We start from the raw sequence: 67,017 nt of genomic DNA, 5'->3' as shown, positions 1-67,017 counted from the left end.
TTGTTTTTTTATTTATTTTATAAACTAAATATAAGCATAATATAATGTATTTTATTAAATATGTTATCTTAGATATAACATTCATTAAATTTAATATATAAGGATATTATATCTTATTTAAAATTATATCCTAAGATACCTATTTCTCATCTAATAAAATCGAATATCCTAATTGTTTAGAAGTGAAGTAATTTAACTGTTATATGCAAAATAGGTTTGAATATATAGAAAAGTTCGTTATAAAAGTAAAAAAGAAATTGCCATATTAAGGAGGTTATATATTTAATTCAATTTAAAAATTAATTTTTGAACGATTTTACCATATTAATATATAATTGTATCCCATAGGGTTATACATATTTCTCTTATTAGCTCAAAAAAAATATTATCATATTGAATTATCCTCATCTCAAATGTTATTTTTAATGTCTTTATTATAATTAATTTTAAAAGTTGTACAATATACCATATTATATATATATATATATATATATATATATATATAATTAATTAATTAGATTAATGTTTTACTGTCTCTTTAGAAGAGGAAAGGGAGAACAATGAATAAGCCACTAATCTTAGCTTTCTAAGGTCTTACAAGAGGGGCATGTGAGTGGAGGATTTGTACCCACATCGAATGAATAAATTAATGGAGGGGTTTTTTTTTTTTTTTTTTCTTAAGTTATTTTAATAATAACTTTGCCTTTTACAACATTAACAAATGAAGAAGGTGAATTTTATATTTTGATATCTTTCTAAAAAAAGTCTTAGTCTAAAAAAAAAAAATTATTGGCTTGAAATCTTTTCTTTTCTTTATATTTTTCCTTTTTATTTTCTTTCCTCTTATTTTTTAAAATTAAAATTGTGTTTAGCAATTATCATAAAAAGTGTTCCTCATATTTTTAATACTTAAAAAATAAAAAGTTCCTAGAAACTCAATTTAAATATAAGATTATTTTATTAAAATGGTCATTGGAAACTCAATTTTAAAAATCTAACACTTCATCCTTTTTTTGCCCTCCTATTGATAAAAATGTCCTTATTATTATTATTTTTTTTTTGTAAAAATAATATTTTATAATATATTATTAAAACTTGAAATAGTTAAGAACACTTCTATCAAAAATTGGTTACTCTCCGAACCAAAACATAAGGGATAAATTCATAAATATGAGGACTATTTCATTTTTTTTATCGATTATTTCTTAAATATAACCTAAATATTTTCTTTCCTTATATTTTTTATATTATTTAAACAAAAAAAATATTTACCAATTTTCTTCTTAAAATCTCTCAAACCAATTACCAATTCATTGTTAATTAAAAATTACTAATTCTCTCATGCCAAGCCATTAGAGTAAAAACAAATGATAAATCATAAGAATGAAATTTGATTTTCAATAATTCTATTGCATTTGCACTCCTCCATATGATAAACAAACCAACTAAAGAGTTGTAAGTTTCCAAGAATCCAAAACACTATTAGGGAGCAGCTTTTGCGCTAGGTCTCTCTCCTCTCACTCTCCTTCAAACAACTTCCTTCCATAAAGAGAATGCAAATTCCCAAAAAGTTCCCTCTTAAGAGACTGAAAGGCCAACTCCAACTTCTCCAGCTACTCCATGGCATTATTATTGTACATGGACAACCCATAGTACAAATCAAAGTTGTCCTTGGCTGTGTTCTCCACCAATTTTAGCAATGTTTCATACCCTTTGGTGTTAATGGAGCTTGATTATAACCCGAACCTCTCTAAAACCCTCCCCATTGTGTGGGTTATGAACTAAGACTCCACTGAGTACTTGTCGTGATATCTACAGTGTTAAAATAAATGTGGACCCACATCATATTAACCATTATTCAAGATTTAGCTATCCATATATATATATATATATGATTGCTGATTGATCTAGAGTATAGGCCACCTTATGTGTAGAGTCTAATGCCATCACGGTTCTTAGATGATGGGCTTAAGACTCGTGAGGCCCAATAACCCAAAAGGTATGGTCCCTAAGGCAGAAGGGTACATAAAGGTTAAGTGTCTATTCTTCAGATGATCACATCTTTTGAATAAAGAACAAAACTCGTTCTCTCTCGCTCCTATCGTCAAAGAGATTACTAGAAGGTGGATAGCCCTCTATAGCCTTAGAGATCCATACCTTATTCATCTACACCCACAATGGACTCAGGTTAGTCTGGATTCAGTATGTTCGTATTCCATAAAATGTTCAGGCACATTTCTTTATATGATTTAACATGAGATTCCTAATTCCTATGTAAAGTTCTTGGATTTATAATGGTTGATTAAACAATTGGTATCAGAGCAGCATGTTAAAATCATTAAGAAATTGCGATTTTTTAAATCATCAAGGGATCGCCATGCTCTCAATTTCCTTCACTAAAACCCTTAGCCGACCTCTTTTCTATGCCCTTGAACACCATACGTTCCAGAAAATGAGCCATGTCGTTGGTGGCGTCGCTATCGAAGTGGCTTCTAGAGTAGATCCAGACACTAACAACCGCGGCACGACTTAGGAGGTGAAATTCTGTGGCGATTCGGAGGCCATTAGGGAGGGTGAGATTCGGGTTTCGGGAGAGCAGGGAATGGCGTTGTGGTCAACAAGGATAAAGATGAACCTCAGCGCGGAAATGGCATCATTTGGGCACCTCTACCAGTGATGGGGGTGACGCTTGCAACACCGGTGAGGGGCGCCATTTTGTCGCCTGTTTGGTGCTCGAAAAGGGCATCGTTTGGTGCTGATTCAGGCATTCAAGAGACGTCGTTTTTAGGCATTCCAATGACGCCATTCAGGCGTCATTCTAGAAGCCATTACAAGCGTCGTTTCCAGATGCCATTTGGCGTCACTTCAGTCAAAGATGTCGTTTGGCATCACTTCCAGTCAAAACGCAGTCGAAGACGCCATTTTGGCGTCGTCCCCTATCGACGACATCGTTTGGCGCCGTCCCCTATCGACGACATTGTTTGGCGCTGAGCGCATGATTTGGTTACAGGGGACCTTGGGTCTTTTGGGCTGTAGTATATATATATATATATATATATATATATATATATATATATATATATATATATATATATATATAATGTATTGAAGGCGTTGTTGCAGGCCTCCTTACAAGCGTTTAAGACGTCGTTCAAGGGTCATCCGATGCCGGTGAAGAGCGCCGTTTCAGATGCACTTCAGGCACCATACCAGGCGTTGTTCAAGGCGCGCTTCACTGCACCAGTTGGTTGCGCATTCAAGGCCACTTCAGGCACCATTCAAAGCACGTTTCAAGCGTCATTTGCAACGTCGTTTCCAGGCCCCGTTAAGACACCGTTAAGGCGTCTTTCAGGCTCTCCAAACGCCATCTACTCGTCACGGCGTCACGCCACAGGTGGGGCCACTTGCCAGCAATGTCGTTACAATGTCATTCCAGTGGTGGCGCCGTCGTTTGGAGATGGGAAATCACCATTCCGGTGATGGCGACAGAGTTTCGCCATCGGCGGCTCGAGGACAACTTCGGCACCGCTACTGGTGCCACTCCAAGGGTGACGCGGCTGCAAACGACCTTGGGTTGTTTGGGGTTGCATAAGATAAGAAAAGATAAAAAATAAAAATAAAAAATAAAAAATAAAAAATTAAACATAAAAATAAAAATTATTTATTAATATGCCCAGGTTCACTTCATATTTCCCATATTGAGTTGTGTCTATTTATGCACATGTTTATTGTCATATATACCTTGATAGCTATAAAAATGGTTATTGTGCATCCATGTTTATGATGCATGGGTACCAAATTATTATATGGTATCTGAACTCAAGCAGGGTGACAATTTGGATTCTGCCACCAATGAACTTTCAGTAATAGAGGTTTGTTAATCCTTGATAAAATTTTGTTGATCCTTAGTCTATGTGAAGGCTACTTGGTGGAGAGTGAATGTTTTTTTTTTTTTTTTTTAAGTCCTAGTTGGATCATTTCTGGACACCATAGAAGAAGGGATTGGGGATTGCCCTTTTGAGGGATGCGAAAGTTTTAGGCTTGAAAGTCCCTATTAAAGTATATTTTTTGTTTAAATTGCATATTTGGTAAACATTTTGACTATTTGATAATCTATTAAAAGAAGTCATGTTGCTACCATGCTGGTGCTACATGCACAAGAATTTTAGGGAGATGGTGGACCACCTTCTTTTGCAGTCCAACCTTGGACCCTCAGTTTTTAATTTATATAAGATGGATTGGAAAATTTTCCCATCCTTTTATGCTATATTTGTGTTTAATATTTTTTTAAATAAATGAATTATGTATATTAGTTGTCAAAGTAACTTATATTACATAATTTATTTATTTTATAATATCTAAACATGTTATTATTATTATTATTTAAAATAATTGGCCCAAAGGAATATTATTTTAATATAATAATAAATAAAGTAGTCATAAATATGTGACATATAAAGTTTATCTTACTTGTTATATGTCAGTCCAAAGATAGGCATACTGCTTTGGTTTTATTGTCAATATTTATGAATTAATTTTGTAAAAGGATACCAATTACAAATTGATATTTTTTTCCAAATACTGAATATTAATGTTTGTACTAGGTATCTTGTAATAGGCTCACATGCATATATATATATATATATATATATATATATATATATATATGTGTGTGTGTGTGTGTGTGTGTGTGTGTGTGTGTGTGTGTGTGTGTGTGTTTAAATTTTTATTTATTCATATATGCATGATATTATTTATGACCCCTCAACTAGATCCTTCTTTGAAATGGGCAATGCTAAGTTTATTGAGAATGTTGAGTTAAGTGGGAGAAAATCATTAAGAAAGGTGGTATTTGAAGAGGAATTTAGTAGTATTCCTATTATTACAACTGGACATGGTCATATTATGATTGATGACACTATCCAGAATGTACAACCAGAGATTGTAGACACGCCTGGGATTCCTCCTACTCAAGTTATGGAACCAATTCAAGTTCATGAAGAGGTAACTCAACAACCTCAAGTACAAGTGCCACTGAGGAGATCCACTAGAGAAAGGAGAAGTACAATTTCATATGATTATGTTGTATATCTCCAGGAACATGGGTTTCACATGGGTCTGGAAGATGATCCAATTTCAGTTAGTCAAGTCAAACAAAGGTCTGACTCTAAAAAGTGGATAGAAGCCATGAAGGATGAGATGAAATCAATGAAAGACGATCATCGATAAGGTGTTAAGAAGGTTTGGCATGAGCAATTGTGCACCAGGAGACACGCCTGTGGTAAAAGGCGATAAATTTAGTTTGCACCAATGTCCAAAAAATGAACTTGAGAAAAAGAATATGGAGAGGTTTCCCTATGCCTCAACAGTAGGAAGTCTCATGTATGCACAAGTTTATATGCATCCGGATATTGCGTACATTGTTGGAATGTTAGGTAGAATTCATAGTCTGCTACGAGGCATCAAACCATGAGATATGGCTGCAGAATTTTATCACTTAGTTGTGAATTGTTAATGGGATTGAGAAACCATTGAGAATCAACTGTGATAATAAGGCCGCAAAATTATATTCTAAGAACAACCGAAGTTCATCAAAGTCCAAACACATTGACATCAAGTTCTTGGTTGTGAAAAAAAGAGTTCAGAGTCTTCAAGTATCAATTGAACACATAAGCACAAACTCCATGATTGTGGATCCACTCACTAAGGGTTTGCCACCCAAAGTATATCATGAGCATGTCACACATATGGGTGTTGTACACATTGATGATGTGCTAGTATAGTAGGAGTTTATATTTAGATTTTGTGTTTGTTTTCTTGATGTGATATTATGTTTGTGTTATCTATACAGACCTTGTTTTTAAAGACTATTGTCTTTGAATACTCTAAATTGAAATGATGACTTTCAGAAGCAGTTTAGCATCAAGTGTTGAAAGTGGAATTTGACTATTTTTAGTCATAAAGTAGGACCAATTGGAAATAGACATATTAAATATCACATTCTATGTAATTTCCATGCTACACATCCATACTTGATCCATGTTGCTAATTTTGTTAATGTTGTGATCATTGATGGGTCTAGTTATAATTGTGATTAACGAAGGCCACTTTGATGCTATGTTAGCATAATTAGTAGACCATATTGTTTAAGGATATTTAAATAGGATAGCAAAGATGAGCTCAATGAAGTATTATCATGAACATTGTTGGTTAATATATGTGGTCCAAGTGGGAGATTGTTAGAATAAATGTGGACTCACATCATATTAACCATTGTTCAGGATTTAGCTATCTATATATATATATATATATATATATATATATATATATATATATATATATGATTGTTGATTGATCTAGAGTATGGGTAACCTTATGTGTAAAGCTCAATGCCATCACAGGCCTTAGATGATGGGCTAAGACTCGTGAGGCCCAATAACCCAAAGGGTATGGTCCCTAAGATAGGAGGGTATATAAAGGTTAAGTGTCTGTTCTTCAAATGATCACATCTTTTGAATAAAGAACAGAACCCGTTCTCTCTTGCTCGCATCGTTAAAGAGATTACTAAAAGGTGGATAGCCCTTTACAGCCTTAGAAGATCCATACCTTATTCATCTACACCCATAATGGACTCAGGTTAGTCTGGATTCAGTATGTTCGCATTCCATAAAACGTTCAGGCACATTTCTTTATATGATTTAACATGAGGTTCTTATGTAGAGTTCTTGGATTTATAATGGTTGATTAAACACACAGCTCATCTCTACCATTTTGCACCCCTTCTCTTGCAAAAACATCCAAGAATCTCCCACACCTTGAGATTCTAAGATCATCGTTTCCAATTCTGACCTTATCGCACATAAAAGTAAGGCCTACCCACCCATTTTTGCCGCTCTCCGGACCGAACATTGGGTGTGTATAGAGTATATCGAACTCTTCAGGCAAGATTTCGAGAAATAGGCTTCTGGGAAATTCCTTCACCGACAAAGCGTCCACAAACAGCGTGCTACGCCGTAGTCTATGAAATGGGATCGATTTGAGCACGGATTTTGTCGAAAGGATCAAGGTGCATAGCATCACCACTTTTGGGTGTTCCTCGCAAAGGTTGTGCGGGTCACTAAAGAAGGAAATGCCGAGCTTAGCAGCCGTGTTGGAGTAGTTAGAGCGAGAGTGGGCGAGGACGGTGTGGCCCTGGCTGACGAAGGTTTTTGCTAGAAACTGGTCGAAGTTGTCGAACCCAATGATTGCGATTTTAAGGCTTGTTGGTGTTTTGATATGGGTTTGCAGTTGGGTTCCAAAGTGGTAGTCCAGGGAGGCCTCCATGGCTCTGATTTGGAGAGATTTCGGGCGGAGGTTGAATCCAGTTTGTGGGTTGAAAGAGAAAGATTGGGATCCAGAAAAGGAATCTGAGAGAGATGAGTGAAGATTCGGAAACACTGGTTTTGCAGTTGGGCAAGATTTTGAGAAAGGGAAGAAGAGCATCTTGAAGAGGTGCAGAGAGAGAGAGTCGAACGAGACAACGGAGTGAAGGTGCTAACACATTTGGGGAATTTATAGTCACAAAGTGTTGGCTAGTGGACCACTGTAAATACAAATATTTGATTGAAAGTCGAGAGATGAAAAAATAATTTCATTATTCAAAATTTTAACCATAAGTGACCACTTTGTTATTATATTAAAGTTCCAAATTAAAAGTAAGGTAAAATAATTATTTTAAAATTTTTTAATAACAACTAGGCCATAAAAAAATATAAATAAAATAATATAATATAAGTAAAATAAATTATAAATATAAAATATAAAAAATAATAATAATTATAGTGGTGTGGTTACAAATGTGACTTTTTTTTGCTACTACTGTCTACACTACAAGAAAATATGATTTTTCCAATGAAAATTTATAGGCAAATTAAAATTTCATCACAAAATATAATTTTTTATCCATATTCTTTGATTAAAAAACTTTCATCATTGATTGTATTATTTCCTAATGAATTGAGTGATTTTATTGTTGAACAATGTTGTTAAGTTGTAATATTAGTAACAATGATAAATAGCTATATGATCTATTTAATTATTAATTAGTATGTTATTAATGTTTTGATGATAGTAAAGTTACTATGAAATAATATAATATATATTATTTGAGGAATTTATATTAGTATATTTTTTATTTATATTACTTCATATATATAATAACAAAATAATAATTAAAATTAAATAAGATTAAGAACTATAATAAATATGTATTATTTAGGTAATTAAAGAATATATATATTCTTTGATAATTTTAATTTTGATTTTTAATTTTAATTTTAACTTTAATCTTAGTTTTGATCTTAATTCTAATTTTAGTTTAATTAGAATTTGTAATCTTAATTTCAATTTCAATTTCAATTTTAATGTTAATTGTAGTAATTTTAATTCTAGTTTTAATCTTTAGCTTGAACTTTAGTCTTAACTTTGTGTGGACCCCGTATTTCGGCTCATGCGTTTCCCACTCGAATGGCGAACTCGATTTTTATTTGAAAATTTGATTTTTATTGATTAAGAAAATGACTTGGAGTCGCCACTTATTTTTGTTTTATTTTTAAAGGATAAACAAAATAAGAAAGAAAAACCCTAAGTGTGACTCCTTATTTTGGAAAATGTGGTCTGTGAAAAACCGGATCGGGTTCGGGGGTCAGGTTACTTATCGGAAAGGTACGGTAAAGACCGTAGTACCCCTCTAAGTCCCTAAAGTCGGGTCTCTACTAATAAAATGAAGCTGACATGGCAACCAATGAGAAAGTCAATGAATACTCAAATCGATCATGCACGTATGAGAATTAAAACAAGCATAAGAAGTGACCGTGATGTGAGAAAATACGTACCTGGGTGGCGAACCAATATGCGCTATCAAGAGGGGGGTTAGTAAATCAATATAGGATGAATATATACGTATCACAAAGCAGAACAAAATTAATCACGCATGACAATTAAATCAATCAAATCAATCAATCTATCTGTCGATCATAAAATCATGTATGTGGGGCCCTACCAAAGCCCGTTTATTTTAGCATGAATTAATTTCGTAAATTCCATTAATTGGAATTACAAAAATAAATTCCCGCTCATTTAAAACATTTTTGAAAACCATGGGAGTTATGAAAATTACATGCCAAACAAAAAGAAAAAAATGGCATCAACATTTTATTAACAAAAATGGGTTTTTGGAACCTAAAAAAATGCTAAGGATGAAAAATTTGATGATTTGAAATCGTTTTAAAAAAAAGTTATAAAATCATTTGAAAACGGGGTTAAGAAAATATTTTTGAAATCAAAGGGAAAGAATTTTGGATGGTGGCACGTGACCTAGAAAGTGGTCATGCTAATGGTATAAGAGACACTTCATATTTAAGGGATGAAGAATGAGGTGTTGACCATCAACTGCTTGGTAGAAATTGTGCGAGTCATCATCCTTTGGATCTCTAGATACACTTGAGTGCCTTTGCAAACTCTTGCTCTCATCATAGGAAGAAGATAAAACTCCACATTAGCCTCCTAGTATTTTACTCATATCAGCAGACTGAACCAAATATTCCCCTCCATCTGATTTATCTGATGTTAAGTTATCCAACCACTCATATGTACGAATCGTCTCCACACTCCCAACAGTAGAGAAGATCTTCATGAGGTTTTGGTGGCAATGGTCCTCGGGTAGATTTTCAGCAACCACTATGCGAGACTGCAACTCTTCCATGTCTGACTCGGTCAGGGGATAAGGCGTGTAACTTTCTTTCCATCTTCGCTAACCACCAGCTTTGTGGAGTTCTGAGGAACTGTAGCAAGCTGGGAATGATTACTTACGGGGGCTTTAATCTTCTTAAAAGATGCAACACCGAATATTGGCACATATTCTTCAGGATCTTTGTTGATGAACCATTATAAGATGCTCTGTTGTCGCCAAGTTCACATCACTGAAATAATTCTCCACCTGATTGAGAATCTTCTGAGTAACTTCCTCGGAGGGTCCGTTCTTAGAGTATGATGATAGAAACATGTTCGAGAAGGTTAAAGCTCACTGCATATGAGCCCATTCATTCCAACGGCAGCTTCTATGGAGTTCTTGATCTCGTTTGCCGACAAAACCAATGCACTCGTGCCGATCACTTTCGGGTAAAAGCTTCCCTTGGCGTTAACAGTGGCCAAGGCCACAACCATGGAAGATTCGGTGATGATGCCCATCGACGACGCCACGCCAGGCATTAAGAGATAGACATTGCGGCTGAATTTGGTACCCATCTGGACTGCATTGGCAGTAAGGTGGATGTCGCAGCTGTGTTTGGTATATATCACTAGGCGATGATGGGAACTGACCCTCAGAATCTGACCTACGTTGCCGAGACTGTGCACATGCTACAGCAGCAAGGGTACATCTATGTTTACAACAAATTGAATAGTGGCATAATGGCTTCCCATTGCATTCAATCCCTTCTCTAATCCATTAACTGGTCCATCCCTAATAACACGCCTATCACCTTAGCTGCCATTTCATGTTCCGGCTGATCCACAAGTGGGTACAAATTCTCACCCAACAATCATTCCCTGCTGATCAGGTGGCGCGTTTACAAGGGCAGTAATCAATGCCCTCAATCGGTGCGGGTTGTGAGACTGCAGCGTCACGGAATGGCATTCCAGCCATGTCATAAGGAACAGAAAGCATGCCTCCAGGAACACCATGAATAAGAACATCAGCCATGTTACCTCGAATGGAATATGGGTAGAATGGGAATGCGGACAGATCGGGTGGTGGTATGAGAATATGGATATGCTGAGTAGGGAGGTGGATATAAATACATGGTGACGGGTATGGTGAGGACCATTGAGAGTAATGGAGAGTGGTAAAGGAAAATGGATGATGGATGCACATAGGTGGAAATGGGAATGGATTTGATAAAGCATGAAGGTAGGAATGGGATTCGGGTGATATTAGATTACCATGCATGGAGAAAGTATACGTGGAGGTCTATGATGCAAAGGAACTAAAAACGGGTCAAGTGAAGGGCTGTTTAGGGAATATGGCATCAGTTTCAGGTTGAGGGGATGGGGCCCTTGCGCCATTTGGCTACCCACAAGTATGATCTACAAAATAGGGTCCTTATGTCAGGGTCAACTTTCGGACTTTTGCAAAGCTGATGCTGCCAATTTAAACTCTGATTAATCAGTGTCCGCGATCTTGAGTCCTTCAAGCTGATGCAACGCGTCTTTAGGAAGGTAGAGCCTCCAATGAATACTTTAGATTTCGATTTTTGAACAATTATGGCAGAACCATTCATCGATTGGCATTATCATTACCCTGGGATTGCAGCAAGATGCATGGAAGGCTTCTTCACCATTATCACAAATGAGCATATACAATATATTTTCTGAATGACCACATAATTTACATGGTTGGGATGAGTTGCTATTCCCACTAACTCCCAGAACTTCAAGAAGCTCCTGACTCCTCAGTATAGAAATGCGTGTAATCATCACCCTCTTGTTTGGCATGACCTGTGCATACCCAAGAATGACACCTACTAACCAACCAATTGATCCTTATTGCATTTAGAACTCATATCTGCATCCTCTAGGCAATTTTAGTTTCTGACAGTTAAACCAAAAATCCCCAGTCTCAGCAATGACAGCAGTCTCACTCGACAACATTTTCTGTATATGCTGAAACAGAACATAAACCCTCAAAGGCTCCTCGGGATCAGACTTAGGAGACTGTCCCTCAGGAACGTAGACTCTATGGTAGAACTCATAGGCAGTGATATTGCATTCGAGCCTCTTGGAGAATGACTTGAAGAAATCTTTCATCAAAATGCACCCAAGCTCAAGCCCATAAGCACACCAAACACCATTATTGGGTTCGTTACATCACCATGCTACGGAGTTTATACAACAGGAAGCTCTAACTGATGATGGTTCTGGTAGTGATTTCCCAATGGGAACTTGGCCATCAAGTGAACCTGATATCAGAAGCTGAAGTTATTGCCTTGTACTCTTCTATTCCCCCATTATTAGCAATTCGAATGGAAACAGTAGGAGAGCCTCAAGACTGTTTATCCATTCAATAACTCTGTTTCTCAGTCAGGATGCAAAAAACTCCCCAATGATTCTACAGCTGCAACCACAGGAGCCCCACTACTACCAGTTCCTTCACCCATTCCGACAGCAACCAAAACCAGACCAATGACTTGAACTTTAGACTTCCCCAATCCATCAAATCCAGAAACCACTTGGAGTTAGAAACATTTTCTACCTCATCCTAGAACTTTCAGGTATTTTACAAAGTAATGGTCGGTATTTTTCAAAAGCAAAAAGAAAAAAAGGTAGACTCAAGAAACAGAGCAAGCTCAGAATTCGTTAATCAAGACTCCATCTCATGCTGCACTCAATGGATCTAAACAGGTGAGACAAGCAGGGAGCAGTGGCATGATTAATCAATCTCAAAAATAATCCATACATCGGTTATTGACAGGAGAAAACAAAGAAAGCAGAAAAGAACCAAAACAGAGCAGATACAAAAACAAACTCAAATTCAGCAAATCTCAATCCACAATCAAGAAAAACTAACAATGCTCAAGTAGCCTGAGAAAAATGATGAAGAACAGTGATAATGAAAAATACCCTAAAAAAAAAAAGAAACACGATACTCCATACCTGTGAAACTCCTCTCCGATGAAGCTCACCTACCAAACCAATCTGCTCCCGTCCTTGGCACCAGAACCCCTCTCCGTAGCAGCCTAAGTTCAAGGAAATCCCTCTCCAGACCGATCTCCTCTTTTCTCTCAAGCTCTTTTCTCCTCCTCGAAAAATATCTCTCCCCCCCTTCAAAACTCCTCTCGGCAACACCCTCCTCTCATGAAAAAAAAAACTCTCTCTAAATATCTCTAACGGCCGAGCCTCTGTCCCCACTATCCTACAGCTGCCAGCCTCCACTCCCCCCTCATGCAGCTGGCAACCTTCCCATAACAGAAGATACGCTCCCCTGATTCCAGAATGTTCTTCACTGTCTTCCTCTGATTGGTCCATCAATTCCACTATTTTGATCCCATATTGACTAATCCGGGAGTGACACGTGGCCATGCAAGATGGTGACACTTGGCCATAGCTAGCTGCAAGAAAGGAAACGTGAGAAGAATGACAGCTCCCCAAAACGGGGTCTACACTTTGACTTTAATTTTAATATTAGTTTTGACCTGAATTTCAATCCTCATCTTAAATTTAATTTTAATTTTTATATTAATTTCCATTATAATTTTAATTTTAATATCAATTTTGACATTAATCTTAGTTTTGACTTTAATTTTGATTCTAATTTCAATTTTAATTCTAATTTTAATCTTAATTCTAATTTTTATGTGATGGTTTTGATCTTGATTTTTATTTTAATCTCATAAATGAAAAGAAAATTTTATTTGTATGATTGAATTTTTATGTTCATTTCAGTAATTTTAATCTTGTTTTCATCTTAAGTTTAACTTTAGTCTTAATTTTGACTTTACTAATCTTAGTCTTAATTTTAATTTTAAAATTAATTTTCATTATAATTATAACTTTAATTTTCAATTTTAACATTAATCCTAGTTTTGACTTCAATTTCAATTATAATCTTAATCTTAATTTCTATTGAAACTTTAATATTAGAAGAGGAAAAAAAAAAAGGAAAATTATCTTTTAGGGTGGGCGAGGTAAAAAAAATTGACCTGGGTGAGTGTTCTAAAGGGTAGGTTGAAAATGCCATAATTTCTTAAAGGCCTTCTTTTTAAATGCCAAGACTACCATTAATAAGCCAAAAGCAACAAAAAAAAAAAAAAAGGAATTATCGGATAAGGTGGACTAGATGTAATAATTACTGAGAAGGATAGTCTCTTTTCATAATTTTTGAAGGATAATAATAGGCTTAAATATCAAAATTGTCGTTAAACTAAAACTTTTAAAATTCAAAGCATTTAGAGCATTTAAAGCACTTCACTTGTTAGTGAGGTCATTTATGGTGCATGGGCCCCACATTTTTTGTAATGTTATTTTCAAAATATCATTTATTGTGTTTTTTTTCATATATTTTTTATTTTTATTTAAAATTTTAATTTTATTAAGAAAAAAAATTATAATTATATAATAAAAGTGATGATTTTTCATATATATATATATATATATATTAAATTGATAAATTATGTTTTTACATTAAATTTGAGAAAGATAAAATATTTAATTTTTCATTGGGATTATCTAAATGGAATAAGAAAATGATGGAGAATGTTTAATCATTTTTTATTTTTTATAATAAAATAATTTTTAAACATTTATATGATTTTTCTAGTTTTTTTTCCTTTCCATAATGTTTTTCTTTTCTTAATTTTCATATGTAATTTTTTTTCTCATGCATCAAGCGGATGTTGTTAATACATTTGATATGTTGAATATTAATAAAGAATAAAAAGTAATCCTCAAGATTATTGCGTTTATTGTAAAAATGCAAGTACAACAAAAATATATTATAATTAGAATATAAATACACTTACGTTATAATAAAACCTAATTGGGAAAATTTTGAACTTTTTTATAAAAATAATCATTTTGTATGATCATACCATATTTCATAAGATACTTATATTATAAATCATTTCTGAAACCAAATGAAATACTAATTTGAATTCACGAGATTCGTAGTCTTTTTTATATATATACAAAAATTATTAAATAATTTCAATACATTGGATGAATGTTGTTAATATAGGTACAACATAAATGCATTATACTTATAATACAAATACATTATCGTTAAAATATGTTAGAACATAATTTAATTTATTTTTGTTTAATGTTTTCACGTGCTATATTACTCAATGAATAGTTGCTTATTCCATTTATTTAATAGTTATGTATTATTCAATTGAATATTTATATATTATTCAATTGATGAGTGCTTGTAAAAAATAATTAAGGAGAATTATCGAATAGGATGGGTTGGATGTGATAATTATTGGGAAGGGTCACTTGTATCAATGATTTTTAGAGGATAATTTTACACTTAAATATGTTTTCTATACTATCTATAAACAAATTTGAGACTGTCAATGATGTGAGGCTCATACATAATGATAAATACAAGAAATCAATCACACATTTCTCAAGCCCTAAAAAAATTGTGTTCACTTTTGAACAAGCAACTGTTTAAAAATTGCTATTTTTCTCTTATTTTTTTCAAAAAAATTGAGATTTTTTAAAGAACCTTGTAAAAAAATATATGTAATTTTCAATATATCATAAATAAAAACCATATCCTAAGGTTATTATATTGTTTTATATATGGAACATACAATTAAAAACTTTATTATCATAATAGAATAAATAATTATTTGGGAGAATTACGGTATAGGGTGGGCTAAATGTGATAATTATTGTAAAGGGTCGTCTCTTCTGATAATTCTTGAGGAGGACAATAATAGGCTTAAATACCAAAACTATCATTCAACTAAAACTTTTAAAATTCAAAGCATTTAAAGCACTTCACTTGATTTGTCAAGACATTTATGATGTATGGGTCTCATATTTTTTGTAATTATTGACATTCAAAATTTAAATCAAAATTTTGGGTTTAACCCTTACAATTATATATATAATGATAGTATAATTTGTTATTTAAATTTACTATTTAAAACAAAAATATTTTCAAAATATCATTTATTGTGTTTTTTTTTACATTTTTTATTTTTATTCTAATTTTTAATTTTATTAAGAAAAAAAAAACAAGTTTTATAATTATATAATAAAAATGATGATTTTTTCATGGATATATATATTAATTTTAAATTGATAAATTATGTTTTTATATTAAATTCAAGGAAGATAAAATGTTTAATTTTTCATTCAAATTATCTAAAAAGAATAAGAAAATGATGGAGAATGTTTAATCATTTTTATTTTTTATAATAAAATAATTTTAAAACATTTATATGATTTTTCTATTTTTTTTCCTTCGCATAATATTTTTTTCTTAATTTTCATATGTAATTTTTTTTTTCTCAATGTATTAAGTGGATGATATTAATACATTTGATATGTTGAATATTAATGAGGCATAAAAAGTAATCCTCAATATTATTACTTTTATTATAAAATACAGGTAATGGAACAGGTTTCTTCTCTTTTTTTTTTTAAAAAAAATTATTTTATTTAAAATTTGTAATTTTAGAATTTAATTAAAGGGCAAATTGATTTGACAAAAATATGAGGCCTAGAATTACCACATTCACTCACCCTTCCGGGTCATTTTTTACCCCCGCCTAAAGGGTATTTTTCTCAAAAGAAAAAGCAATTTATAAGATTAAATATACGAATAGGAGACAATTAGTTTTAACAAAATCAATAAAGTACAAATAAGGTGAAGGTTGATCTTCATTCATGAGCACCAACGTGTAAAGACACGTGGATAAAAAAAATATGATGTTGCAAAGGAGAGGATGTGTTGGGCAAGTGGATGGAAACGCATGACCCTTGGACTATTAATTTTTCTATAAAATAGTGTTACAAATTAATACATTAACTAATATAGGCCCTTTTAAAACAAATCATTATTTAAAACCTTTAAATTATAAATATAAATATTTATCTCCACACTTATTTTTATAATAATAAATATGAAAATAATATAGATTAAATAATTTAATAATTTTTATAATCATCAAATAATGGGAAATATAGCATAGATAAAATTCAATAATAGAGTTTTTCTTTCATCTCAAAGATATTTTCACACTTAAATATTATAAATGTTTTATTTTAATTATATATATTCTTAATTTTTTATAATTATTTATTAAGTTTTTAATAATTATATATTAAGTTATGTTGGTATCACAATTTGATCACGCGATGACATTTATAAAATAACCCAAATAAGCTTCACTCACTCACATGTATCTGAATAATTTTTCCTATTACTAACTATGATGCATGCTCTAATTATGGATATGATGCCAGAAATAGGTCAAACGAGTCACAAAAGCTAAATTCCAAGACAAAATAGAATCATTAACTATTACTATTAACTATGAATTCATAAATACTCTATAGTTTGATACATAATAAGTTGTCATTATTTACCACCTACTTGATGATAGTTGAACCATTGATTTAATCAATAAACCGTGACTTGATAATTTTTCTAATTCAATTATCAGTCCAATTTTGAAAATATTAGAAATTACCATTACCATTTAATCTAAATCATCTATCCATACAATTGTTTATTCATTAGATTCTTCTATCATTCAAATTTTCACTTATTTATTTTTTCTATCATGTCAAATGTCATTAGTAGATGTCATTAGTAGAGAATATTAATTTTCTTACGTTTAATTGACTTATATTCACTGGTTACTTGTCAAAGTAGCCCTACTTTACACCTCTAATCTTGTTTCAACTAATATGAAGTGGGTCTACTCTCCCTCATGCTATGCCTATTTTGGCATCATGTTATATTTTGACTTTTCCTATAGTTTCATTTTTATTTAATTTATATTTTTTTAATCCATTTTTATTTTTTTTCATTATGTTATAATGGAATAAAAGTGATGTTTGGGACCTCGGAATCACATATGTTTATTGTATGATAATTTTGATATCAATTTAAATTTAATTTTAATTCTAATTTTAATTTTAGTTAATCTTAATTTTGATTTTAATTTTTGGTTTAATTTCAATTTCAATTTTAATTTTTTTCTTTTTTCTTTTTGGAAGAATACGCCATTTCACCTCAAACCTCACTAAACAACAACGGCCCTCACACTTTACCTCTACCCATGAAAATTCACACTACATTCACCCATCTCTTAACCTAACATAGCTAAACAGCTCACTCCGCCACTACCATTTACAACCTCAGCCCACGACCTCACCTCTCGATACTGTCTTTGCAATCTTACAAAGCCTCCACATCTTTGCAATCCTACGAAGCCTCCATGGGATCCATCGCACCATAACGAAGACCTTTTCCTACAATGAACTCACCAATATGAGCAAAAGACTGCCTCAAACCCAACTCCCTCTCCTAAGACCTTCATCAACCCATCGGTAGAAAACAACCTCTTTGAAACCTACTGAAACTCATTGCGTACGGGGGGCTTGACTTTTTAATAATATGTACTTAATTTGTCTTCATGTATGAATTTTGATTTTTTTTTTTAATGTCATGTATTATGGTTTTATAATGTTATGCATCATGGTTTCACGTGGGTTTTGATCTTTTATCTCCATGTATCATGGGTTATCATGGGTTTGATTTTTGTTATGGCTTAATGTGGGATTTAGTTTTATAACATCATGCAATACAAGTCCATTGGTTTCATGTGATTTTTAACTTTTTAATATCATGCATTACAAGGTCATGTGGGTTTTGACTTTTATTCATTTTATTTATCTTATTTATCCTTATTGGAAAGATTTGATCATTTGAGTATTTATTTTTATTAGGGATCAATATATTTTAATTGAAAAAAAAAATTGATGGAAAAATATGCATGTTTCAAATACTAAATCATTGATCAAAACATTTTAAATAATTTTTTCTTTGTAACACAATAATGAGAATAAGTAATAAGAAAAACAAAATAAGAACATACAAATTTTCGTGAAAAACTGTAGATGGAAAAAACCATTAGTAGAGGAGAAGAAGATCCACTATGTCAAAAATTGGTACAAAATGGGAGAGATGTCAGCTGCGACTACAGTACCAGTATAATCGTCATAACCCTAAAACTATACATCATCATATACATACACATTCCTCTGCTACCATCACATACCCCAAAAAAAATCTCATAATTTTAACTTCATCACATTTGTAGTACCACAATCTTTTTGGATCATCAAACTCTAACATTTTTTACATATAGGAGATAATTTTTAGAAAAATAATTATGAATCAAAATACAATTTTTAATTCTTCCTAGCAAACAAAAATAATATGCTAATCTCATTTTTGATGGAAATGTATTATATAATTGTTAAAAGACATGTCCTCGATAGATATTTAATAAGAAAAATAATAATATAAATCCACGTTTTTTGAAAAATCACAACCTCCCTAAAAAAGAAATAAAAAAAAAATAGAAAAGGAAGCATAAGAAAATGGTAATTATGACAGTGATAAAATTAATGACAATAAAAAAAAGTTGATTAATTAAATTTTTATTTATTCATTTAGTGTTCAATTGGATATACTTTCTATTTTTTTCTTCTTAAAAATAGAAAATAACAGTAACTTCTAAATAAAACACAGTAACTCTTACATATATATACTTATATTCTTATTTCCTTGAAAATTACTTTTAAAATTTTTTAAATTTGAGGTAGTAAAATTTTTTTAATACTTTAATTTTTTTAAAACATTATTTCTAAGTTATTATTTTTTTAAGGTAAGTTTTAATAAGTATTTATATTTTATATAGGATTTAATATCATTTTTTCTTTTTATAAACATAAAACGAGAAGTGTATCCAACAAGTTATTAGTTATTCACGTTAAATTTGCTTATGGAAAGACGAGAAAATGTTTTTTAAAAGGAAATTGTATTATGTTTTTTTTTTTTTTCGTTTACATTGAATCCTCGTGATGAATGTGGAGTGGCATGTAACAATTCAACACGTGTTTACATATGTTTTGACAAACCTAACACCTTTACATGTGTTTTGATATTGTCATACACTTGCTTCATACTCAATTGACTAACATCACAAACTTCCATGGTATAAAATTCATAATATTATACACATGTTGAATTAGATGTTGGTACTTTTGAATTGGTTTAAGCTTTTGCTTTCAAAATATCATAATAATGATTAAATAATTAAATATTTTGGTTGAGGTTGGATTGAAATGATAACTTCATTAGGTTAGATTGAAATGATTTCCATTTTAGGTTTTGCTTCTTTGTTTAACCTTCATACGTTTTTGCTATATCAATATTTTAATGTTTGAAGTTGGGTTCTTTACCCATGTTACTAAGAAATAATTTAATCTTGTCTAATAAAGAAGGTGTAGTGGTTAGCTTGTTATTGAAATTCTTCATAAATTTGGATATTTGAGTGCTCCTCATTATGCAGTTTTCCTGTTTGTTAATATACTCTATATTTTTTTGAAGTTTGGATGTTGGCAATTTAAGGTCTACCTATAAAGCAATGCTTAAAGATGGATGATTACTACTCAAAAAGTGCTATTTTGTAGCTTGTAATTAACTCTTTTAAACACTCTTGAGTAGTAATTATTACCTTTTAACTCAATTGACATGTTAAGGACCCTTGCAATCGTTTCTAATCAAATTGTGTTAAGTTTTGGTGTTTTTGATAGCTTTTAGCTACACCAAAGCAATCCAAGAATGAGGGAGAGCTGTATATAGTTCATGGCAAAGCTTTTGGCAGCTCAAATTCATGAATAACCAAGATTTGGAGCTCCATAGCCCTTTTCCAAAGTCGTTCAAAGTATGCAAGGAAAGAACAACGGAGAGAGGAAAAATAGAGTGAAGAAAACAGAGGACAGCAGTTGCAGTCTTATTTCGCACTTTTGGAGAATTTTCCAAAGTCCATTTTCTACATGCTATATACCATTTCAAAGCTCAGGAAGTCAAGAATCCAATGCTTCAAACGGTGCATGATTCGGAGTTGAAATGAAGGAGTTACAGCCATTGCAAGCTGATCACACCAAGCTGAATGAAGAATTTTGCATGGCTGCGAAATCACCCTTTTGCTGCGAAATGATTTCGCAGCCATTTTGCACAGTGCTGTGGAATTTCTCCTGAAGTTTCCCGATATTTGTGACACATTGGAAGCCAAACACCGCAAGCTGAAAACCAACTTCGCAGTGCTGCGAAATCAGCCTTTTGCTGCGAAGTGATTTCGCAGCCCTTTTTGTGCGTCTGTGAAATCTTGCAGACCTCATTTTCACCTGCGAAATGGTCCTTAGTGCTTCCCGATATTTGTGCACTGACTCTTTTAGATCTTTTCTTCAGATATTCTTTTTATAAATTTCCATTTTCTCCTTGTATTCAGCCACTCATGTAATTCCTTAGCTAGGAAGTATCCAAGGAAAGGTAAATTACCTTCCTATATAAACTCTCTTGTAAACACTAAAAAGAGGACTCTCAGGGAGTTTTAACCACAGGAGATCCATGTATAGATATAGAAATATAGATAGATATATAAATATGTAGAATATACAGAGCCTTGCTCTGTTTTTTCCTTCTCTTTCATTTTCATTTTCTTTCTAGCTAACCAAACACTGAGGATTTTTCCTCAGAGGATGAGAGGCTAGGCTCTTTGTCTCTTGGAGTCAGGAAAGCCGGGTAAGTTTCCACATGCATAATTTGGAAGTTTTGTTGTTTTAGTTTTTAATGAAGAGAAAGTGTGACCCGTTAATGGTTTTTATCTTTTTAGTTAACTTAAAATGCCTTTAATTCACCTGGGCCAACACTTGATAAGGCAAGTGATCTCCGTCCATGGAGATTCACTAGTTTATCTCTTGCGAACCTTTGGGAGGTGGTTTGAAGGTAGGATTTTCTAGAATAGCCAACACTTGGTAAGCTTTTGGACTCCAAGGAGACATCCATTAGTTATCTCTTGCGAGCTTTTGACGGGTAATCCAAGGTTAAAGATCACCTTGAATGGCAAATGCTAGGTGAGAGGCACGAGCCATTGCAAGGTGCATCAGTGAGAGGGATTTAGTGTTTGAACCCATTAATGGGAAGCATCTGTACAACACCGGTTGGAGAAGGAACTATATGTTAATTCTCTAATGCGAGGAAAAGAAACAAGTGACCGGAACTCTCCTTTTTGTATGAGGAACCTGAGCCTAGTGATCTGAAACTCCAAGAAACACTTTTCTTTGTAAGTAAAATCAGTTACTATTTTTGGTTAGTTTAAATCTAAACCCTTTTCATTCAAACATGTTTATGTTTTCTTTTAAAGCTAACCTTGAAATGAAAAGGCATCAATTCAGCTTTAAATTAATATCATTTGCAAAGTGAAAACCCATCCCAGTGAACGATCCTAGAGCCACCATGCTATAGTAGCTTTGTCTTTGCTACCCTAGTATATGGTGTAATAGGTTATAAATTTTGTTGATTTCTTCCTCAATCAAGGAGCACCAGCTGGACATGAATCAGTTGAGACACCAAATGGGCACGAATCAAATGGCGTCGTTGCCGGGGATGGTGCCACTTTACAGTGATATCACCTTTCTAAAGTACTTGTGATCTTCATCACAAGTTTGGTGACTTTTCTTTTCATTTTTCTAACTCTTTTTATTTCTTTATTGTTCATATTTTAGTATACCTTTTATTTAGTTTTTAGTTTACCTTAATTTTCTTTCTTTGAATTGTTTTTCTTTTGTTTTCTTTTGTGTTCTCTGTTTTTAATTCACAAATTGCTAGTTGTGCATGCCATATTGAATAAGAGATAGCAGAGTAAGCCATGAACTTCATGAGTTATGTGGCTGAAGTCTCATGAGGATGGGATGAACCAAATGCTAGAAATATGGGAAGAATGACGTCTCAACCTAATGCTAAGGGTGAGATGTATATGTTGAATGATGGCATAGACATGAAACCAAAGTTTGCAGCTATGGAAAGGAGATTGGAAAAGCTAGAAATGACGAATATGCAACCAGTGCAAGCCATCTCTCAAACACCATTGCAAGCTATGTCTTGTGCCATTTGTCTATCTTATGAGCACTTGGTGGATAAGTGTCCTACCATTCCAGCCGAGAGGGAAATGTTTGGTGATTGCAACACCTACAATTCCAATTGGAGGGACCATCCAAATTTCTCTTGGAAACCACAGCCACCTCAGTACAAGCAACATGTTCAAGCACTTCCGCAAGCCTCAAGCCTTGAACAAGCTATGGTGAATCTTAGCAAGTTCGTGGGAGACTTTGTTGGAGCTCAGAAATCCATCAATGCTCAGCTCAATCAAAGAATTGACAGTGTAGAGAGTTCATTGATTAAAAGGATGGATGAAGTGCAAAATGATCTATCTCAGAAGTTAGATATTCTCCAAGATTCAATCTCAAGGTTTGCCAACCTCAACACAATGCAAGAGAAAGAAAACTCTCATTCTCAACCTTATCAAAATTCCATGAGTATCCATGAAATGGAGGTTGAGGAAGGAGAACCTTCAAAAAAGAGGGAAGTCAAAGAAGTGATCACTCTGAGGAGTGGTAAAGAGGTTGATCTGCCCACATGCAAGCTAGAGCATAAGGTAGAGAGTGAAATAGAGAAAGAAAAGAGAGAGGAAATCAAAGGAAAGAAAAAGGGGAAAAGCATAGAGAAAGATGGCTATGATGTTAATGTATAGAGAGAACCACAGAGGATAGTCATCAAGGAAGAATTGATGAAGAAACACATGCCTCCACCTTTTCTCCAAGCTTTGTATGAGAAAATCATACAAACCAAGTCTCAAGTGAGGGATGCAAACTTCATATGGGATCCGGGCAAGCTAAATCAGGATCAAAATTTTTTTTGATGGACTTAGTCTTTCTAAAGACTAGCTAGTCCATATCTTTTTGGTTTACTTATTACTTGTTTTAATTTTGATTTCAATGCTTTAATTTTGATTTTAATGCTTTAATTTTGATTTCAATGCTTTAATTCTAATTTGTTTTGATGTAATATAGGTTTTTGGATGATCAAAATCAAGAGGAAATGCAAAGAAATTGAAAGGAAGTCTTTCGGAGCGAAATCGGAGCGAAAACAAAGCAAAAACAGAGCAAAAACAGGGCAAAAACAGGGGTATGCAAGATTTCGCAGCCTCTGCGAAATTGACACTTTGCTGCGAAACCATTTTGCAGCCTCAGGCCCCTCTTTGCGAAAATTTTCGCAGCTGCAAAACCACTTTTGGCACACGAGTGCCATTTCGCAGCACAGTGACTCCCATTTCGCAGCTGCGAAACGATTGCAAACCACCAAAGCATGAAAGATCCTATTTTCGCAGGGAAAACTCCATTTCGCAGAGGATTTCTTAGCTGCGAAGCCACTTTTTGGCACACGAGTGCCATTTTGCAGCATAGTGAACCTCATTTCGCAGCTGCGAAATGGCTGCGAAATCACAAAGCGTAAAAACTCCCAATTTTGCAGCCAAAGCTCCATTTCGCAGGGTATTTTGCGGCTATGAAACCACTTTTTGGCACACGAGTGCCATTTGGAAGCCCCGTACACTCATTTCACAGCTGTGAAATGGCTGTGAAACCTCAACACCTTAAAATCCTTCAGCGCGCACACCATGAGCTGACATGTCATAGCCGCACCCCCATTTCGGCAATTGTTGGACACATCTCGATCACTTTCTGAAGTTCAAATTATGCATACCATATCTCGTTTCAAATATTGGGAAGTCAGGAGTCCATATCTTCAAACGGTGCTCGATTTGGATTTGAAACGGAAAAGTTATGGCCATTTGAAGATGACTGTGCAAACCATGAGCGGAAATGTCGCACCTCCATTTTGCTACTGTTGGACACATTTTTGAAGCACTTACTAGAGCTCAAATTATGCATACCATATCTTGTTTCAAATCTTGGGAAGTCAGGAGTCCAAAGCTTTAAACGGTGCACAATTTGGAGTTGAAACGAAGAAGTTATGGTCGTTTGAAGACAAGCGCGCAAAGTTGAGCGAGAATTTCGCAGCCGATACACCATTTGGAAGGGTGTTTCGCAGTTGCGAAACCACTCTTTGGCACACGAGTGCCATTTTGCAGCACAGTTCCCCTCATTTCGAAGCTGCGATACAATTGCGAAATCACCTTTGAATTGTGAAACCACTTTTTGGCACACGAGTGCCATTTCGAAGCCCCATACACTCATTTTGCAGGGCGAAATGAGCTGCAAAATCACTTTTGAGCAGCGAAATGGCTACAAAATGATCTCCAAGCTTCAAAATGGCTGCGAAATCACCTCCAAGCTTCAAAATGGCCTTCAAATTGCGAAATTGACTTGCGAAATGGATGGAGGTTTGCAAAAACACCTTGCAAAGCCAAGGGAAGTTGCTAAAATGCCAACAGAGCTCCGCAACCATGCATCTGAAGAGGAGAGCCCCGCGTACCCTAGGATCGCACACACCAAGCCTGTTACTCCATTTTTAACCTCCTAAAACCATCAGAGCCCATAGCTCCCGCTGAGAGCTCCAGCTGAGGAGACTATGCCACCTAAGGAGACCATCAGAACAGAGGTCAAAGTCCTAATCCAACCCACTCAAGAGGCCACCATAGTTGCATCAGCTCCACAGGACCTTACCATTACTTGATCATCTCTTTACTTTTTGTCTTTACATATTATATTAGTATAGATAATTCCATGTTTTGATGTCTTACATTCTGGGATTGGATGTATTACTGATGATACATCATACATAGACATCATTTTTGTTTAAACTTGGCATTTTTCTATTTCCTCTACTCACTAACTCTTATGTTTTCTTTGAAACATGTGGTTTCTCCTATACGACTCAGACTCCATGTCACTCAGGAGGTACCACTTCCTCCCTATTTTTCAATCGCTATTGTCACATTGAGGGCAATGTTTAGCTTGGTTAGGGGGAGAGTTGAGGAAGTAAGTATTGTTAATAATGCTAAGTTATTTTGGTAATTTAGTTGTTTTTTGCTTAATTTTTAAAATTTTTTAAGTTTTTATTCTACTCTCCATGGTTATTAAGGAAAAATTTTCAAAATGAAAAATGAGAAAATGAATTTTTGTCTTTTTACTTGACTTAAATTTTGTATTATGCTTACTAAAGTTGATGAATTGTTGAAACTTCTTTTGAATTCAACCTAAGTTCTTCCACTTTAAGCTATTCACACACTGTGCACAATAGGTTTCGATTATAAGATGAAAAACTATTTCCCTCTTGACTTAGGAAAATTTTAGACTTGGTACATTTGACCTCATTTAATAGTGTTGGGACACCTTGTAAAAGGCCAATGAGTCTTTGAAAAAAAAAAAAAAAGAAAGCAAAATGTTTGCTTGCCTTGAAACCCGAGCAAGGTCTGAGGGGTATATGGTGAAAATCTTTAAAACCTGGTGCCCTAAGCCTTAATTTGTTGGGAGTCACCGACCTCAATGCTCGTTACAAGGGTGGATAGGTGGAGTTAGCATACTGTAAGTGCTTGGGTATTAAAATTCATTCTCAAAAGTCCGGGGTAAAATCCGAGGAGTTAGTGGTTGAAAGATCCTTAAAGCTTGATGCCCTAAACCTTAATTGGTTGGGAGTCATCGATGGACCCCCATTACATGGACAATTTAGAAAATAATACCTTTAAGCCTTGTACCCCTACAATGAAAAAAATTGTGAGAAAAGAGGTGCGTTCTTAACCTATTGGAGGTTGATCAGTTTGCTAAGCTTTGAAAAAGAACTAGGTTGGGGGGAGAGATTAGTTCAACATACTATATTCGGAAACTAATAAATAACACTTAGATTTTTGTGGAAGAGTAAGGTTTGACCCTTTGGGAGTGGAAACTCTTTTAAAAGCTTAAATTTGCATAATGCCTTCTCTTTATGAATTGTGATTAGACAAGTTATTTGATAACTCCTATTGAAGTTTGAGTTTTATTTCTTTCATGTTCCATGTGAGAGTTTGATCAATCATGCCACTTAAACATTTTTTGGAGTGATCAGCATGATTTTGCAAATTTATTACTTTTATTTTTATTTTTTTCTCTCCTTCATTGCTAAGGGACTAGCAATATGTCGGTTGGGGGGAGTGATTACTACTCAAAAAGTGCTATTTTGTAGCTTGTAATTAACTCTTTTAAACACTCTTGAGTAGTAATTATTACCTTTTAACTCAATTGACATGTTAAGGACCCTTGCAATCGTTTCTAATCAAATTGTGTTAAGTTTTGGTGTTTTTGATAGCTTTTAGCTACACCAAAGCAATCCAAGAATGAGGGAGAGCTGCATATAGTTCATGGCAAAGCTTTTGGAAGCTCAAATTCATGAAGAACCAAGCTTTGGAGCTCCATAGCCCTTTGCCAAAGTCATTCAAAGTATGCAAGGAAAGAACAACGGAGAGAGGAAAAACAGAGTGAAGAAAACAGAGGACAGCAGCTGCAGTATTATTTCACACTTTTGGAGCACTTTCCAAAGTCCATTTTCTACATTCTATATACCATTTCAAAGCTCAGGAAGTCAAGAATCCAATGCTTCAAACGGTGCACGATTCGGAGTTGAAATGAAGGAGTTACAGCCATTGCAAGCCGATCACTCCAAGTTGAAGGAAGAATTTTGCACGGCTGCGAAATCACCATTTTGCTGCGAAATGATTTCGCAGCCATTTTGCACAGTGCTGTGGAATTTCTCCTGAATTTTCCCGATATTTGTGACACATTGGAAGCCGAACACCGCAAGCTGAAAACCAACTTCGCAGTGCTGCGAAATCAGCCTTTTGCTGTGAAGTGATTTCGCAGCCCTTTTTGTGCGTCTGCGAAATCTTGTAGACCTCGTTTTCACCTGCGAAATGGTCCTTAGTGCTTCCCGATATTTGTGCACCGACTCTTTTAGATCTTTTCTTCAGGTATTTTTTTTATAAATTTCCATTTTCTCCTTGTATTCAGCCACTCATGTAATTCCTTAGCTAGGAAGTATCCAAGGAAGGGTAAATTACCTTCCTATATAAACTCTCTTGTAAACACTAAAAAGAGGACTCTCGGGGAGTTTTAACCACAGGAGATCCATGTATAGATATAGAAATATAGATAGATATATAAATATATAGAATATACAGAGTCTTGCTCTGTTTTTTCCTTCTCTTTCATTTTCATTTTCTTTCTAGCTAACCAAACTTTGAGGATTTTTCCTCAGAGGATGAGAGGCTAGGCTCTTTGTCTCTTGGAGTCAGGAAAGCCGGGTAAGTTTCCACATGCATAATTTGGAAGTTTTGTTGTTTTAGTTTTTAATGAAGAGAAAGTGTGGCCCGTTAATGGTTTTTATCTTTTTAGTTAACTTAAAACGCCTTTAATTCACCTGGGTCAACACTTGATAAGGCAAGTGATCTCCGTCCATGGAGATTCACTAGTTTATCTCTTGCGAACCTTTGGGAGGTGGTTTGAAGGTAGGATTTTCTAGAATAGCCAACACTTGGTAAGCTTTTAGACTCCAAGGAGACATCCATTAGTTATCTCTTGCGAGCTTTTGACGGGTAATCCAAGGTTAAAGATCACCTTGAATGGCAAATGCTAGGTGAGAGGCACGAGCCATTGCAAGGTGCATCAGTGAGAGGGATTTAGTGTTTGAACCCATTAATGGGAAGCATCTGTACAACACCGGTTGGAGAAGGAACTATATGTTAATTCTCTAATGCGAGGAAAAGAAACAAGTGACCGGAACTCTCCTTTTTGTATGAGGAACCTGAGCCTAGTGATCTGAAACTCCAAGAAACACTTTTCTTTGTAAGTAAAATCAGTTACTATTTTTGGTTAGTTTAAATCTAAACCTTTTTCATTCAAACATCTTTATGTTTTCTTTTAAAGCTAACCTTGAAATGAAAAGGCACCAATTCAGCTTTAAATTAATATCATTTGCAAAGTGAAAACCCATCCCAGTGAACGATCCTAGAACCACTATGCTATAGTAGCTTTGTCTTTGCTACCCTAGTATATGGTGTAATAGGTTATAAATTTTGTTGATTTCTCCCTCAATCAAGGAGCACCAGCTGGACATGAATCAGCTGAGACACCAAATGGGCACGAATCAATGGATACAAGAGATTTGATTGTAGATGCATGAGCAACTTTACTTTAAGTTTATGTATAGTCTTATGGTGTGTTGTTAGTTTAATTCTATATTATATAGGTTCTACTATATATAGAAACTAGGGACAACTTTAAACAAGTTCATTCATTTATGCTTTAATTGACATCAAATGTATATTAAACATATATTGATTATATATAGAATAAGGATAATTTTATTGTTATTATGCCATAGGTTCGGTTTTTCATATTAAAAGTTATATTAAAACATTTTTTTTTTAAATTCAAGGGAAACCTTGATAATTGTGCTTATCCCCACCTTGAAATACGTGAGACTCAAATTTGACATATGTAGGAGTACCATGACATATGTGGTACCTAACCTTAACATATATGATGACAACTATGACCTATGTGTAGACCCTCTATTTTGTCCCCTTTGCACATACCTTGATTAAGTACTTTTTCAATACTTTATAACAGTTCTTGAAAGCCTATTGTTACTCACATATCTTATCTCTTTAAGTCTTTCTGGATACCAAATACACATTTATGACAATTTGTTTAGACTTATTTAGGCCCATTAGACACATCTGACCCATTTAAGTACGCCTAGTCCTTTAGGGCTTGCTTCAGCACCCCTAAGTCATTTGCATGGCTTACATGGCTAATGTAGCTTACATGAATATGCGTCACGTACTTATATCTATTTATCTTTTTATTTATTCATTTCTTATTTACATTTTTTATATATGGTCATTGTATATTTTTGTTATCATTATTTTTATTATTATCATTATTCTTACCATTATATTTCACTTTTATTATTTTATCATTATTACTATTATTATTATTATTATTATTATTATTATTTATTTACTTTATGTTTTTATTTTTTATTTTATTTTATTATATATATATATATATTATTTTATTCATTTTATTTTATTTTCATTTCTTTTCTTTTCCAAAATGCTTATTTTATTTTATTTACTTAGGCAAAAAAATCAAAAAAATAAATAAAAACATAAAAATTTAAAATTTAAAAAATAAAAAATTTGTGTAGCATGGATTCACTATTGGAACTACACCTCAGTTAGGCCTCACCAATCGCCTAAGTTCTTTCGGGGTCCCACATTTGCATGGCCATGCATGACCATTTGGATGCAGGTCATCTTCTCCATATGATGCAATCAACTTGGCATGAGCACCATAACTGGAAATTTGAAGAAAGAAAAAGGGAAATAGAGAATTGGAAAAGGGATATTTTGGGACTTGGGGAATGAAAAAGGATTTGAACGGCATAGAGAAGGAGAGAGAGGCGTGATGTTTTTGGAAAATAAAAGAGTCTTGGTGGGGAAGTGGAGCAAGACCATTGGGAAGGAGAGGCTGGTGAATTATGGAGGAGATTCAAAAGGTTTTTTTGGGAGAGTAGAGTAGGCAAATGAGAGATATAAGAGGAGACATTGAGAAACTTGAAAATGAAGGTTCTGTTTTTAGGTGAAGCAAGAGAAAAATGACGGATGAGACTCTTTGGAGAAGCAAGAGCAAATGGAGGCAGAGTAGAGAATAAGAAGTTGGGTTGAAGCCAAGCAAACTTCGACTGAATGAGAGCATTACCTAGTAAGACTGATCAGGTTCATGGATTATTATTGATCATCACACTTCGTTTTTTTTTTCATATGATTATTTTTCACTGTTTATTAGGTCGCATTGGTTTGGTTATGGTGGCTAGCTTATATTTCTTTGGTTTCATTCGAGGATAATCTAATCGTGCTTTGATTGTTTATTTCATATTTGAAAACCTTCTTGTATCCTGGAATTTTTCTCTTAAGATATTTTCCTGGTTCAATCCACCGACCTTTAAACCCAAATATAAAGAAAAATGAATCGGGTTTCTTCATATTTGTTGGGTGTTTGGTCCTTGCTCATTCTCTTTTAAAGCTTCATTCCATTATATCCTATGTTTCTCCCTATTTAGCACATGTGTGTTCCAATCTGGGTCTTTGTTTTGGATTCCACACTTGAGATCCCTTCTATAAGTGAAAACCCATGAATGTAGACTGATTTTTTTTATTTTTATTTTTGTAATTGATAAAACAACTGAAGTCCACCATCGGCTTGAATGAAACAAGGATGTTAATCGAGTCGTGATCATGGATGCTCTATTTTGGAACCTTTAGCTTTTTGCACCTGGTCTTCCAATCCTTCCTTACTTTCATTATTCGTTCTGGTAGCCTGCTTGTTTGTCTTGACCGTCATTGATGCTAGCAATGGGAAAAAAACCGATCTTGGTTCTATCCTTGTGGGTCTGAATATGATCAGAGGGTCCAAGGGAGATGAGACAAGTGGAGAGGAGGCTATAGATGAAATATATGGGGGGAAGGACACACAAATCGTTGAGTATCAACTTGTCAATGATCTAAGGAGGTTCAGGTTCACAATGACACTTGAAATTTTAGAGTGATTATTCTCTTTTAACTCAATCAGTTTGTTGGGTTGAGACAGTTCAGTGACTTAGTTTTGAAAGCTAATTACTCTACTTTTAGAAATGGATTCATCATGTCCTATTTAGCCCAAGAAAGTAATTTCAACTTTCAAAGTTCTTTTCCGAAGTTTTTGACAACGATTTTGAGCAGGTGGTTGGAATCGGATTTTGGATGAGGACCTATTCTATACTGGTCATATTTTTTAGTGTGTATGGGTCTTATATCCTAGTATGTACCTTTTACTTCTCTGGTGATTATTCTGGTTGGGGAAATAAAGTTGAGAGTTGTGATAATCAGAATGTGTTTGGTAAATTCTAATGAGAAGGATGTGACTTGAATGGATTAGAGAGTTAGTTTTTGGATTAGATGTAGCAAGGGGTGTTGAGTACCTTCTTGGATCAACCTATCAGAGTTTATACACAGGGACCTAAAGCCTTCAGACATTCTTCTTAAGGAGAATATGAGAGCTAAGGTTGTTGATCGTGGTCTTGCGTGACTTGTTCCGAATGAGAAGAGCTCAATTGAAACAAGAATTGTCGGTACTTTGGTGCTGGAGTATGTATCGACTGGTCGAGTGACTACTAAAGTGGACGTCACCAGTTTTGCAATGATTTTGACAGAGCTCATCACCTAAAGAAAAGCACTAGACAAGAGCCAGCTCGAGGAGAACATGCGCCTAGTGACATGGTTCAAAAGAATGCATATTAATATGGACGCTTTCATAAAAGCATCTCGTTGAAAGAAATGTGTCTTTGGATCAAACATGAATGAACAGAAAACTTAGAGCTTGTAGATCAAAGATACCATTTTTTTGTTCCAGCACTCCCCACACCCAAAGCCTCACTTTTCTAACTCACTCCTGCATGGCCACCCTCTTCTCCATCAAGCTCACCCAAGGGAAACCCATTTAGCCATTTTGATATGAATCTCTCTTCCTCCACTCGTTCCTCATGAGCTTCTTTCCTCTTCACTGCCCAGGTGCATGAGACCCTCTCTTAAAATCCTTCTCCATCATACTCATACTATATCCACCACTCAAACACCACCCGACTTCAGTTCTAAAGCTACCAATTTTCACCAACCACTCCCCATTTGCATCACCATTAACCCCCATCATCCTGTTATAGCCCACATAGTCATCACCCACTCCTAGAAAAGACCATGCACACCTCCTTCAATTTATTTCCAACATCGGAACCACCACCGTCAACTTATCCCATGTCACAATGCCCACCAATCACCCCCGAAACACCATCTAACTTTGGCCCTTAGCTCCATCCAATCCAGATTGCTTCTCTACTGTCACTAACACCAACCCATGCAAAAAAAAAAAAAAATGGATTCACTCCTACGCGTGGCAGCTATCATTTTAGATATGTCTGATGGGTTCGTTTGGCGTTTGGAAGATCATGACTTGCACTCAAGAAGATACGCCATGGACTATGGGAGAGGTCTCAACAAAGTCCATTTCCTCCATGTTGCGCTAGACTCACTTCTCTTCCAAAGATGGTATCCGGGTTTAATCATTTTCAACGGAGCTATTTCGATGAAGATGAATGTGACCTTTTGAAAGCTGTGAATATTGGTAAAGTGATATTGGCTTTAGCAGGTGTAACCATAGTGCAAAGTCTCATGGGCCCTCCTTGAGAGATATTCAATATAATGGAGCTACTAGAAATGGGAACCTTTTGTCTCATTCGAGAGGGTCAATTAGCTAGAATGCAAGTGTCATTAGGATAAGTGTTGTCACCAAGCAAGAGACTGAAGCCATTAGTATCCACAATACAGTCTCACTTATTCTGGCTCATTTCTACACCCCGCCACCTTTTGGCATGCAATCCCAAAATTGCACCCTAGGCCCCACGTGTACATGGCTATGCATGGCCACCCTCCAGTGCACCACCTATAGGATACGTGGCATCCTCTTGCTTCTTCATATTTTAATGCCAAAATTTAATTTTCAAAACTCTATTTTCAAATAATTTTCCAAAATTCCAATTTTCAAATTTATTTTTTTTTTAAAAAAATTCCTTCCTCAAATAATTTTCCAAAGTTCCAATTTTCAAAACTTTAATCTTCAAATAATTTTCCAAAATTCCAATTTCCAAATTTAATTTTTTAAAACTTCCATTTTCAAATAATTCCTCAAAATTCCCATTTTCAAATTTAATTCTCAAAACTTTCATTTTCAAATACTTTTCCAAAATTCCAATTTCCAAATTTAATTTTTTAAAACTTCCATTTTCAAATAATTTTCCAAAATTCTGATTTTCAAATCTAATTTTCAAAATTTCCATTTTCAAATAATTTTCCAAATTTCCACTTTTCAAATTTAATTCTTAAGAAATCTCATTCTCAAATAATTTTCCAAATTTCCAATTTTTAAATTTTCCATTTTCAAATAATATTTCAAAATTCCAATTTTCAAAACTCGCATTATCAATTTTTTTTTAAAATATTCCATTTTCTAAATTTAATTTTTAAGATTTCAATTTTCAAATAATTTTCAAAAATCTAGTTTTCTTTCAAATAATTTAATTTCACTCCATTTTTCAAATATTTTTAATTTTATAACTTTTCATCCTTTATTAGGGTTTTAAGTCAAAAAAATCTTGTTTTTAATAAACTTGCTACCTTTCCCTTCAAGTAAGCACTTTCACAAATTTTCTTTGATTTTCAAATAATCTTTTGTTTCTCTTGATTTTAAATAAGCATGAATATGATTTTCATAATTCCAAAACAATGGAATTTATGGGATTAATTCATGCAAAATCAATTGGGCTTTGGTGAGGACCCTACATATGAGTTTTCTCTTCGGATTGTCAACTACTAGACTTAAGGAATATTGTCTGATCTTTGTCTTGCTCTTTGATATGCATGTGATATACTTTATATTTATTATTATGCACAAACTATATTTCATGATAGCGCTTTATTACCTGTTGCCAAGGTACGCTCTCACTCTCACCTTGTTTATTTATTCATTATCATGAGTTGTTTTTTTATCTATGATCATTTTGGTATCAATTGATTTCCTAGTTAATTGTCATATTTGTTTCACCTTATTTAGTAGAGACCCATTTTTAAGGGATTCGAGGGGTGCTACGGTCTTTACCGTACCTTCCCAATAAATAGCCTGACCTCCGGACCCCACTTTGGTTTTTCATAGACTGTCTTTTCTAAATAAGGAGTCACACTTAGAGTTTTATTTCTTATTTTGTTTTCCCTTAAAAAATAAAACAAAAATAAGTGGTGACTCCAAGTCTTTTCTAAAAATCATTTTTTTTTACCAAATAAATAAAAAGCGAGTTTCGCCATCGAGTGGGGATGCATCGTGAAAAACGCGAGGCCCACACTATGTGGTTTGTGACCTTGACATAGGCTAAAGCAACCTTGACATATGTTTCATTCAACCTTAACAAATGTTAGAGAGACCATGACATATGATGAGTAGTGAAACACACCTACTCTATGGTATTTATATGCCAAGATTGCTTATACCCCTACCTTGACATTGGAAAAGAAGACATATAGAATTAGAATACTATAATAACATATACCACTTACCATGACAATCAAACACTGTCAAGAAAAGCCTTTTTTTCTTATAGTGATACACTTATTCGCCTCCTCTAGGTACCACTACAAGAATGGTAGATAAACTCAACTTTTTCCTAGGCTTGTGGATGAGACAATTCTAAGAATTATATTTTCTCATCTCAGTCTAAATATGCAAGGGAGTTAGTGAGAAGTTTGGTTTAGAGTTTGTTAAGCACTTTAGAACACCTATGAGTACCATTGCTAAGCATTACAAGGACAAATCTGGAAATCATGTTGAGAAAAAGCTTTATAGAAGTATGATAGGGAGTCTCTTATATCTCACTGTGAGTCGTCCTAATATCTCTTAGAGCATGTACAACATACCAAGCTAATCTGAAAGAATCACATTTAACTTCAATAAAAAGAATCATTAGATATGTGAATGGGACATGAGACTATGGTTTGTGGTATCCCTTTGATTCTTCACTAGTGATTTACCGGTTATTCCAATGTTGACTAGGTTGGAAATGTAGAGAATAAGAAAAACACTTCAAGAGTTTGCTTCTTTGTCATCGATTGTCTAATTGCTTGCCTAAGTAAGAAGTAAAACTCGATATCCTTATTCACTATGGAAGTAGAGTGTATAGTTGCAAGGAGTTGTTGTACTTAACTCCTTTAAATAAAGCAATTGCTTAGTGACTATGGCATTGACCAAGATACCATGAAAATCTTGTCTAACAACTCTAATGCTATAAACATCTCAAAAAATCCTATTCTTCATTCTCGAACTATTCATATTAAAACATCATTATTTTGTTAGGGATCTTGTAGATGACAAGGTCATTTCTCTAGAGTTTTTCTCCACTTAACATTAATTGGTTGATACCTTCACAAAATCCTTAGACTCTCTTAGGTTTGAGTTTCTTTGGAAATCTTTGGGTATATGTCTTATTGACTAAGGTCAAGTGGTATAAGCTTGAGGATCATTTCTATTATTGCCCATTTTTTATCCTAGGCCTATCCCAATTCATCCTAAGATATCTCTAGATATCTTATTTACTTGACTTATTAGTAAATACTTAAATATCTCAAGTTTAAGGCCTATGATTTGTAGGGAACACCCTAAATGTCTTTGTTCCTTATCTCAAGATCAGGTTAGGAGCATGAAAATCTTTCCTCAACCTCTAGATTCTAAGCACCAACAAAGCATATATTTTTAAACATGAACATATCTAAATTAATAGTAATAGAAAACTTTACCTTAGATTTGGATGTTCCAAAATCTATTACATTCGAAGAATATGAAACTTGAAGTTTCCAAAGATCTCAAATTCCCTAAGATTTTCTACTGCTATGACTCTACCTTGATCTTAGTATTCAACCAAATGAGGAGGTTTGGGAAGGTGGAGGTTAGGGTCCTCTTGTCTCTCTGGATGATGCAAGACAAAAGTGATGGAAACTTAACTCATTTCAATTGTTCTGTTATGAGTACTATGCCCAGGTTTCTTTTACAATCAACATAATTAGGTCCAGTCAATTTGGTATCAATGAGAACTAGGGTGATAAAGTTATAAGACATGATTCTTGTAATAAACAAAACATTCCATTCATTAATAAAGAAACTAAGCATTCAAGGCAAATATGGTAATTCATTTTACAAAAATTAGTGCTCCCAAGTTACATATATCTATGCAAGGTATCCTAGTATCATAAGAATCAGGCTTACTTCAGGCAAGTCATGACTTTTATTACTAGGGTAGAAACCCTCTCTAATTAATCAACTTGCCTTAAACCTTAAAATGTTATCCTAAGGCATTGATTAACATACCTTTTATGTTTAACCCTCAGATTGTGCAAATAAAACCACTTCAGGTGATTCTACTACTTTACATTTGAGTTAACTGTCTAATCAAGATCCTTGACATCAATGTTACCAAATAAAAAGTTACATCTTCAAGATTGGTCATGCCCACTATAAACATATATAGTCTCATCCTTAATGATAGTCTATATCCATTGATTCCTTGGGTCACCCCATCTTCAAGATGGTGATGGGTCCAAAATCAAGTTGAGCTCACTCTTGGAGTCTGTGGGCTTACTTATGACCCACTCCTATTTAATATTTTCAATGAGAGACTTTGAGATCATTTTGGTAACCTTCTTAAAATAAATTATCCATCATGAAATTTCCAATATTCTTATTTATCACTTGAATTATGACCCTTATGCTAAGTAGGAATTGCATTCATATTTTTTATCCTTGAACTTTCTTTTCCCAATCATAGTTCTTCTTCTCTCAATGTGGAAGAATCTGAAGAACTTGGTGTCAACCTCCTTCTCATAGGGTAGGAGAGTCTAAAGGTGCACCTTAGGTGTTGTTTTCCTTCTTTTAGGGTAGGAGAGCCTAAAGAACCATCTAATCCCAAAAATAATAAAGTCCTTATAAACCCCCCATTTTGTCCTAGTAGCACATATGATTCTATGTGTTTTCATTCACTCCTCTTTGTCATATAGTCGTCCCTTGATGGTCCATTGTCACTTATGTAGCATATTTTTTTATCCATCTTTAAAGATTCATTGTCGAGGGATTTTTTATAGATCCCAAATATATCTGTAATCTCACCTTAATTTAGTTCACTTGGTTGCATTTTAGGTTTAGGTCACTTAGCTGCATTTTAAGTTTAGGTCACTTAGTTGCATTATAGGTTCAGCTCACTTAGTTGCACTTTAACTTAGCTTACTTAGTTGTACTACAACTAACTCATTTAATCACATTTTAGATTTAGCTCACTTAATTGCACTTTAGTTTAGCTCATTTAGTGGCACTTTAGTTTAGTTTACTTAGTTGCACTTTAACTTAGTTCACTTAGATGCACTTTAGCTTATTTCACTTAAAAGCACTTTAGCTTACTTCACTTAAATGCACTTTAGCTTAGCCCACTTAGATGCACTTAAGTGGAGTTCACTTAGATGCACTTTAGTTTAGGTCACTTAGTTTACTTAGTTGCATTTTAAGAATTTTCTTAGTTACATCTTAGTTTAGTTGCACTTTAGGATAGCTCATCTAGATACATTCTCAGTTCATTACATTTAGGTACACTTTAAGTAAGTTCATCTAGGTACATTTTTAGAATAGTTTATTTAGATGCATTTTAGAAAGCTTTAGGTGCATTTTAGGACAACATTTCATATAATCTTACATAGCATGTGCATGGAGGCTTATTTGGGATGATAAGGAAGGCATTAAGACGTTGATATTTTGAATTGAGTTTAGGAAGGAAATGATCCTCTTTATATTGAAACACGACTGCCGTTGGAATTTTAAATGGAGTAAGACTCTGAAAGGAGAAGGAGATTGGGTGGACTTTGAGCATTACCATATGGAAATTGGAAGATTCACAACATGATAAGAATTTAAAGAAAAAAAGACTCTCATGGTGATGGACGGCAAAGAGAGCTTAAGATATGGAAGGATATTTTTTTAGGACATTTTATTAAGGAGGATTCTTTTAGGCCATGGAGATATGATTCACGCCACATGGATATTTTGAAGGAAAAAGGATTCTTGGGATTAACAGCTACCATTAAGAGAGCATGAAAGATTGGAAAAGACATAAGGAAAAGGGAATTTTTTTTAAAGTTGAGTTGGAAAATGACTATAGGGATAAACGGCCACGTAGGGGATTTGGGAGGTATAATTCATGCACAAGGAGATTTCGAAGATATGTGGGTTGCCACTTGGTATACACGACTGTTGTCAACCCCTTAGCCTCTTCACTTAACCATGGAGGAAAAGGCCTTATGGGTAGGCCCTTCACCCATGAGAGTCTAGGCTAAAAGTAAGGAAATCCTGGAGGTTTGGTGGTTCAAACTCCAAGGGCTAAGTGAGGAGGCCGCGGGCAAGCCAGACACGCACCGTGCGCGCACCAAATAGGCATCGCATGCACACCTAACTTAGGTGGTGCAAATGAAGGCTAAGGGACTTTTGGAATTTTAATATATAATTATTTATTATTCCATTATGTCTCCTCAGACATATTGATGTCTCCTCCAGAAACAATGAAAATGGCATGTATTGCTCTTTAAGGGGGGGTAGGTGACTCAAAGGAGGGAGCACCAAGGGAAGCCTTGTCCGCACCAAGGGGGCACCATGGCACGACCTTGGGCGTGCCTAGGACACATGGACGCGACTCAAGCACGCACACATGGGCTCCACAACATGTGTGGTGTGCACCCCGTGGCCGCAACGACACGGGGCCTGGTACGGCCTGCCCCCTCCCCACGCAGGCACGAGGGTGCCTAAGCCTTGTGCGGTGAGCTAGCTAATGAATCCATGGGCATAATGCCATGGTCTGATGGGGCACCAAACAATAGCTGGCTCATACCATGATGCCTACGCACAGCATAGGGGTGCAATGACCTATGCACCAGGAGAGATCAGCCATGGGCGCAATGCCATGGCTTGTTGCTATGAAGCTGGACCTGACAGTGGAAGCAAGCAACACGCCCAAGCCATGGGCACCTAGACATGGCACGGGCTCACACATCAATGTGGAAAAGGCACGCTAATGCACCAGACACCTGGTTAGATGGTTGGTGCATGCTGCCTAGATCAGAAGGTCTTGATCAAAGACACACTGGTGAGCACCCGGTCACAAGAGGCACCTTGCGGGGAAGGAGGCAATATTAGGGGGACTCTCCAACAGCTTGGTGAGCAAGGCTTGAGGAAATGGCAGTGCAGCTAGCTAGTGGTAGTGTAGCTAGTCAGTGGCAGCTAGCTAGGACATCAGGTGATCAAGTCAAGCAGCCAATGGACTTGCAGTTGGCTAAGGAGATGATGACTTGTGCAAGCCACTATCTGGGTGATGGGTGGTTATGCAAGGCAGTTATGGGCTGTTTTGGCCAGTTGCATTACCACCAGGTTGGCTCCAACTTTTGAATTTGGAAATTCAAATGTGTAACTGCAGACCAAGTCTTTTAAAAGGGCTCTTGTAGCCTTGAAACAAGGAGAGAGAGTTTTGGGATAGGGTTCCTTCTCGTAATGCTTGGGTGTGAAGCATGTACTCTGACTCAAGGGAACAATTTTGTCTTGTAGAGTGAATTAATACAAGTTGGGAAAGGTTTCCTGTAATTCATTGGTGTCCCTATTACTGTGCTTTTATTTTGCTTTACTTTGTTTTTCTGAAAGTTGGGAAGGAAGGTTGGCTAAGAACGGGTCCTCAGCACCGCGCACTAGTGAAAAATTTAGTGAGATCTTCAGGGGTGTGACAGCTGCCACTTGCCATATGAGACGAGATTTTTATATAAAAAAAATGTGGACTCTTGGAGATAGGGGCTGCCATAGAGATTTGAAAAAAAAAATGACTCATCATTCATGGCATTAAGGGAGATTAGAGAGGGACTTCTAATTGGAGATTTGAAGTATCACGTGGGATATACAGGTTGTATTCTGGAAGGGATTCAAGGAGGGGGAATTCTTGGATGGAAAATAACTTATTTTTTAGAGAACATCAACAATATTCTGGGTTTTTTTTTTTTTTTTTTTTTTTTTGTGTTTGGCTGGGATTAAGAAGGAAAACAAAGGTTTTTTTTTTATGGGAATAAGGCTAGTCAAAGGGAGATTTGGGCCAGGTTTTGGGAGTGAGATTTAGGTCAGTTTTTGAAGTAATCAGGCTGGTGGTAGAAAGGTAAGACGTTTTGGGAAAGTTTGAAGATTGAGCGTGATTCTGAGGTATCAGATTGAGCGTGTGAGGACATTCAATGTATTTTTGGAAGGAAAGCAGACGCCATTGTGATCTTTTCTACACCAAGCATGCAGTAGTAGGGAGGAAAAGGAGTCACGCCCTCATCTTCAAATACTGCCCGTCTGACAAAGAGGTGGCACTACTTTTGGATCATAGCAAGGCACACGGCTACAAGAGAAAAGGGCAATGTATAGGCTATCACTTTAGTGCAAGATGCAGTTCACTTGGAGAGTATAAAAAATATCAGGCTCGAGAGAGGAAGGAGGACACACAATTAGGCAGCAAACATACACAAGCTAAACCTTGGAAAGAAGGCACATCCATCTCAAATTTTTGAAAGATGCATCACGCATCAACATATCAAAGGTTAGTCTCAGGTTCCTTTTAATTTCATTTCATATTTTTTTTGGTTTCTTATTCTCTATAAGCTCTTTAATGATAAGTTTCATCAATTTCTTTTAATACATGATTTCAATTATTTTGAAGTTATTAATTGTCAATATCTCATCTAGGAGTACATTTTTAATATTTTTAAAGATAGTTTTCATTGATCTCTTATTTATGCATGGCTTTAAAATTTCTTGTTGTTAGTTTGATGTTAGAATATGTTCTTAAATTTCTTTAGGCTTAGACTTCATTGATCTTGATATTCCATATTTCTATATTATATTATTGTTGGTTTAATGATTTAATTTAGAGATTGGTATATATATTCTTAAGTTATTTAGGTTTAGTTTCCATTAGTTTGTTTTTTTAATTCCATGCTTTCAACAATCCATGTTCTAGTTTTTGTTCTTAGTTTTTAGGTTTAAATTCCTTTGATCATGTTATTCCATCTGTTTTATAGCTTATTATTGTTGGTTTATTGCTTTAATTTAGGGATTGGTATATATATTCTTAAGTTATTTAGGTTTAGTTTTCATTAGTTTGTTTTGTTAATTTCATGCTTTCAAAGTTTCATGTTCTTGTTTTTGTTCTTAGTTTTTAGGCTACGTTCCTTTGATTATGTTACGCCATGTGTTTATAATTTATTATTGTTGGTTTATTGATTTAAATTAGAGATTAGTATATATATATATATATATATATATATATATATATATATATATATATATATATATATATATATATTCTCAAGTTATTTAGGTTTTAGTTTCCATTAGTTTAATTAAATTTACATGTTAGATGCTTTAAAAAAAATCATTGAGTTCTCATCTTGATAATTTATATGCTAAATGCTTTTAAAAAATTCATTGAGTGTTTCTTTTGGTAAATTTATATGCTAGATTGTTTCAAGAAATTCATAGAATGTCCGTTTTGATAATTTATATGTTAGAAGGTTTTAAAAAAATCATTGAGTGTTTGTTTTGATCCATTTATATGCTAGATACTTTTAAAAGAATTCATAAAATGTTTGTTTTGATAATTTATGTCAGATGTTTTAAAAAAAGAAAAAAAAAATAATGAGTGTTTGTTTTGCTAAATTTATATGTTAAGAGCATTTAAAAAAATTCATTTGTTAAGAGCTTTTAAAAAAATTCATTAAGTGTTAGTTTGATTAAATTTACATGTTAGTTAAAAATTCATTGAATGTATATGCAGTTAAATTTTCCTATTAGTATATTTTTTAAGAAAATTCATTAGATGTTAAATTTGGTTAAATTGTTAGTTTTCCTCATTTTGATACTTACTTAGTAGGCTCCTTGAGGATTTCTTAAGTTCAAACCTTTTTTTTAAGAAAAAGTTTTCTTAATTCATTTGGAGTTAAGTCAAAATTTCTTTTCAAAAATGAAATTTCTCCATCATGAATGGGGCTCATGGATCATGAATGAAAAGGTAGCCAAAAAGAATATCTAAGTTGATTTTTCTCTTGTTTTCAAATCCTTTTAAGTTAGGAATCAAAAATCCCAACTTTTGCATTTTTTTGTTCGGAATTTCTTAATTCACTTGGTTCCTTTTTGCTCCTCCTAAAATCATTTAAAAAAAGAAATTTAAATTATTTTTTAAAGGATTTGAATCATCTAAAGACTTTAAAAGAAAATTTGCTCTAGGTTTAAGGTAAAAATCACACTTTCTTTTAAAAACATGCAACTCATTTCATCCAAATTGCATTCTCCTTTTGGTTTTCCAAAAACTTTGTTTTTATTCGCATAAATTTGAACTTGTGCACCCAAACTAATGGAAATGTTCTTGGCCTTGGTGAATCTTTTCACTTGAGGTTAAGGATGCACAGGTTGAACTTATGAATATTCAATGGGGATTGATGGAACCCCTACATGAAAGATTTTTAAAACTCATCTTTGTTGTTAGTTTCAACTTAGCTAATGACACTTTAGTTTTAAATTTTGTTTTGATTATTTTTTGAGTGTGTTAAAAAAAATTTCCAAAATTGTATGATGTTACTCCCTTCTTAAAATTGATTCTAGAATGTTATTTGCATAAAAAAACTTTTCCCAAAGTTGAGTTATTTAGTTGGATATATACCTTGTATAACTAATGTCTCTATAAGTCCATGCCATGCAAATACTATGCACTATAGGTTTTGCTCTCCTAATTACTTGTCATCATCTTTTATCCTAACTTCTCTATTTGTATTGGAAGTGCATTGCGTTTAAGATATGTTATTCAGGCACACTCTCCACCCTTCACTTTTTTTTAATTACATAAGAAATGTTTTGTGTGAACTATATTTATGTTTGATATTGTCCTTGATTGCCTAATGTTTGTTTCATTTTTTTTTAATGAGATGCATGTTATATATCTTTTTGTTTGAACTAATTTTGGTATCTTGTAATAGCATTTTAAGTTGCAGTTACATATCTTACTCTTCCTTTATGATTGTGACGTAAATTGATTGTTTATCATATTTAATATATTATTAGAATTTAGGTAAACACTTTAACCTTTTTTAGTACCCTAAATCAATCAATTAACTACCACTCTTCTCTTAGCCTAACTAGTAGAGACCTTTTTAGGGCTTAAAGGAGTGTTACCTTTTTTAAGTACCCTCCCAATAGGTAACCTAATCCCCGAACCTAAACTCGAATTTTTCAAAGACACTTTTCCAAAAGTTTAAAAAGTCGGTTTTTTTAAGGTTTTAGTTTCTTACTTTATTTTTCCTTTTAAAAAATAATAAAAATAAGTGGCGACTCTAGTTTTTTTTTTTAATAAAATACAATTTTTCACTTAAAAAGTAAGTTTCACCGTTGAGTGGGGCTACATGTAAAAAATGCAGATCCACAAGGTTGTCCCTTGCAATTTTTTAAGTTGAATGGCATTACATTGTAGCAATAGAAGACTTATGAGGTAATGAAGGCAATTTTCTCAAAATCCGGTGAATGCATAGGTATTTGATGGTGTCTGAAAAAGGCATCAAGAAACAAGAGCATTCCATGTTCGGTTGTCGTGTCAACTATTTGATCTATTTGTAGTAGTAGGAAGTTATCCTTTGGGCAAGCCTCATTCAAGTCTGTGTAGTCCACACATACTCTCCATTTCCTGCCTTTTTTAGGTACTACCATTACATTGGCTAACCAATTGGGGTACTCCACTTCTCTAATAAATCCAGCCTCTAACATGTTACTTATCTATGTTTGTATTAGCTTATGTCGGTCCGAATGGAAACATCAAACTTTCTATTTTATCGATCGTGTTGTTGGAATTACATTCAACTTGTAACATAGTTATCTGATAACACTATCGGGTTGCCAACTAGCTCCCGTACAGATCCACTTAGCCTTTCTCTATCAAGTAACTAATCATTTGATAGTACGCAAACAAGATGGCCTTCATCTTATGCAACCATGCTCACCCAAGTATGGCATTGTAGGGTGTTAGATATCCTACCATGGAAAACCTTAGACATAAAGTGACAGGCTCAGCTTCAATAGGGAGCAAGGCATCTCCCATAGATATAGTGGTAGCCCCATTAAATCTGGACAAGATGCAATCAAAATTTTCCGATGCTTCATGCAAATGACTTATTTGCTTTTAAGTTAACATTTGTAAAAGATTAGTGGAGCTACTCAATTCAACTAAAATTCTCCACACACTAAAGCCACTAACTCTAAGGGTTAATACTAGTTCGTCTTCATGAGGCACTATGACCTGATTGGGATTGACTGGTGTTAAAGTGAATATCCCATCAATTGGTCGGGCACTTTCAAGAGTGAAAGTGCACTAAACCATATTCACCCATTCTCTTACAATGGTGATCCTAATCATGCTCCTCCTATGTCACCTGGATTGGTATTTTATCACTTGAAAGCGTTATTCAACAGGAAAAGTCAGGGTTCTACTCGACACTTCTTTTAATACTTCACTGTGCCCCCAAATTGTTTAGACGTAGTGCTTCAAGTGTCCAACTTTTACTAGATTTTCCACCATGTAATGCAAGTGTCAACATTATTTTGTAGTATGACCATACTCTTTGTGATAAGAGCACCATCAGCTTTGATCTCTCTTGGCCAGATCTACTTTGATGGGCATTGTCTTTCTGAACTCTAGTAGCTCTTGGATAAGAGGAGAAATCCACTCGTATGAGACAGTCAAAGGGATGAACCAAAGCAGTTCCCATCTCTATTACCCTTGTTGGGAGGATCTTCGATTTTCCTACCTTAATTGATTGTTAGATGGCTCTGAACCCTCGGCTTGCTATTGCTTTTGGCCACCTAGTTTGTGATAAGAATCTTTTGGGACACTACCCAAACATTATCTTCAAGGATTGCATATTTATCTACCCTCCAAAATAGGTCATCCATTATGGCATTTGGCTTTTTCACGAGGGATTCGAAGAAAGGGGCATCTAGACTTATACTTCTCTTAAAAATCTACAGTTGGGCGTCCATGCTATAAGACTCCACCTGCAACACCGCTTGACAAACTGCTTGATGAAATCCTATAACGACTCATTTTCCAGTATTTTGATGTTTTGCAAAGTGCATATGTTATGCTTTTATTGGGTCAAGCACAAGTAGTTTGCCACAAATGCCTCCAAGACATCTCTAAATGAGTTGACCAAATTCTAGGGGACCTCGTGAAACCATGACAAGGGTTGGCTCATGAAGGCTAGTTGGAAAGACTTTGCATAATAGCAAATCATTGCTTATATCAAGGGTCATTATTTGTCAAAATGAGTTCACTGTTTTGCATGCTGAAGCAAGGATTGCATACGCTGCTCATACTCTTCCTACATTTTCTCCATTTCAGCCTGCCACGCATGGAACCTATCGTTCATACTTGCTGAATAAGGACGCATTCTAGGAGGTATGTTAGTCATTCTAACTTGAGGTTCTTAGTTCAATTCCCACAAACGGTGCTAATTGTTAGTCAACGGTCAACAATCCTCTCCTCCAACTGGCCTCTTTGATCCGAATGGTGGGTGTTCCTGCAATAAGAAGTGTTCCAGGTAATTACTGCACATATAGTAAATTAGGTGTTGTCAGGACATCTTTAAATATGACAAGTAACTGGACGGCCACGGGGTCCCATAGTTTCCATATGATTATTTTTCATATTTTCAATTGTCTCCCAAATTAGTCTACAAAAAATATCAAACAACTTAGAACGTGTTTTCGATGCTCATAATTTTAAAGTAAGCATTTGAAAACAATGATAACATTTTCATTTGAATTTGTCATTACACCACATTTTCACCTTTATGTTCCATCTTTGAGTTTGAGGCCAAAAGGGCTCCATGGCCAAAAAAAGTCTGTTCTATCTAGACATCTTCCCAAACTTACAATCAAACAAAAATATTATCCGATCTAAACATCTTCTCAAACTCATAATCAAACTAGTCCTAGAAGTCACATAATTTCTTCTTCTTCTTCTTTTTACTTCAATTAAAACCACATTTGAATAAACAAAAATGGGCATTGCATCTAAGTTGTGATAAAAGAGCTAGAATGAATCATAATTTCGAACAACAATTTGAAACATGACCCGTACTCCATTCAACTCCAAACTTTCGTGACTATACCAGAATTGGAGTAGGTTGAGATGGACTCCACTCAATTACAATACATGCATTGATAATAAGGAACAAAAAGGTGAACCAGGATTTTCTTCTCCAATTTGAATTCCTAAGCTTTTTTAAATTCAGTTAATTTTTTTTTTCTACCTACCCCCTTAACAAAATGGTAATTAAATATGAAAAGGGCTTTTACAGATAAGTTATATAATTTTTAAAGTATAATTTTTTATACTTTTATATATGAATTGCATTCTATATGCCTTAGTTATATTTTTGTACCCTAATCATCTTCTTTGTACTTAAGTTATATAATTCGTATGTTAATAATTTAGTCACATATTTCATATCTTAGTTATTACTAACATTTGTTGTATTTAGGTAATGATTTTCATACTTTAATGATTTGATAACATTTTTTATACCTACATTCCTTTTTTTTTTTTTATCTTAATAGCTAGGTTACCTTTTTTGTACCTCAATACCTGGTTCGTATTCTTTCCATCATAGTTACATTAATATTCATATCTAGAACATACTTTTTATGCAACTTTGGTTATTTTTTTTTAGCTCAGTATACCTTAGTCATATTTTTTATAATTTCACCACATTCTTCGTACTTAGATAATATTTTTGTACCTTACTACCCTATTCACATTTTTTATAAGTCAATAGCATGTTTTGTAATACTTAATCAAACCACACACACGAGTGGAAATAAATAAAAGACGAGATTTCTAATGTTATTAAGTGATCAATGTGATTCTTATATATACAAAGTGTACTAACACTTAAGAATACAATAATTAAATACAATATGACCAAACTCGTCATTCAATAAAAAATAAAAAATAAAAATAAATAGAAAAATCCAAGGGGTGTTGCCCCCTTAAACTCTTGCAAACTCAACCCCCATTACCCTTTTACGTGGGATAACAAGATTGATTCAAGCTTTATAATATAACAGTAATTGGTTATATTATTAACCTCACAAAAGCTGCAGATCTTATCTATTCATCTCACTCGCCTTTATTCATCCTCCATTCCTCTTCATTCATCAATCCCACCTTCTTCACCCTCCCCATGGCTGATGTCCTCGTTTCTATTGTGCTGGAACGCTTAACTTCGGTTGTTGAACAGCAGATTCATGAACAAGTTTCTCTGGTTCTGGGTGTTGAATCAGAAATCCCAAGCCTCAAAAAGACACTCCGCTCTGTCCGAGATGTTCTTGAAGATGCCGAGAAGAGACAAGTGAAGGAAAAATCTGTCCGAGGTTGGTTGGAGAATCTCAAAGACATGGCCTACGAAATGGAGGACGTGCTGGATGAGTGGAGCATTGCTATTCTTCAATTCCAGATGGAGGGAGTTGAAAATGCTTCCACGTCTAAGAAGAAGGTAAGCTTCTGTATGCCCTCCCCTTGCATCTGTTTCAAGCAAGTTGCTTCTCGTCGTGACATTGCTCTTAAGATTAAGGGCATTAAACAACAACTAGATGATATTGAAAGGGAGAGAATTAGATTTAATTTTGTCTCTAGGGGGAGTGAGGAGCGACCAGAGCGATTTATAACTACCTCTGCAATTGATATTTCAGAGGTGTGCAGTCGGGATATGGATAAAAAAATCATATTAGACCATTTGTTGGGTAAGAAGCGTCAAGAGAAACCTGGCCTCTACATCGTCTCCATAGTTGGGACGGGAGGCATGGGCAAAACAACTCTTGCTCAATTAGCCTACAGCCATTCAGAGGTGGAGTTCCATTTTGATGAGAGAATATGGATTTGTGTTTCTGATCCATTTGACCCAATCAGAGTTTTTAGGGCTATTGTTGAAGCCCTCCAAGAAAAGCCTTGTGATCTCCATGAGTTGGACGCTTTACAAAAAGAAATTAAAACACGTATTGCCGAAAAGAAATTCCTTCTTGTGCTAGATGATGTGTGGACTGAAGACAATCGATCGTGGGAACAACTGAAGAACACCCTCCTCTGCGGAGCAGAAGGTAGTAGAATTCTGGCGACCACACGCAAAGAGAGTGTTGTTAAGATGATGAGAACTACGTACAAGCATCCCTTGGGGGAGCTGTCTTTGGAGCAATCTCGGGCATTATTCCATCAAATAGCTTTCTATGAAAGGAGTACTTGGGAGAAAGAGGAAGAATTAAAAGAAATTGGTGAGAAAATAGCAGACAAATGCAAGGGCTTGCCCCTCGCTATAAAAACTTTAGGGAACCTCTTGCGTATAAAAAATAGCGAGGAAGAATGGAAGAACGTATTGAATAGTGAAGTCTGGCAGCTAGATGAGTTTGAGAGAGATATTTCCCCTGCTTTGTTGTTGAGTTATTATGATCTGCCCCCTGCAATTCAACGCTGCTTCTCATTTTGTGCTGTTTTTCCAAAAGACTCGGTTATTGAGAGAGATGAGCTGATCAAGTTGTGGATGGCACAAAGCTATCTCAAATCTGATGGGAGAAAAGAGATGGAGATGGTTGGGAGAACGTACTTTGAATATTTAGCTGCTCGGTCTTTCTTCCAAGATTTTGAAAAAGATAATTATGGTAATATAATACGTTGTAAGATGCATGATATAGTGCATGATTTTGCTCAATTTTTGACTCACAATGAATGCTTTATTGTGGAGGTTGACAACCAAAAAAAGGGGAGTATGGACTTATTCTTCCAAAAGATTCGTTATGCCACCTTAGTTGTCCGAGAAAGTACCCCTAATTTCGCCTCCACTTGTAACATGAAGAATCTTCACACCCTCTTGGCTAAGGAAGAATTCAATATTTCAAGTGTTCTTGAAGCCTTACGTAATTTGTTAAGGCATTTGACATGTCTTAGGGCATTGGATTTGAGCAGGAATCGGTTGATTGAGGAACTTCCTAAGGAGGTAGGAAAATTGATACATTTAAGATACCTTAAACAATTTGTGATTTATATAATTTGCAAACCTTAAATATTCAAGAATGTTCCCGTCTTCAGAAACTACCACAGGCAATGGGTAAACTAATTAATTTGAGGCATCTTGAAAATTATGGTGCTGACAGTCTAAAGGGCTTGCCAAAAGGAATTGGAAGATTAAGCTCTCTTCAGACACTGGATGTTTTCATCGTGAGTAGTCATGGCCATGATGAATGCCAAATAGGAGACCTGAGAAACTTGAACAACCTAAGAGGAAATCTTTTGATTCAAGGGTTGGATGAAGTGAAAGATGCAGGGGAGGCAGAAAAAGCAGAATTGAAGAATAGGGTACCCCTCCAACATTTGGACTTGAAATTTGGTGGAAAGGAGGGGACAAAGGGTGTGGCTGAAGCTCTACAACCCCATCCAAACTTGAAATCTCTATGTATAATCCGTTATGGTGATAGAGAGTGGCCCAATTGGATGATGGGTTCATCATTAGCTCAACTGAAAATACTTCTCCTCGACTCTTGCATAAGATGTCCATGTTTGCCTCCTTTGGGGCAACTGCCTGTCCTCGAGGAACTGGGGATATGGAATATGGATGGTGTGAAATACATAGGTAGTGAGTTTTTGGGATCATCATCAACAGTATTCCTAAAGCTGAAGGAATTGGCTATTTCTTGTTTGGATGAATTGAAGCAATGGGAAATAAAAGAAAAAGAAGAGAGGTCAATAATGCCATGTCTCAATCACTTGACTATGCTAGCCTGCCCAAAGCTAGAGGGACTGCCGGACCACATGCTCCAGAGGACACCATTGCAGAAATTGGACATCGCAGGTTCTCTTATTCTGGAACGATATCGAAAGGATATCAGAGAGGATCGGCACAAAATATCTCATATCCCAGAAATAGTCGTATATTCATCGGACTGAATGGTCATCACGCTTCACCTCATGTCGCTCTTGTTACAGGTAATTAGAATTTATCTTAGTTTTCATTTCCATTGCATCCATAATCGCACACATTAATGTATTTCATGAATAATCTTTTTCTGAAGCTTTCCATTTTGCATAACATTATTATCTTGTATCCATAGGTCCATTTTGGCACATCTACACTATTACTAAAGTGTTTATCCTATAATATCTACACCTTGCAAAATAAGAGAAATAAAAATGAAAACCTTTTGTACAAAAAAACTTGAAACCTTTTCTATTCTAAAAGTGTTTTGTTACATGATCAAATACCTCCAACAACTGTGTAGAAGAGATTTTATGTGATCTTTAGACTCTATATGTACTATATAATGTTATATATTATCAAATTCCATTTTAGGGTACACTTTTCTTGGGCATGGGCCTAGTGTTCCCTCTTTTCTGGTGGAGCTGGGGGTTTTCGGCTTAGAGTAGACTTTTGTTGGGCCATGGGCCTAGTGTTTCCCCTTTTCTGGTGGTATGGGCACAATGATTGATCAGGCTTCAGGCCCATGGGTATATATATATAAATTGTAAAAATAAAGAAAATAGAGCAAAGAACTGAAAGCAGAAATTCAGAAAAAGTAAACTCTAAATTATCTCTTTCTAAAAACCCAAATTCTACTTATAGGGTTATAATCATAATGACTATAATTAATATATTTTTTTATAGTTATGAAGGTTATATGAATAGTTGAAAGGTTTAATACAAGGATGGTAACATTCACAAATTTCTACAAGTTTATAACATTCCCCTTTGATTGTTAGTCATTCTTATAATATCTCCGTTAAATTTTATTAAAAGTTAAGGATAACATATATCGGCTTCGACGGATATTTTGAAAAGAATTAAAAAAGATTATAAAACAAGAAATAATACATCTATTTAAGTTGTTATTCTTAAATAATATATGTATAATATAATTTGTAATATTCGACAGTAAATCAATAATATATAACACTAAAAATATATTTCATAGAAAAATATAATTTAGATGTATTTAATGATAAAAAAGAAATGATTCCATATGTATGATTTTTAAAATATTTATAATTTTATTTTTAAATTTTAAATTCTATATATTTAATTAATATCTAAAATATTAACAAAAACTCATTAAAAATTATGATAATGGTTTTTATATTTTTAATACTTTGTTAAATTGAATTTGGATATAAGATAATTAAAATTCAATTTTACTAAAGTTATATATTATCAAATAGGATATTTATAGTGTAAAATACCTACTACTTTTTTCCCCTTAGTTTCTTTATCTATTATGGTTCTTAATTAGACAACTAAAGTGTTTCCAAGTGAAGCTGATCTTTGATATCTTGATTAGACAACTTAGTTTCTTTGAATTCTATTTATGGGAATGAGAATAAAAAATAAGATGGGTACGAAGGTGAATCATATTACTACATACAAGAGAGAAACCGAAATTCCAACAGGAGTAAGATTTAATTTTCATAGTGATGAAGTTTTTATTCCTTTTCTTATTCCAAAAAATAATATTTCAAATATAATGAATGAGAAATGAAACAAATGAAAAACATGATCTAAATGTTAACTAATTAATATTTTAATAGCCTAACCTATTAGATTATTTGCTCAAAATATTGCAAAGAAAATTTCAAAACTTATCAATAAAGACCATCTTGATTCTTGTCTCAAAATTATATCCAAAGGCATCATTTATTATTATTATTATTTGTCATTTTTACTTGCAAGCTTTGATCTTTATTTTTGTCTTGACTTTCCTTATCTCTTTTCCATCTTAATTTTATTGTTTTTCGTTTCAGAGAAGCAAGTTCAAATAAAGAGGAGAAAATTCCCAACACCTATGTATTGTGAAGTTGTCTATGAATCAATTTCAAATTGGTGATTTGTAAATTTTTTTTCTCTTTTTCTTTTCCCCTTTTATTGGTTTGCCTATATATGTAAGAATGTGTAAACTTCAACTTTATTGTTTGGATTTATTTCCTACAACATAAATGGTTTGCGAATGATGGGAACTTACATGCATGCATGCATGATGTTTCTTCTGATTTGTTGTAAGGACATATCTATTGTTAACCTAATGGATGAAGTGGGATGCTCTTGAAATTTCAATGCAAAGGTTTCAAATGCTTGGTTATGATTCCAACAAAAATTTTCTCCTAGAGGGGGCTTTGCCTAATAAATGTGAGGTATTATCAAGTCACTTAAGGTCCTTTGACCATGTTTTCTGAAACTTATTTTTTAAAACTGTTTTTTATTCTTTAATTTAAAAATAATTTTTAATTACAAGTTTCTGAAAACATGATCAAATGGATTCATGTTTTCCTTTGTTTTTAAAAATTGGTGAAAACAACTCTTATTTGTTCTCTAAAAATTGTTATCTATTTCACTTTGTTTTAAAAAATGTTTTCAGAGAATAACGATAAAACAATGTTAGAAAATTTTAAAAATAGTTTTTTGTTATTTAAAAACAAAAAATTGTTTTTAAATCAAATGACCAAATAGGCTCTTAGTGTTTGTTTGGATACACTTTTTAGTTTTATAAAATGCTTTTTTTTTTATTTATAAAATTAGAAAATAGTAGTATCTTTATATAAGATATATAAGAACTCTGATAATTTAAAAATAATTTAACAAATTGAAATATTAAAGAAAATTTACTATCTCAAAATTTAAAATTTTTTAAAATGAATTTAAAAAATATAAAGTAAATTTATACTTTTTATACCAGATATCTATTTATATAAAAGTTTCTAATTTAAAAGAAAAAAAATGGGAAACCCCGAAGGGTACTTAATTGTATAATGTTGGCATTATAATAGACAAGCTGTTGGTTGGGAGTTCCCGAGAAAGCATCTCCATAGTTGTGACGGGAGGGATAGGCAAAACAACTCTTGCTTAATTAGCATACAACCACGAAAAGGTGAAGGCCTATTTCCATCAGAGGGTGTGGGTCTGTGTGTTCACCTTTTGACCCAATGAGGATTTCTAGGGCTATTCTTGAAGCCCTCCAGAAAGAGTCTTCTGGTTTCCATGAGCTGGAAGCTGTACAACAAAAAATTCGCACACTTACTGCTGATAAGAAGCTCCTACTTGTGCTACGATGTTTGGACTGAAAACTATGAATTTGTGGGAACAAGTAGAGAGTTCTCTCAAGGGTGGGGCACCGGGAAGTAGAATTTTGGTGACCACACGAAACGAAAACGTTTCTACAATCATGGGAACCACGTACAAGCAACCCTTAGGAGAACTATCCAATGAGCAATGCCGGTCATTGTTCAGTACCATAGCGTTTCACGGGAGGAGTGGAGAAAAAGTTGAGGCATCTTGAAAGTTATGGTACTCTAGAGGGCTTACCAAAAGGAATTGGAAGATTAAGCTCTCTTCAGACACTGGATGTTTTCATTGTGAGTAGTCATGGCAATGATGAATGCCAACTAGGAGACCTGAGAAACTTGAACAACCTAAGAGGACTTCTTTCCATTAAAGGGTTGGATGAAGTGAAAGATGTTGGGGAGGCAGAAAAAGCAGAATTGAAGAATAAGATACACCTCCAACGTTTGGATTTGGAATTCGGTAGAAAGGAGGGGACCAAGGGTGTGGCTAAAGCTCTACAACCCCATCCAAACTTGAAATCTCTACGTATATTCGATTATGGTGATAGAGAGTGGCTCAACTGAAAATATCAAAATACTTTACCTCGATTGTTGCTTAAGATGTCCATGTTTGCCTCCTTTGGGGCAACTGCCTGTCCTTGAGAAGCTAGTGATATGGAAAATGTATGGTGTGAAATACATAGGTAGTGAGTTTTTGGGATCATCATCAACAGTATTCCCAAAGCTGAAGGAATTGGCTATTTTACGTTTGGATGAATTGAAGCAATGGGAAATAAAAGAAAAAAAAAAAAAGAGGTCAACAATGCCATGTCTCAATCACTGTTAATAAACTATTAATAAAAGTTATAATTCACTAAAATTAACTATTAATAAAACAGTTGGACATCATTTAACAAACATACCTTAGATATCTATTTTTTAAAAATTTGGAGATGATAAAGCTAAAATCCAAGAGTTAAAAAAGACCGGCATCATTTTCCATCTACCTAGGCCCTGCACGCATTTAACCCAAACAAAAACTACAAAGCTCCACTGATGGACAGCAAAAATACCCAAAATTGATGAACACGTTCTCCTTGCTTTTAATGGAAAAAAGGATAAGGTTACAAGGAAATTAGGAACAGAGCTGTTCTAAAAAGAGGTATAAAGAAAAGTAACACACTACCATCCTGACTCTTCTGTGACAGTTAAAACCATTTTGCCTGTCCTCCCTTACCAATCATGATTATCATCATCATCATCATCAGCCCTTCAAAAATAATATTTCCCTAAACATAGAAACTAACTTGAAAAACTCACAATGTGGGGATGGATGGATATGGAGATTAGATGAATTGGTGAGAGATGTGCCGAATAAATACTGGGGAAAAAAGGGCTAATCACCCCTTTGCCCATGTATTTTTCATCATCCCATTCCTCAGAAGATCTTGAAAAGCAACCCACCATGAGTGGCAAAAAAGGGAGCAAAGACGAGAGACTCCACTGCCATGAGCTTGATAAGGATGTTGAGCGATGGGCCTGAGGTGTCCTTCAGTGGGTCTCCAATGGTGTCACCAATCACAGCTGCCTTGTGTGGATCAGACCCCTTTGGGCCAAGGGTCCTTGCATGCTCGGAAGCACCAGCCTAACAACAAAATTCCAAAAATTACCACTCAATGGAATAATATCGTCAAAGCAATAATAACAGTAAACATGGGCCAAGAGAGGAAACCACCTATAGCCTCACTTCACCGTATGCTTACCTCAATGTACTTCTTGGCATTATCCCATGCACCGCCAGTGTTAGAAGCAGAGATTGCTATCTGTTAAAAGCACACATCCAAAAGAGCAAATCAGAAAATAAAATTTCAATTAACAGCCAAAAACAAAGCTCCCAGAAAGTACTTCAGATAAGCATTTTGTTTCTTTGCGAAGTCTCTGACTACTCATGCATGTCTATATTGCTAAACACACCTAACAAGATTTTGTTCCCAAATTTCACTAACTTAAATTCAACCCTGACTTTTCTTCGCATAATTCATGATATTTTTAAGATAAACTGCTTGTTTTTTTTTAATAGATCAGAAACCATGAAATTCCAATTATACATTTAATGATCATGATATTACCTGGACACCAGAAACAAGGGAGCCAGCTAGTACTCCAGATAGAGTCTCCACGCCAAAGAAGGTCCCAACGATAAGGGGTGTGAGCATGACAAGGGCACCAGGTGGAATCATCTCCTTAATGGATGCATCAGTAGAGATCTTGACACAAGTGGCATAATCAGGCTTGGCAAGGCCCTCCATCAGACCTGGAATGGTGTTGAACTGTCTGCGAACCTCCTCAACCATCTTAAGAGCTGCACGTCCCACACTCTTCATGGTCATGGCTGAGAACCAGTAAGGAAGCATTGCACCAACAAGCAAACCAATGAAGACCTTTGGAGTCAAGACATCAACAGTTGAGATCGATGCACGACTTACAAAGGCACCAAACAGTGCCAAAGACACGAGTGCCGCAGATCCAATTGCAAATCCCTGAGAACAAATGTAAATCAAACATAAAAAATGAAGTTACAAACAGCTAAGTGAAGCTAAAAGAAATGTGCACAATTAGATTTCAATAACAAATTACACAGCAAAGCTGCATTGTACGGACTGAGTTTGCTTCACATTAGTTAAGATAACCAACAGGCAGCTCACCACTTACAAGTTGTGAATAGAACCTTCTGGCTTACTGCTCATAGGAGTGGCATTAGTTTAACACAAAAATGAACTACAACGCCTCTACACACTCTGAAAATTTATACTGAGATATTTTATTCCAAATTCAAAAATTGAGTTTCATCAATTTATAGGCCTAGTCAAAAGCCATATGCATGATAGGATGAGCCTTTCGTCTAAGGATACTTACCCTTCATGGATTTGTACCTTGCATAATGCATGTGATGATAAGACACTTTTCAATGACAACATTAGAACCAACCTACAGATGTGATTTACCTTCCCAATGGCAGCAGTGGTGTTGCCTGCGGCATCAAGTGCATCAGTTCTCTCTCGGATTCTGTGGCTCATGCCAGCCATCTCAGCAATTCCTCCCGCATTGTCACTGATGGGACCATAAGCATCAATAGCAAGCCCAGTAGCAATGGTACTCAGCATTCCTGGGGCTGCCACTGCAATGCCATACATGGCAGCAAAACTGAAACTAACAAAAATACTAACTGCAATAGCAAAAATAGGAATGATGACAGATTTGTATCCCAAAGCAAGGCCAAAGATGACATTTGTGGCAGTTCCAGTCCTGTAGGAATCAGCCACATCTTGCACAGGGCTGCAAATAAAAGAAACACAAGAATCAGAGTAGGAAAGCTGAAGACTATAACAAGGCAGGAATTCAGTGAGATTATAGATACCTGTATGCATTGCTAGTGTAATACTCAGTTACAAACCCAATAATAAGTCCAGCCCAAAGACCAACACCCACACACAAGAACAGCTGCCTGCAAACCCAAATTGAGTTAGTAGATGTATATCCATTTTTTCCAAGGAATTAACAATGTAAACCTTACCAATTCTTCACAACTTTCTGAGAGCCAAAATTGAAGATTGTGAAGGATGATGGAAGGGCAATCCAACTAACAATTGCAACTCCCAGAGTCATAAGAACAGTGGAGATGATAAGCTGTTTCTTTTATTCGATAGCAATATCTAGATTTTGATCATAATGATGAATGCCAAATAGGAGACCTGAGAAACTTGGACAACCTAAGGTTTTCCTTTGTGGACAATATCCAGATTCATATACCATAGGTTTTCCTTTTCCATTTGATAGCAAACGAGCATACATCTATTTGGTGGAACAATAGGATTTTTAGAGATTTTGATCATACGAAGGGAAGCAATCAACTACTAGTCGCCTTTTGTGCCCATGTGCCAAACTACATATGATATTTTAATCCAAACTTAAAATGTAGAATATACATATCTCTTATATCATAAATTTATTTCTTAATTTTTATTTTTTTTATATTAATGATCTTGCAAAATAAAATAAAATAAAAATTAGTATAAAATTAAATTTATGATTAAAAAATAAGAACTGAACAATATTTATAAAATAATATTAATATTATATATATATATATATATATATATATATATATATATATATTGAATAACATAATAAAAAAACTTTTATTTACAAAGTTTAAATGTTTTAATCATAAATATTGAAACAAATTTTCATTTTTTCTAAAATAGAAAATATTGAAATGCAATATAATTTTCATTTTAAATATTTAAAATAATATATGCTTTACTTTGTTTTTTTATTTATTTTGTAAACTAAATATAAACATAATATAACATATTTTATTAAATATGTTATCTTAGATATAACATTCATTAAATTTAATATATAAGGATATTATATCTTATTTAAAATTATATCCTAAGATACCTATTTCTCATCTAATAAAATCGAATATCCTAATTGTTTAGAAGTGAAGTAATTTAACTGTTATATGCAAAATAGGTTTGAATATATAGAAAAGTTCATTATAAAAGTAAAAAAAAAAAAAAAAAAATTGCCATGTTAAGGAGGTTATATATTTAATTCAATTTAAAAATTAATTTGAACGATTTTACCATACTAATATATAATTGTATCCCATAGGGTTATACATATTTCTCTTATTAGCTCAAAAAAAATATTATCATATTGAATTATCCTCATCTCAAATGTTATTTTTAATATGTCTTTATAATAATTAATTTTAAAAGTTGTACAATATACCATATTATATATATAGATTAATGTTCTACTGTCTCTTTAGAAGAGGAAAGGGAGAACAATGAATAAGCCACTAATCTTAGCTTTCTAAGGTCTTACAAGAGGGCATGTGAGTGGAGCATTTGTACCCATATCGAATAAATTAATGGAGGAGAAAGGTAGGGTTTTTTTTTTTCTTAAGTTATTTTAATAATAACTTTGCCTTTTACAACATTAACAAATGAAGAAGGTGAATGTTATATTTTGATATCTTTCTAAAAAAAGTCTTAGTCTTAGTCTAAAAAAAAAAAAAAAATTATTGGCTTGAAATCTTTTCTTTTTTTTATATTTTTCCTTTTTATTTTCTTTCCTCTTATTTTTTTAAATTAAAAATGTGTTTAGCAATTATTATAAAAAGTGTTCAGTATTTTTAATACTTAAAAAATAAAAAGTTCTTGGAAACTCAATTTAAATATAAGATTATTTTCTTAAAATGGTCATTACAAACTCAATTTTAAAAATCAACACTTCATCCTTTTTTTGCCCTCCTGTCGATAAAAATGTCATTATTATTTTATTTTATTTTATTTGTAAAAATAATATTTTATAATATATTATTAAAACTTGAAAGGGTTAAGAACACTTCTGTCAAAAATTGGTTACTCTCCGAACAAAAACATAAGGGACAAATTCATAAATATGAGGACTATTTCATTTTTTTTATCAATTATTTCTTAAATATAACCTAAATATTTTCTTTCCTTATATTTTTTATATTATTTAAACAAAAAAAAAATTTACCAATTTTCTTCTTGAAATCTCTCAAACCAATTACCAATTCATTGTTAATTAAAAATTACTAATTCTCTCATGCCAAGCCATTAGAGTAAAAACAAATGATAAATCATAAGAATGAAATTTGATTTTCAATAATTCTATTGCATTTGCACTCCTCCAGATGATAAACAAACCAACTAAAGAGTTGTAAGTTTCCAAGAATCCAAAACACTATTAAGGAGCAGCTTTTGCGCCAGGTCTCTCTCCTCTCACTCTCCTTCAAACAACTTCCTTCCATAAAGAGACTGCAAATTCCCAAAAAGTTCCCTCTTAAGAGACTGAAAGACCAACTCCAACTTCTCCAGCTGCTCCATGGCATTATTATTGTACATGGACAACCCATAGTACAAATCAAAGTTGTCATTCGCTGTGTTCTCCACCAATTTTAGCAATGTTTCATACCCTTTGGTGTTAATGGAGCTTGATTATAACCCGAACCTCGCTAAAACCCTCCCCATTGTGTGGGTTATGAACTGAGACTCCGCTGAGTACTTGTCGTGATCTGTACAGTGTTAAAATAAATGTGGATCCACATCATATTAACCATTATTCAGGATTTAGCTATCCGTATATATATATATATATATATATATATATATATGATTGCTGATTGATCTAGCGTATGGGCCACCTTATGTGTAGAGTCTAATGCCATCACGGGCCTTAGATGATGGGCTTAAGACTCGTGAGGCCCAATAACCCAAAAGGTATGGTCCCTAAGGCAAGAGGGTACATAAAGGCTAAGTGTTTGTTCTTCAGATGATCACATCTTTTGAATAAAAAACAAAACCCGTTCTCTCTCGCTTCCATCGTCAGAGAGATTATTGGAAGGTGGATAGCCCTCTACAGCCTTAGCAATGGACTCAGGTTAGTCTGGATTCAGTATGTTCGCATTCCATAAAACATTCAGGCACATTTCTTTATATGATTTAACATGAGATTCCTATGTAGAGTTCTTGGATTTATAATGGTTGATTAAACAATTGGTATCAGAGCAGCATGTTAAAATCATTAAGAAATTGCGATTTTTTAAATCATCAAGGGATTGCCATGCTCTCAATTTCCTTCACCAAAACCCTCAGCCGGCCTCTTTTCTGTGCCCTCGAACACCATACGTTCCAGAAAATGAGCCATGTCGTTGGTGGCGTCGCTCTCGAAGCGGCTTCTGGAGTAGATCCAGACACTAACAACCGCGGCACGACCTAGGAGGTGAAATTCTGTGGCGATTCGGAGGCCATTAGGGAGGGTGGTGATTCGGGTTTCAGGAGAGCAGGGAATAGCGCTGTGGTCAGCAAGGATAAAGATGAACCTCAGCGCGAAAATGGCATCATCTGGGCGCCACTACCAGTGATGGGGGTGATGCTTGCAACACCAGTGAGGGGCGTCGTTTTGGCGCCTGTCTGGTGCTCGAAAAAGGTGTCGTTTGGTGTCGTTTCAGGCATTCAAGAGACGTCGTTTTCAAGCATTCCAATGACGCCGTTACAGGCGTCGTTCTAGACGCCGTTACAGGCGCCGTTCTAGACGCCGTTACAGGCGCCGTTCTAGACGCCGTTACAGGCGCCGTTCTAGACGCCGTTACAGGCGCCGTTCTAGACGCCGTTACAGGCGCCGTTCTAGACGCCGTTACAAGCACCGTATAGGCGTCATTTCCAGATGCCATTTGGCGTCACTTCAGTCGAAGATGCCGTTTGGCGTCACTTCCAATCAAAACGCAGTGAAGACGCCATTTTGGCGTCATCCCCTATCGGCGACGTCGTTTGGCGGAGTTGCACCTACCAATGCCATTTTGGTGCTACGCATGATTCGGTTACAGGGGACCTTAGGTCTTTTGGGCTGTAGTATATATATATATAATGTATTGAAGGCGTTGTTGCAGGCCTCCTTACAGGAGTTTAAGACGTCATTCAAGGGTCATCCGATGTCGGTGAAGAGCGTCGTTTCAAATGCACTTTAGGCACCATACCAGGCGCTGTTCAAGCGCTATTCAAGGCGCGCTTCACTGCACCAGTTGGTTGCGCATTCAAGGCCACTTCAGGCGCCATTCAAAGCACGTTTCAGGCGCCATACCAGGCGCCGTTTGCAGCGTCGTTTCCAAGCCTCGTTAAGACACCGTTAAGGCGTCTTTCAGGCACTCCAAACGCCATCTGCTCATCACGGCGTCGCGCCACAGGTAGGGCTGCTTGCCAGCAATGCCGTTACAATGTCATTCCGGTGGTGGCGCCGTCGTTTGGAAATGGGAAATCACCATTCCGGTGATGGCGACAACGTTTCGCCATCGGTGGCTCGAGGACAACTCCGGCACCGCTACTGGTGCCGCTCCAAGAGTGACGTGGTTGCAAACGACCTTGGGTTGTTTGGGGCTACATAAGATGAGATAAGATAAAAAATAAAAATAAAATAAAATAATAAAAATATAACAAATAAAAATAAAAATTATTAATTAATATGCCCAGGTTCACTTCATATTTCCCATATTGAGTTGTGTCTATTTATGCACATGTTTATTGTCATATATACCTTGATAGCTATAAAAATGGTTATTGTGCATCCATGTTTATGATGCATGGGTACCAAATTATTATATGGTATCTAAACTCAGGCAGGGTGACAATTTGGATTCTGCCACCAATGAACTTTCAGTTATAAAGGTTTGTTAATCCTTGATAAAATTCCGTTGATCCTTAGTCTATGTGAAGGCTACTTGGTGGAGGGTGAATGTTTTTTTTTTTTTTTTAAGTCCTAGTTGGATCATTTCTGGACACCATAGAAGAAGGGATTGGGGATTGCCCTTTTGAGGGATGCGAAAGTTTCAGGCTGTAAAGTCCCTATTAAAGTATATTTTTTGTTTAAATTGCATATTTGGTAAACATTTTGACTATTTGATAATCTATTAAAAGAAGCCATGTTGCTACCAAGCTGGTGCTGCATGCACAAGAATTTTAGGGAGATGGTGGACCACCTTCTTTTGCAGTCCAACCTTGGACCCTCAGTTTTTAATTTATATAAGATGGATCGGAAAATTTTCCCATCATTTTATGCTCCATTTGTGTTTAATATTTTTTTTTTAAAATAAATGAATGTATATTAGTTGCCAAAGTAACTTATATTACATAATTTATTTATTTTATAATATCTAAACATGTTATTATTATTATTATTATTTAAAATAATCGGCCCAAATGAAGATTATTTTAATATAATAATAAATAAAGTAGTCATAAATATGTGACATATAAAGTTTATCTTACTTGTTGTATGTCAGTCCAAAGATAGGCATATTGCTTCGGTTTTATTGTCAATATTTATGAATTAATTTTGTCAAAGGATAACAATTACAAACTGATATTTTTTTCCAAATACTGAATATTAATGTTTGTGCTAGGTATCTTGTAATAGGCTCACATGCATATATATATATATATGTTTAAATTTTTATTTATTCATATATGCATGATATTTATTTATGACCCCTCAACTAGATCCTTCTTTAAAATGGGCAATGCTAAGTTTATTGAGGATGTTGAGTTAAGTGGGAGAGAATCATTAAGAAAGGTGGTCTTTGAAGAGGAATCTGGTAGTATTCCTATTATTACAACTGGACATGGTCATATTATGATTGATGACACTATCCAGAATGTACAACCAATAACAGAGATTGTAGACACACCTGGGATTCCTCCTACTCAAGTTATGGAACCAATTCAAGTTCATGAAGAGGTAACTCAACAACCTCAAGAACCTCAAGTACAAGTGCCACTGAGGAGATCCACTAGAGAAAGGAGAAGTACAATTTCAGATGATTATGTTATATATCTCCAGGAATATGAGTTTCACATGGGTCTGGAAGATGATCCAATTTCAGTTAGTCAAGTCAAACAAAGTTCTGACTCTAAAAAGTGGATAGAAGCCATGAAGGATGAGATGAAATCAATGAAAGGCGATCATCGATAAGGTGTTAAGAAGGTTTGGCATGAGCAATTGTGCACCAGGAGACACGCTTGTGGCAAAAGGCGATAAATTTAGTTTGCAGCAATGTCCGAAAAATGAACTTGAGAAAAAGGATATGGAGAGGTTTCCCTATGCCTCAACAGTAGGAAGTCTCATGTATGCACAAGTTTATATGCGTCTGTATATTGCGTACATTGTTGGAATGTTAGGTAGAATTCATAGTCTGCTACGAGGCATCAAACCATGGGATATGGCTGCGGAATTTTATCACTCAGTTGTGAATTATTGATGGGATTGAGAAACCATTGAGAATCAACTGTGATAATAAGGCTGTAAAATTATATTCTAAGAACAACCGAAGTTCGTCAAAATCTAAACACATTGACATCAAGTTCTTGGTTGTGAAAGAAAGAGTTCAAAGTCTTCAAGTATCAATTGAACACATAAGCACAATGTACACCCTCAATTTTGTCCCTTTAGCACATGTCTTTAAATTCATTTTTAATGCTCCATAATAACTCCTTGGTGGCCCATTACTACTCGTACAACTTACCTTTTTCTGAGTCACCTCGGAGATTTTGGTTGAGAGATTATCTGACCCCTTATTGTGACTCTTGACAGCCCTAATTTAGACTTAGGCTTTTTTTCGTTCATTTTTAGGATAGCTTTTAGGTACACTTGGCCCATTAGACACCGCTCTAAACCCATTTAGACACACTTGGCCCAGTAAGCACTTTTAGACTCACTTTTTGTGTGACTTGCATGGCCCGCATAGGATTGACTATTTTATTCAACTATTTTGTTTTACTTTATTTATTTTTATTTTATTTTAATATTTGATAGTTTGCAAGATTGCTAACTCTTTTTGTTTTTATTCTCTCTATTTTTGTTTTTCTATTGTTTGATAAAAGAATATGGGCTGCTATTCAACTCTCACTAAGGCACGTGCGCTCAAAAAGGTAAGAGAAATATTTTATGAGGAAAAATGAATTAACGTGGCTGCATACATATGGTAAGAGAATATCTTGCATGAGAGGAGAGAGAGCATTCTGATTTTTGAAAAAGGAAGGGAAATAGAAGAAAGGAAAGTGGATTCTCTTGAACATATTGAGTTTGAGAGGCTGATACGAATATAAGAAGAAAAGGAAAAGAACAGGGGGTGCATGAGAGGATCGTCGGAAAGGAGGCATAGAAGAGAGGGACTTGAAATACGTATAGGAAGGGAGAAGATTGGTGGACGGAAAAAGGTTTGAGAGCAGATTTCTCAGTCGAGAAAAGGTACAGTAGCTTGGAACCAAGCAATTGGAGAGGAGAACGCGCATGTATGTTTCCAGATTTTTGCTATTTCACCATTCAGTTTCAATCTTTCCTGACTTCTTAGTTTTCTGAAGATTCATTCTTGTCATTTGGTGTGGACGCAAGGGCCACAATTTGATTAGTTGAGACTAGTTTGCTTGCATATTTATGCTATTTTAATATTCCTTTTAATGTCTTTGGTTCCATCCGAAAGCAATCTGAATATAAGTTTACCTTTGAATTCGATGTTATGGGTCTTGCCCCCATTTGTGTCCTAATCTGGCTTTAAAACACCCACCGACTGTCTTCTTTTCCCCTGTTTTATTTTCTTCTCTTTCTTGGTCTTTTTTGCGTGCTTCTGTATCTACGTTTCTTCCCTTTCTTTACCTTGGTATTCTCGGATATGGAGTCCATGAGCATTCTGAGAAAGTTGGGAACTTGATAAAGGTTGTGTAAAACGGTTTTTCTTGGAGTTAAACAGATGCAGAGGTTACCATAGTTCTTGAGGGTTCTTAGTTTATGGCATCGCTCATTCCACCCGGACGGAAATTCTCACCAATTCCACCCGGATGTCTCACAGCAGCCATTCTATCCGGCCAACATCCTACCTTCTCCGGATGTCTCACAGCTGCAATTCTATCCGGCCAACATCCTACTCTCTCTGGATATCTCACAACTGCCATTCTATCCGGCCGACATCCTACCCTCTCCGGATGTCTCACAGCCGCAATTTTATCCGGCCAACATCCCACTTTCTCCTAATGTCTCACAGCCGCCATTCTATCCGGCCAACATCCTACTCTCTCCAGATATCTCACAGCCGTCATTATATCCAGCCAACATCCTACCCTCTGGATGTCTCACAGCCGCAATTCTATCCGGCCAACATCCCACTTTCTCCGGGTGTCTCACAGCCGCCATTCTATCCGACCGACATCTCATTTTCTCCGGATGTCTCACAGCCGCAATTATATCCGGCCGACATCCTACTCTCTCCGGATATCTCACAGCCGCCATTCTATCCGGCCGACGTTCCACCTTCTCCTCTATTCGCTTCTTTGATTGGGAACTTATTGTTTTAAATTGAATTTTTGAATCATTGTTCAACTAAACATTCTCAACTTTGAAAAATTCATCTTTAGACCTTCTCTAGGCAATAAAATCCAGATTTCAACACCCTTTTGCTGCCATTTTCCTTCCGGCACACGTTTTCACTATTTTATTTGATTTTCAACCGATTTTCAATAAGCATGAACAAACTTCATGATTCCAAACAATGGAATTCATTGAATCAATTCGTGCAAAAGCAATATGGACTTTGGTGGGTGGTCCTACATTCTTGATATCTTCACTAATATTGATTTTAAAGATGATTGTTTGGTATTTAATTGATTTTGATTCCTCTTAGAGATATGCTTGAATTTGTTTTATATTTGTTATTGGGCTAACCTTGCTTCCCGTAAAGGCGTTTTAGCTTGCTATCCAGGTACGCTCCTTCTCATCCTTTTTTCGAGAATTCTATGGACACGTATGCTATTGGTGACTATATTCATGCATGATGTGATTCTTAGGTGTTTAAATATATACTAGATTAGCCCAGATAAGACACATGTTGTGTGATAGATTTCTACACTAACTCTTATGTTTCATGATAGCGCTTGAGAAGTCGTTCAGGTACGCACTTCGACTCTCTCTTATGGTTTGTTCTCTTTTTAAGCATGCAATATTTGAAATCACCTAACCTACTTCGGTATCTATGATCAATCGATTAATTGTCATATTTCCGTCAACTTAGTTAGTAGAGACCTTTATAGGGCTTAGAGGGGTGCTACCTTTTAAAGGTACCTTCCCAATAGGTAACCTGATCCCCAGACTTAGACTCGAGTTTTTCAAAGACACGCTTTTTCCAAAAATTATGGAGTCACATTTTAGGGTTTTTCTTTCTTGTTTTATTTTCCCTTTAAAATAAAAATAAAATAAGTGGTGACTCCAACTTTTTCCAAAAATTAATTTTTCACAAATAAAAAGCGAGTCTCGCCGATCGAGTGGGGACGCACGTGAAAAATGTGGGTCCACACACAAACTCCATGATTGTGGATCCACTCACTAAGGGTTTGCCACCCAAAGTATATCATGAGCATGTCACACATATGGGTGTTGTACACATTGATGATGTGCTAGTATAGTGGGAGTTTGTATTTAGATTTTGTGTTTGTTTTCTTGATGTGATATTATGTTTGTATTATCTGTACAGACCTTGTTTTTAAAGACTACTGTCTTTGAATACTCTTAATTGAAATGATGACTTTCAGAAGCAGTTTAGCATCAAGTGTTGAAAGTGGAATTTGACTATTTTTAGTCATAAAGTAGGACCAATTGGAAATAAACATATTAAATATCACATTCTATGTAATTTCCATGCTACACATCCATACTTGATCCATGTTGCTAATTTTGTTAATGTTGTGATCATTGATGGGTTTAGTTATAATTGTGATTAATGAAGGCCGCTTTGATGCTATGTTAGCATAATTAGTAGACCAGATTGTTTAAGGATATTTGAATAGGATAGCAAAGATGAGCTCAATGAAGTATTATCATGAACATTGTTGGCTAATATATGTGGTCCAAGTGGGAGATTGTTAGAATAAATGTGGACTCACATCATATTAACCATT

General features: G+C 34.7%; 2 protein-coding genes, 2 non-coding genes and 1 pseudogene across 4 annotated transcripts; 2 read left to right on the top strand and 3 right to left on the bottom strand.

The window, feature by feature from the left end:
• Positions 1-6,364: 6,364 nt before the first annotated feature.
• LOC100248082 (arogenate dehydrogenase 1, chloroplastic-like) lies at positions 6,365-7,592 on the bottom strand. The gene has a single exon (XM_059739637.1). It carries the CDS (start codon positions 7,480-7,482, stop codon positions 6,745-6,747), a length of 738 nt encoding a protein of 245 aa, XP_059595620.1. The 5' UTR covers positions 7,483-7,592; the 3' UTR covers positions 6,365-6,744.
• Positions 7,593-47,594: 40,002 nt separating this feature from the next.
• Positions 47,595-50,034, top strand: LOC132254268 (putative disease resistance protein RGA3). Its single transcript, XM_059739558.1, has 3 exons — positions 47,595-49,397; positions 49,490-49,756; positions 49,876-50,034. Exons 1-3 carry the CDS (start codon positions 47,595-47,597, stop codon positions 50,032-50,034), a joined length of 2,229 nt encoding a protein of 742 aa, XP_059595541.1.
• Positions 50,035-50,313: 279 nt separating this feature from the next.
• On the top strand, positions 50,314-52,432 carry LOC104880272 (uncharacterized). Its single transcript, XR_009466559.1, has 2 exons — positions 50,314-50,383; positions 52,190-52,432. It is a non-coding gene; the product is annotated as an uncharacterized LOC104880272 (transcript).
• A 1,959-nt stretch (positions 52,433-54,391) lies between these two features.
• LOC100853390 (pyrophosphate-energized vacuolar membrane proton pump) lies at positions 54,392-57,334 on the bottom strand. The gene is made up of 6 exons (XR_002030804.2): positions 57,057-57,334; positions 56,901-56,987; positions 56,488-56,818; positions 55,612-56,022; positions 55,246-55,305; positions 54,392-55,127 (listed from the first exon to the last, which is right to left on the bottom strand). It is a non-coding gene; the product is annotated as a pyrophosphate-energized vacuolar membrane proton pump (transcript).
• Positions 57,335-59,151: 1,817 nt separating this feature from the next.
• LOC100853122 (arogenate dehydrogenase 2, chloroplastic-like) overlaps positions 59,152-67,017 on the bottom strand; it is a 9,190-nt pseudogene continuing 1,324 nt past the window's right edge.

Source organism: Vitis vinifera, chromosome 9 (assembly GCF_030704535.1).
Source record: "Vitis vinifera cultivar Pinot Noir 40024 chromosome 9, ASM3070453v1".
NCBI classification, from domain to species: domain Eukaryota; kingdom Viridiplantae; phylum Streptophyta; class Magnoliopsida; order Vitales; family Vitaceae; genus Vitis; species Vitis vinifera.
Note: the sequence above shows the minus strand (reverse complement) of the source record. Positions and strands in the feature narration are given on the sequence as shown.

What these genes read in the sequence shown, in the direction of transcription:
- LOC100248082 (XM_059739637.1), bottom strand. Translation starts at nt 7,482, where the DNA reads ATGCTCTTCTTCCCTTTCTCAAAATCTTGCCCAACTGCAAAACCAGTG.
- LOC132254268 (XM_059739558.1), top strand. Translation starts at nt 47,595, where the DNA reads ATGGCTGATGTCCTCGTTTCTATTGTGCTGGAACGCTTAACTTCGGTT. An exon ending in TTGAGGAACTTCCTAAGGAG is followed by an intron (nt 49,398 to 49,489) that starts GTAGGAAAATTG and finishes TCCCGTCTTCAG; the next exon opens with AAACTACCACAGGCAATGGG. An exon ending in AAGCAGAATTGAAGAATAGG is followed by an intron (nt 49,757 to 49,875) that starts GTACCCCTCCAA and finishes TTATGGTGATAG; the next exon opens with AGAGTGGCCCAATTGGATGA.